The 72,089-nt window shown below is 41.8% G+C and overlaps 1 protein-coding gene across 3 annotated transcripts; it reads right to left on the bottom strand.

The window, feature by feature from the left end:
• Positions 1-27,504: 27,504 nt before the first annotated feature.
• On the bottom strand, positions 27,505-49,710 carry BTBD3 (BTB domain containing 3). 3 transcript variants are annotated; one of them, XM_075035472.1, is made up of 6 exons: positions 49,640-49,679; positions 47,820-47,906; positions 37,263-37,527; positions 36,596-36,686; positions 35,974-36,092; positions 27,505-31,875 (listed from the first exon to the last, which is right to left on the bottom strand). In XM_075035472.1, exons 3-6 carry the CDS (start codon positions 37,403-37,405, stop codon positions 30,843-30,845), a joined length of 1,386 nt encoding a protein of 461 aa, XP_074891573.1. In that variant the 5' UTR covers positions 37,406-37,527; positions 47,820-47,906; positions 49,640-49,679; the 3' UTR covers positions 27,505-30,842. The 3 variants fall into 3 exon arrangements, with proteins under 3 accessions (XP_074891573.1, XP_074891572.1, XP_074891571.1); XM_075035471.1 differs by lacking the exon at positions 47,820-47,906 and having other exon boundaries at positions 49,640-49,710; XM_075035470.1 differs by lacking the exons at positions 47,820-47,906; positions 49,640-49,679 and having other exon boundaries at positions 37,263-41,341.
• Between the last annotated feature and the right edge of the window lie 22,379 nt (positions 49,711-72,089).

The following is a 72,089-nucleotide window of genomic DNA, read 5'->3' as shown; positions in this document are numbered from 1 at the left end:
AAGAACAATTAATGAATAATGCACTTAAGGTATAAACCTGTGGCGTTTGGTGGATATTTTAACTAATGCTGGCATTTCATTTAATGGTATCAAATAAAGAACTATACAGCCTGATTTCCCTCACACTATTCCAATCAGCAGCAATTGCAGTCTGAGTCTCAGGTTGAAGATTATATTTGCAAATTAGATTTTGGGGGGTGGGGGAAATAAACCTGTTAGTCCATGGTTTGATCAAAAGTTTGAAAGCTAGTCTTGTAATGAAAGGGGGAAATCTTGGCTGCGAAGTCAACACGAGCCTCATCCAAAATTTCTCACAGCTCTTTTAATAGCAGAAATGTTTCAGGCTAGTACATCTGGGGCTCTGAAACAGTGGCAGCAGTATTTCAAATATTCTCAAAGCCAGCTACTTGGATGGGCTTGAATTGGTGACAATAATTGTGAAGATTAGCTTCTCAGGCCAAATAGAAACAAGCCAGGGCCACGCAGGCAGGCTTAGTTCTCTCACAGGAAACACGTGAGCAAAGCAGGATGCCAGGGCTCCAAAGAGGAAAAGCTGGAGGGCATATCAGCACGCATACGGGGTGGCAGAAAATTAACAATTTTGATACTGCAGCTACTCCAAAACACTTATCATTGAATACATAAAAGCAAAGAATAGAATAATAGAAATCAGTGCAAAACTAGAAAATATCTGGCATGTTTTGGGTACCAAATAATCAGTATTTGTTCCCCAAATTGTAACTGCTGAACCAAAACTTCATTTAGGCCACAGAAGGCACCACAAAGGATACATCAAGCAGCATTCAGCAAAGCAGCACATATCAGACCTTTCCCACCAACAGGATTCTCCAAACAGACCATTTAAGGCAGGTCACAAAATGGCAGGATACCAACTGTTTGCATTTACTTTATTTCTCATTACATTCCCTAAACAAACTTTTTCTTATGACAAATCTGACTGGATTTAGATATCACACTGCCTCTTGCTCCAACCATTTTAATCAATTTGATAAGCAAGCCAGATTGTATGCCAATGCTTCCAACAATTATCTTGCAAGAAATCCTGTTATGAACCTTAGTCTCTTTTCACACTGATTTTATTATACTTGCAGATCTTTACACTTGTTCATATACAATTTGAAAATAAACACTGCCAGGCTAGAACACAAATTGGTGACCTAAACATTTCAGAAAATGAAATTATATATGCCTTAGCCATCCTGCAAGGCTTGCAGAAACTGGAAGAAGTATCACCAAATAACTTGAATTCAATAATTCCCCAGAAGCACCAGTTCCCCTAACCTTAGGAAATTCTGATGCAGCTAATAAGGGAAAATACACCTCTCTGGAGCTAACTACAAAAGGAGAAAGTGGGATGCTCAGGAAAAAGAAAACACTGAAAAAAGATTAATACACTGGAAGATCTATATGAAAAGAAGGGGCAGAAAATTTCTTGTCTGCCAAGCAGTACCCTGGGCCAGAGGGTTACAGATCCATCCTGCACTAATGCTTCCTCTCTGTTTTGATCACAACCACCTTTATTTTTTTATTTATTTTAAATACTGGCTTTGAAGTTGTCAGTTATAGGAATGAAATAAAAGGATGCATTACAAAACATCTCTTGATTGGCCATTTGGTCTGACCAGCTGAGCTTCTTTTAAAGTTATGCAAGAGAAGCTGAGTAGGCCCTCAAGCATAGGAGGCTCGTGGCCTTAACTGGAGCCTGATCAAATCATTGTCTTCCTATTGGAGGATGCAGTCTTGCAACCCTGCTGCTGAAACAGTCCTTTGATAATACCTTGTGGAAAATTGGCAGAAGCAACCATTTAATGTCACATTTCTGCTTCTACTGTACAGCTCTTATTACTTTATCTGCATTAAAAATACATGGTTATTTATAAATCTTTGATTACACTATGCACTAGACTTGTTACATTTTTCACCTCCTTCCCAGGGCAAAATCTACAGAATGCATATATGCCATACAGGACGTGGGATACTTTGCAAATTTGAAAACAGGCATTCATTCAATGGAGAGCAGCAGCTGTTCCCAGGAACGGTACCAAAACCAGGAAGGCAGAATTTCTCCTTTTTAGTAAATAATTAGGTTGGGGTTGTGAGAGGCATTACAGGGTGGAGTGTTAGGAGGTTAAGGTGCCCTCCTCCTCTTTTCATTGTCCCTCCTCTCATGTTCATATTGTAAGATAAGCATGACCAGAGACTCTTACCAGATGAGCTGGTATGATTATTTTTTACAGCTCCAGGCAAGAAAAATACCCCATGAAAGGGACATACTTGACAGGATAGCCAAGTTTCCTAAAAAAGTGAAACGTAAGCCTACAAACCTACCTAGTAGTTGGAAGGAATCGCTCATAAAAGATGCATAGCAGCTATTGAGCACATTCATTGATCCAACCTCCTACCAACAGCACTCTTGACAAAGCCACCAATGTATTGCCTTATTTGCAAGCATTTTCCACCTTTCTTAGCCTTCAGCCCTACTCCTCATACTTTCTGCTGCTACAACCCTATTTCCATGTAGCCATCACAGTCCTGTGCTGTTCCACTGGCCACCCAGTCCTCAGCAATCAAGCACTACCATCACAATACCTCCTAGCAAGGCCGGCCAGCCTGTATTAAACTTGCTGCAGAGACAAGAGCACCCCTGGGGAAGGTCCTTACTCCCTGGGAAATGCAAGGTGCGAGTCATTCCAAGGCCCATGAAGCTGCAGAGGCATCCTAAAGAACACGGTTTGATAAGCCAAGAGAACTAGGCATATAGCAAGGGGAATGCTAAGAAGAGGAAAAAGCGAAAATAAATATCAACATGCAAAGCAAAGATTCTGGAGGTATACATCACACTGCCTGAAAGAAATCCCACTGTAATTCTTGCCACGCCACCCATTGCCTGGAGACTTACCACAATAAAGTAGTTGTGCTATCTTCCAGTTTAAAGCTGATTTTAGAAGAAAGGGATGTTTCTCTACCCATACTTATTTTTTTCCAACAGAAGTAGTTTGACTGGATTTAGGAGTCTGAAATCACAAGACAAAAAACCCACTGTGACTTAAAGGAAGGTGTAGGGAAGACTTCTTCATCACTCAGGTGGTGGTGAAGTGAGATTTGCACCTGGATCAGTTACTCATTAGTCTGCAGTAGGTCCTGGTAGAAATGCCTCCCTCTACTCTTAACCCTTGCAGTACCGGCACTCTCCCAGGCCTGCTTGGTGCCACCTATAGTCTCCTTGCTGACTGCTTCACCACCCTAGCATGCACACACTGCTGTATTTCATCCTTTGAAACAATCTCCTAGTGCTTAGGTATTTTTGCAGATTACAGCTAGCAGGCTCTACTGTTTTTCAGCCTCCTTTTGTTTTCAAGCCAGTTATCAGGACAGCTGCTCTTTGGAACTGCCTGTTCCATGTATCAGGAGATTATGAAAGAAATGTGTTATTTCCATGAGGGCTGACACAGCCATTCTCCATTTATACTTACAGACTTTTTTTTCCCTGATGTAGTGCATTATATGAGCTCCTCTCTCAGTTTCATTTTTTTACCACTGTGTTTTAATATCCTTTAGAAAATGCATGCATTATTTAGCATACTGCAGAGTGAGGATAGGCCAGGTGTGAATCATTTTACATTGCAGGAAAACAAGTTCTCTTTTCTGTATAATTATCAAATCTGCTTCTACAGAGAGCATTTCTCTACAGGTAGGCTACAACACTCAGTTACCTTATGCCACTTGATAAATATTCAAAGGTCCCTACCCCAGGATTTCCTCTGAAAGGCAGAGTACTTAGAAATAGGGGACTAGTCAAGGTTAGGGGAAACAGTATTATGTGAAGCTTGGCTTCTTCAACAGAAGATCAGAATTTCTCCATAGTTAGAGCTGAATATTAAGAAAAGGAAAACCTTTGCTTCCAGTTCCAACATTATCTGAGGAATATCAGTTATCAAAGAGGGAGAAATACACAATTTTACCGGGAGTGATAATGTGTTTTAAAGTGACAAATACTTCTTTTTTTTGGACTTGGTGAAACAGCAGATACAGAAGTCATTTCAAAAGTAGGTGATGCTATGCAATGTTACCATGCAGGCACAGTATCACCCCACCTGTGTCAAATTCACCTTAGATGACATTTCTTTTTCACCAGGGCATTGAAGCTTTCTCTTAAATATACCCTTTTTCATGTTTTCCTTTCATTTTCTCCCCAATTAGCTTTTTCAGTAGAGTTAAACTGGAGGCTAATCCCTTTGATTTGAGGGTTGTCTACATGAGGGTACTTGAGAGAAATCAATTCAAGCTAATTAAGGGTTTAAATTCAAGGCAGAGGTGTCAACCTGCATGAGTCTACCTTATGGATACCTGTTCACAGCAGCGTGATCACAATTAAACAGAGTTTGTTTCCACAGTGGACAGTGTAGGCTATGTGTGTAGGACCCATCCAATTTGCCTGGGTGCATTAGCTGTCAAATTTTCACAAAACCTGCAATAGCATGTTTGCTCAGGACAACCTCCCCATGATAGCACAAAAAACCTCCCAAGCACTGGTTTGTGCACTCAATGCAGGTACGCACTTCAAATACTTCTATACCTAAATCAAACTGCAATGCCTTTAGTTCCCAGTGAATATCTACATAGAGCATTAACATGGCTTACTGCAGTACAAGATTTAGTTCAGACAAAGCATCCCTGAGCAGCCAGGCTATGCTCTCAGGTGTCACTACTTATTGTGATCAGGAGCAGCTGGGTTGCAAACTGCTGCATTTCATTCTCCTGAGCAGGGACTCAGGCTGTTGAGTGCAAACTAATCTGAAAGTCCACTGTCCTCTTGCATTGATAGGGCCAACAAGGGAAATGCAGGGTGGGGTGGGTGTTTGTATTTTGAAGGACAGATTTAAGCTGCTGGTCTGTTTTCCTTGCCCCCCAAAAAACTTCACTGCCATGTCCAAACTGTTTCAAAATGCCACTCCATTATCTGCACACAGGAACAATGCACTATCTAAAGCTCTTCTGCATGCTTCTGCTTCTGAGACGTTCCAGAGCCAGAGATGACCATATAAAATGTCTTTCAACCATCTCCTCTTTTTCCCTTTACTGGGGAGGCCTCACCCCTGCCCACTGGAGCTGCTCTTTGCAGACAACCCTGTTACAAACAGCCCAATGACTGTGTCTATACCTGGGGAACCTGGCTTTCAACCTCTGCTCACAGTACTGCTTCCCTGCTAGTGCTGAGCAATATAGAAAAAATGAGCAGACCGCTTATAGATCCTGTCCTTCCCAAGTGAGTGTCTTCGCTGCCAGGTAACAAAATCACACACCAGCTTGTGCCCTATTTTTGGCCCAGTGTATCTATCTGGCTTTTCTGTAGAGTAGTTGGGCTCGCACAAGAGGAAGACAGAGCCAGAGCTTGCACACAGCCTGGGCACCTGATGCAGACATAAGGCAAGGGACTGAATTGCCTCTAGACAACAGGGGAGCTGAACTCAAGTCCTCTGCCTCCTTGGAAAGAACACTGACCAGTAGGATGTTTTTAATTGGGAAGTACTACCTCCTCCATCTCCTTCAGCAAATAATAATAGTTACATATAATAATTTAGGAAAATTAAAAACACCAAGAACTGTTCATGTAAGACCTCCTAAAAAGAACTTCTGTGCTTTTAAAAATCAGCAGTCCAAAAATTAAATGGGAGGTTAATGTGATCCCCTTTGTGCAGCTGAGTCTGCTACATATGCAAGCATTTTGTGTCAGTTTTTTGTACCAGCATAAGCATACGGGATTGGACACAGATGAGGAGTTCTAAACTTTTCTGCAGACAGATGAATGAATTCAAGCTGAAGCAGCAGCATAGATCTTGCACTAGCCAGTCCAAAATAGTAAAGAAATCCCTTTTCTACATTTAGCACTGTGTGGAAGGGTTTATGTGTTCATTGATGAGCTCCTAGGCTAGCTAAAGTTTTACAAGAGCTGTATCTCTTTATTTCTACAGTCAAAAGGGTGTAGGAGTTTTGAATATGAGCACAATATTATCTCCCTTTTGCTTTCATTCAGCAAGGCTGGTTCCACTAAATAGCACATAAATCTTAACTGTCTGTAATCTATAATAGAAAGATGTTTTTGAAAAAGGGTTTCTTGGCAGACTATTACCATTTTTGTACCAGTTTTTCTTGCCTTGTTCTCTTTTTTTCTTCTATGAGAAGGAAACAGATTTTTCCTCTCTTTTTTTCTTTTTTTTTTTTTTTTCCCCCGATCTTATTCTTGTGGCTGATATATAAAAGCACTGATACAATGCAGTTTTTCATTTTGGCAGCTTTTTAAAAATGGATTCCATAGCAAGATCTGACCAGTGACAAATGACCCAGCACTTCCACTTGGAATAATAACGCTGAATTATCTGGCTTCCTGGGGTCTGATGGAGATGCAGTGAGAATTAAAAAAAATTACTGCACAAGAGCAGTAGTGACTAATGTAGGGTCTGCATGCAGAGCTTTTGACCTCAACCATTTCTACAGTAACTGTGTGATGTATTGTGCTTTCTATTCTCAGACCCACATTGGAAGCCAATTAAATTAAAAGGCTACTCATTTCATTATATTTGTCTCCAGGATGCTCAAATAGAAATGCAAACGATCCCTGTTCAGAGTTCCCTGCATCAGAGAAACTGATATTGTACTGCTAATTTGTGATAACAATATAAACCAATATGCAATCTGCACTGATTTAAAAGATGTGCATAGGATGTACACTGAACTTACAAAACAGTGATTAGGGAGATCATGAAATTAAATCTTCTAAAGGGCACTTGTTTCAAACCCTCAAGGCAGCTCTTCTTCAGGGTTTAATCAGATAGCTAATCATTGTAACTCACACTTTCCAAGAGCCAGATTCATCAATACCAGGAAACATGGATTTGTAATGCTGAACAGTTACAATCTCAGGAAAGCTTGGTGAAGATAAAAGCTGTAAAAAGGTGGTCGGTAAGCACTTTGCTGATATAAAAGAGGCAATGGAGGAAATGAGAGAATATTTCCTGCTAAAAATAAAACACGAATCATTTGAGGACTGATCCACCAATTTGAACAATAAAGAAACACATTCCCAAATACACTGTTCTCTTAAGAACTGGTTTTATCTCCAACTCAGTGAGAAATTAATATTTTTGTCAAATCACAGAAAATAAATTGACATGAAACATTATTCTACTGCCTGTATTTTTATTCTAAACTAAGCTTCTGGTATAGTTCCCCACGTCACTTAGAACGATAGTAATTTCTGGAGGAATGACCTTCCCATTGAAGGGAAGAGAGAGGACTTGAACACCATCCTGCAGGATACAAAATAACAGCCTGAAACATACCATTTGTAGATCATTTTTGCAGGCTAGCACCCACAAATTGAGACTTGCTATCATCAATGGCAGATCAAATTTCAGGGATTTTATAATGGTCATGGTACTGAAGTCTTGTTGACAGAGTAGATGTGGGCTTATAATGGAGGCAGCAGCCCTCATTGCACTTTATCTAGACATGGCTGGCAGGATATAATAAGTTAAACGAGATTGAAATCACAAAAATGTCTCCAGGCTCATGAAAACCTGGAACACTATTTCTAGGAAAACCCGGCAGTTTAGACAAAATTGGCAAACACTTAACTCCCTTTTCAGATAGATGAAATCATTCTGGGCTAGAATCATTCACCTGCAGTGCTGAAACTCATGGACCTTCCACCAGGGGTGAGCTTGAAGACAGTTCTCTGGGTTGAGAAAATGGACTTGCTTCCCCTTGATATGATTAAATTGGTTTTGTTTTCTTCCCTCCCTGCCTCTCAATAAAATTTCAATCAGATGTTGAAGTACTCAAGACAGAAGAATTTAAAGTGAAAAAATTAAATTAAAAAAAGGTTTCTTAAAATGCCGTGGAAATAGAAGAAAATATGAAAATTTCATGAAGATCACATAAGCATGTCTGGTCATCCTCTACTACAATAACTAAAAGGCACCCAGTAAAATGAAAGGCAACTGATTTAGAGATGACTGAAGGAGACGCTCTTTTCAAGTGTATTATTAGCCAGATTTTATGCCACAAAGTAGCAAACAAGTCAGCAGTTTAGCTGGCTTCCAAAAAGCTTGAATACCCCTACTGTATTGCAAACCAAAACACCTAGAGTGGGTTTTGTATGTGTGCATGCATGTGTATGTATTTAATATAACAGGTGGAACAGCAGAAAGCAGGCACGTTTTTCTATAAATTGCCCTGCTGTTAAGTTTCTTGAACCATCTTCTGACATGGCTGGAACGGGCCCTGCTAGAAGAGAAGATAATGAATAGAAAATCTATACATCTATAATATGGAGCTTCCAGTCTTTCTGTATCCTTTGTTGCCTAATGTCCTTGCTCCGAGATAGTTTTCCTTGTTATTGTAATACCTTTGCAGAATATTAACCTTGACATTGATGCAACACTGGTGGGGCAAAACTTCTTCTTCCTACCCCAGTTTTGCAACTTAGATGATGAGGTCTCCAAGAAGGAGGCTGTCTCTTTGATAATTTATTTTTGTTTGGTTCTCTAAGTATAAAAACCAGTTTCTAATAAAAACTTTCAAAGCTTTTATCTTTCTGTATGACATCTTCCAAACTAAGCCTTTTCCCAAATGTGAGTTTATTTGAAAAGACAGGACAGGAGGAGTCCATCCTGGATTTTTCAGTTCATTTTTCTTAAACAGAAAAACTGTTTTAAAAGACTGATTTTTCTTTTTCTACAAAGAAGGTGTTTTTGGTGATTAGAAAAACCCTGAGGGAGGAATGCTAAGTGGAACTCATTGCTGCAATGTAATTATGGCCAAAGACTCAGCGAGATTTGAAGGAGGACTTGATTTTATAGAAGCAACAATATTCAGTTACAACAGCTAATGATAAGAAATACAATGGAAGGGAAAGAAAACTTGTTTCATATAAGCACTTAACATGACATTGTGTTCAGGACAAGACCTGATAGGACAGATTACCTCCTTTTTTTTTTTATGAAGTGTTCTGCACAATCACTTCAGACATGTTGTACTGTCCAGTGATATGAGAAGACCCAAGATCTGGAAGTTTATTCCTGTAAAAGTAACAGAGAAAATATACTTTTAAATGTGGAAAAGTATCTGACCATCCTGATGACTGTGGATATTGACAGTATTAGCAGATACTGTACCATGCACGCATTCTGTTATTCTGCTTTTGGACTTTTGTTAGAACAGAAAATTAAGTACTTTTTGCATGAGTGCTGAAAAAAAGCAGAAAATTAAAAATAAATTCTATTTTCTTTGCAAACTTGAACACTTTTTAAATGTAGCTCTTTCAAAAAATAAAAAGCATTATAAAGAAAATTTTTGATGAAGAATAGATCAATGGGAGTTTTTCTGACACACTCCAGTAGAGTGGCTAATGTGCCCCAACTGTGAATAGATATTCAATACAAGACACCAGCCACTCTACAGTAACCCACTTAAAATCCCAGCTTCACGGACGTGGGGTTCCCAGCACTAGCAGTCTCAGTCCACCCAACTACTTCTGCTGTGTCTCACAACTTGCTGACATGGGCACAGCCAAAGGTGAGTAAGGAGTTTCCATAATAGGGGCAGACAGGAGAGAAAGCTGAAGACAGGACATCCCAGCCCAGGCTCACAGAATTTAATACAACCAGAAAATCCACAAGGCAAGTCTGTGGTTATTCTTTAGGTGTGGGTTTGTTGTTTTATTTTCACCTGCTCCTTTCTTTCATAACTGCTGATTAGCTTGAAACTTACAGTATTATAGGGTTTGTATCATTGTTATCCAGGTAATATTAGGATATTTGAGCAATATCTTGACTCAAAATTAGGTTAGGTCAAATCTCTAGGTGTGCTTTTCTGCCCTCACCCTGATTTCCACTGCAGCAAAACCAAACCCAGATGAAGAGGAGACCAACAGTGAGATGCACACTTTCTCCATGGTTTATTACTTCCACCAAGACTGAGGTGGAGACCAGTCCTCCCCACATGCCCGAAATATGCTCCACTACCTTTGTATATTTGGCATAAAAGCATGTGTGAACACCAGGACCTGAACTGTGGGATGAGGGTAGTAATCAGGGGGATGCAATGTACTCAGGAAGGGGAGGATATAAGATCCTTAAAAAGCATCAGGAGAGAAGCACAAACAAATTACAACACAGTAAACATGTACTGAAGGGCAACTATTCCTATGGATACTTCCTCCTACCAAAAAAACCCCGCCCCCCCCTACCTTTTATTAGTTGAAACATGGTACTTCCTTTTAGGCACTGTTGATTCACATATAACATACATAAGAACCTGATAGAGAAAACCTATTTCTCACTAAGGGTAAATTCAGCAGGCTATGCTGTCCAAAGCACCAATCTTCGGTGATACGTAAGTAGGACATCTCTAAAAATAAGTCTTCTTGTAAGGAAGATTAAAAAAAAAAAGTCAGAGTCACATCTTCAATAAAAGCTTCCCAAAGAAAAAAAAAAATCCCTGGAGACTTAAAACAGAAGCTTATAACGAGGCCCTTCTTAGTTAAAGTTATGGTGCTTTACAAGGAAAGCTATGGAGATAAAAGGAGTATCATTGTAGAAGAGATAATTTTGTTAGTTCATTTGTATAATTAGAGGTTTAAGCCATGAGGATGAGCCATGTTCTGGCTTGAAATGTCAAATGTGAAGCTCTTGAGTGCTCAGGTTTTAGGAATTAGGCCAAAAAAAGTTTCAAAATTAAAGGGTACTTCGAACCTTTAGTTTAAAGTCTCTTTCAAGTAAACCTAAGTGAATTAAATATAATTTTTCATGACTGATTAGAGTGTACATTTGACCATCAGTTGCATCTCACATTCTGCTACCTACCAGCTGGAACACTGATGAGACTTTTTATAACTTCATTACAGCTACCTTGTGGAAAAATGTAATCATATATAATCTTGTAATACAGATGCACAAGTAAATAGCAGCTGCTGGCTTCTGGTCTTGTCAGGCTGCTTTATGCCTTTACTTCTCCCCATGCCATACAGCACACCCCCACTGCACAGGGATCACCTTTGAAGGATGTCTGCAGAAACAAGCTGATTTTTTTTTCTGCCTAACATCCAAGATGCATAGTCCTTGAAGAAGCAGTAGAGACACAGGGCTTCAGAGGCCCAGATCTTACCGAGGGAGCTTCCTGAGCAAAGAGATTATCTGGTAATGTAGAGAATGTTATTATTTTTTTTTTTGTGAACAGGTAAGTTAATACAGAGAGGACAATACTCACCTATCTAACTGCTTGAAATTATTCTTTCTTAAAGAAGAATTCTGCAAGGCTCTGGCACAGGGCTGCCCTCTCTAGCCAAACAGCAGAACAAGCCTTGCCTAAATAAAGCATTTGGATTTTCAGGATAAAATGGCTTAATGTCATCTTTGTTGTTGTCTCTACAGGAAAGCAATGGAAGATGAAGAAGCATTGCAAACAAGTAAGGTGACACAGCTCATCAACATGCAGCACTTCTTTACTATGCAGCACGCTTGCAAATGTATCACATTTGACTGGTACCATTTATCTCTATAACCTTTTCTTGCTAGACTGTATTCCATTTCTTTCTTTGTCTGACCTCCAACTCCTCTGCCAGAGGTGGTACAGAAAATATGCAGCAGCAATGGGAAGGAGAGCAGAGGCAGACGGAAGTATCAATTTATACCACAGGCTTTGTGACTAATCGCTGAGTAGCATCTCTTCAGAATTAACATAATCTCTGAAAGGTTCCCATATGTTTGACGCTGACTGTGTGCATGTATGCTAATCAGCTGCAAATTATAATCAGGATATTAGAACACAACTTTGCTAAGCAAACGGCTGAGAAGATCAGCAAATATTCGGCAGTGAGAAGAAAACAGAGCTTTGGAGAGGAGAATCTGATTCCCATCAGCTTCTGGCTGATCAGCGCACAGCCTGGGGAGGGAAGGAGCGCTTGCAGAGGGACTACTGAGGGCATGAGGCTGATGGGACCTCTCCCTCATGTCCGAGGGGTGTAGTAGCCAGGCTGCGTCTCTCCCGTTCCCCTCCAGCAACAACAACTGCAAAAAAATTACCTGCGATGCAGAATGGATGTTGTCTAGACAAAGTTCCCTTGCCACAATTGGCGAGAGGAATTTTTTTTCCTGGAAGCCCCGAGCATGACCCATAAAAGGAGCCTCACAGAGCAGCAAGGTGCTGAGTTTTTCTGCACAGCAACAGCAGGTCAATGTGCTTCAGTCCTAACAGACTGGCATCAATCTGTCTTCTCTCCCTCTATGCCTGAGGGCTTCTTTTTCACAGGACTCTTCCAGCAACCCCAGTAGCGCAGCCCATTGTGCCACGGGCATGCAACCACATAGATTGAGTGCACACATTCTGCACACTGTCTGGGCACTGTTTGCAGCAGCAGCTATGTGCAGCCTCTCCCATGCACGTACCTTACATGACACAAACAGAGTTGATGATGATAATTTAAACCTCATGTTTCTTCTTGCTCTCCAGTTGGTCCCTTTCTTTGGTATATCCTGGAGGCCTCTGTGTAGGAAAGAACAGGTGTGGACGTAGCTAACAAGATATTCATTAAGACCAGATTTTGATAGAGAAGACAAATCACCCTCAAACTTCTGTTTCTCAGCATCCAGCTTTAAGGATCGCTTTATTTACAGCTAGAAAAATTACCTGCAGCGGTATTTTTGGGGAACTAAAGCCTACAGTAACATTTAGCTTCCATTTCAGCTACTTTGCACTGAATATTCCCCTTGGAAATTCAGAGAGCAGCTACATTGTCTGTTACACGTGTTACATAAAGACAATCAGAATGAGGTATTTGGGCACTGACCTGCTTGATTTTATTTTTCGTCATTCTCTCCCTCCCAGCCCCAACATACATTTGTGAAGTATGAAATACATTCACCCTTCCTGATTCAGTTCTAGTCTTTTTCAATCCTGACAGAACACTCGAGGTTGGTAAGTGAACTGTGCTAAGCTGGGTCATGTTTTCAAATGAAGAAAAAAAACCACAACCCTGCAGTAGATTGATATAATTTTGGTTTCATAGCTGACAATCATTTTTCATCATTGTTTCAAGCATGAAAGATTTAGCAACGGCTGCATAAAACTTCTGTGGCACAAACCTTTGATGTTCTGTCAAGTAGCTTTGCTTTTCTCCCGGTCATACACACTGCAGCCACAAATTACTCCCTGGCAATCCTAGGTGAGGATTATGAAGATTATTAGAAAAAGCTGAGGTTTAAAAAGTTATTAAAAGTACCTTTGCATTTCAGCAACATGCAAACAGGCAATTGTGTTCTTCACAAAAAGCCTGATTTTCTCATTTTAATGTGCTGCTGATTTTCCTCTCTTTCAACTGATCTCTTTGGCTGGGCATTTCCACCTCAAATTCCAAGTAATAAAACTGTCATGAGGATTGCCTACTAAGAGAAAGCACTAAAACAAACAAAAAAAGAACATTAGCAATCTGCTTGTGAGCTGCAAACACATGCACAGAAGCTGAGCAGAGCACATGTTTTTCTGAAAGGCCAGTTGTGCTACTTGGAGTGTGAGCTCCGCAGGAGAAAGCTACATGGCAATAGAGAATTAGAATATAGAATTGTATTTTATTTTAAACTTCCACCTTCATGAATGGATGTAACATCTATCTCACTATTAATAAAAAAAAGCAAAGCTAAGTACTCTGAATTCAGGACAATTTTTTGCCCTGGCTTGAGCTCCGTGGGACTGTCCAGAGGTTTCTTGTGGATGCCCATTTAAATTAAACAAGTAAAATGCAACTGACCTGTCACCACAAAAGTTGGTGCTTAAAAGTCCACATCTTGTCCAGTAAAGTCTTTCACCTAAACAATGTGTACTCTTACTTTTTTTTTCTTTTTTTCTGACGTGCAGTTTTACTTCATCAACAGCATCAGCAGATCACTGTTCTGTATTTTGCTATGCCACTGGATCTGCGGATGGAGGTACTGTAGACCCTTGAAGCATGCATTCCCCTAACTACTATTGCAGGTTTTGGGATGCAGGTCTCTGAGATTTTTGCTTCATGACTACAAGTGATTTTTATCATCCAAACAGGCTTTAGCTGTAAAATGGGGATAGCAAAACTTCTCTAAGCAATTGATCTGTACAAGGTTATGCAAGGAGGAGAAGTTAAAGAATATCAGCATCTTCCTCAGAGCCTTGGAAATTAATACTAAAGATCATTATTAAAATCTTTAAATTTGAGAATGATGCTTAGGCTCTATTGCAAATATTTTACAGGAAACTGCCCTTTTTGAATAAGCTCTAATGCAATCTAGGAGGAGCACAGCAGTTTAATGAAGGGATGAGAGGGAAGTAAGAGTAACAGTAGTAATAAGTCAAAGAAATAGGCTTAGTTGTCTGTACAAGATTTGCAGATGAGTGTTTCATACACATAATCATGTGCAGGCAGATAGGTATTCAGATCCCCAAAAGCTGGGTTTATCCAGTGATGATAGGACTGGGTAATTCATTCCAAATGGCTCAAATTTCAGTGCTCTCAAGATTTAAAGTGACCTCTTCAGAGACTAGACAGTGATGAAAGATCAAATCAAACAAACTTTCCCTGTCTTACACCTTAAGAAGTCAATGAGAGTATACACCCACCATTTATGTGATTACTTTTTGGTGTGCTAGTACTCTCACTTCTTTCTCAGTATTTAATTATCAAATACCCAAATGAACTCCCCAGGATAAAGCTACAACTCAAAAATCATTCACTGAAAAGAGCTGTTGAATAATATTTGACATACACACGAATCCATTTGTAGATAAACCCCAATCAGCAAAATTCATTGACTAAGTTATTTGCGGTTAATTATTCACCCATCTCTCACCGCACAACTTTCCCCCTCTCCCCTTTGACAAATTTCTAAAATGATCAAAATGCTGATCACCACCCAACAGTTTATACAGCCTCTCGCCTTTGTGTCTCCCTTCCAGTTGCTTCCCTCCAGTCCTTTAGTAAGCAAACCCTTCTGGTTCAGTAATTTGGTGAACCAGTGAAATTTTTACTTGCAATTATATAACTGCTGCAAGGCACTCCAGTCAGCAGGAATGCTATCCAGGAGATTCAGAGCCATAAAAATGCATAAACAGACGTCGTTCCCTACCATAGGACTTTATTGGGTATGCAGTCCATAGTTTTGGACACTTTGATTTATTGGAGTGAGAAACAATGTGAAAACACTGTCAGGCTTCTGAAGCCACTGAGATATTAGACTGCTCCATTCACGTACATCATGCTTATGAAAAGCACAGGAATCTGGTAGGGCATAAATTAGAAGATCCTGGAGGTGTGGGGTGGGAGGAATAATCATGAGGGTAAACTTAGCTTGTGATTAGCTTTAAATCCTCAGAAATACTGAACAAATTCTGGCTGTTTCATGACTTACACCTTCCCTTTCCCACTGTTCCTTTATTTATAATTTTCCAGCAGTAGTACAGACCCACACTCCCCCTGCTCCTGGCTTGCAGCCACTTGGGCCAGCAGGATCTGGCTGCTCTGTTGAGCTCTTTTTGCCACACGTCTTCTTTGGAAACCACTTATTAAGGTCTTAGACCTGATGTATTTTTAATTCTGCTGTGAAGGCCTGCCCTACAGAAGATGTTGCTTTGGCTAACAAGGCCTTCCACCCAGCTGTGGCCGTGTACCACTCTCTTTTCTTCCCTTCACAGCTACAGTAATCTCACTTTTGGAGGGATATCTTTTAGATAAGAGGAATGAGCTCTCTTCTCCCACCCAGTCTGCAGTGGCTGGTTTACACTATCAATATAACAGCTCTCTAACTATTAAAGGATAAACTGCAGCTACAAAATTCATGATGCACAAATTTCTAAGCCTGAATTAGCTTTCAGTCAATAGTGACAATTTGCATTACATCCCATGGTCCAAGGCTTTGTAGACCGTTTTCAGTCCTGAACCAGCCCCATAACTTACTTCACATCCGATACCCTTTTTCTGAAGTACAAGATTCTTACGATATTATGTATCCTCCTCAACTCTAATCCTGTTTGCACGTGATCTTCCTCTGCATTTATTTATTGCAATTAGCCTGAGAAGAGCCAGCTTTTGCTCACATCCTGCACACGAGCATGGAACCACTGAAATTCCCTGCTTTCCAGTCCCCATCCTTGCAGGCTTCACAGCCAGGTGTGAGATTTCATTTCAATGGTGAATCTGGCTGGTCCTCTTGCTGTAGCACTGAAAGCTAGTGGTACCAGAGAAGCCAAACCAAAGTCAGAGTTTAGAGCTAGGATGCTCTACTACACTAACTGCTTAATAAGCTTATACAGCAAGGCAGGCTTTAAGGAAAAAGGAAAAAAAAATAAATAAAAGAAATTCCATAACAGTAAAACATCTTTTTATCTTATTTCCTTCTGACTTAATTTAGAAGTTTCTCTAGCAAACTTTATGAACTATTTAATCCTGGTTCTTTTTAGCTACAGAATATTCTTACAGCATTTTTTTCCCACTGTAATTTGTCACATGAATATCACCATTCATACCTTCAGTTCCTCAGACAAAAGGGACCTCTTCAACAGCATATATTGGACTGGACCTCTTTACTGCAGAGTTGTCCTTTTAAGGTATTTCCCAGGGCTGACTTCTGGGCTGCTGAGGGAAGAAAAGGCAGGTGAGCCTGCAATTTTGGGAGAGGCAATTGACTGTAGCCCTTAACTAGTCATTTTGCAGCTAACCCTCTGTAAGGCAGCTCTCTTCCGCATGGTAAATAGGCTTATTTATTCTTCTTCCACCTCATTCCTAATGCTTTCAGTGTATCCTAAGTAGACAAGCAACCAGCTTCTGTCCTTGGATACCAGCCCAGTTCTCCTCGACTTCACCAGCATGCATGGACTATGTGAGGAAAGAATTCAGCTTGGTAGAGTATTTACGCTACGTGCTAGTCATTAAAACAGCCACCAGCTCCTGTTGCATGAGCAAAGATATAAATTCCAGGTCATTACATAAACTGACTTTATAGTGCATTTGCAGAGGCCATTAACTCTGCTACAGCCCTCTGCTCACCCTTCAGAGGAGGAACAGGGATGACATCTTTTGAAACAGCAACACCCTACTCTCCTCTCCTGCAGAGGTGCTGGTACAAACCAGGAGAAACACTGCACATCTGTCTCTCTGCCTGGTCCCCAGTGAAAACTTGACCTAAATTCTGCGGCACACCAGGAAAACCAATCTGAGATCTTGCAGCTGATTCAACTAACATGATAAAGTGAGAGTGCCTTCTTGTGAGTAGGACTGTGCTACATAGCAGAGTCATTTCCAGGTCTGTCTCAGATGTCCTGTGCCTCATTTCTCCATCTCCAAAATAGGGCTAATACTTCTCCTTCACACACAGGTGATAATGAGATGAAAGATGCTCAAAGATTAAGTATACTCCATAAAAACATGACAAGTTTAATTCCGTATAAACTGGCAGAAACTTTAAAGTTTCAAAGGCAATTCAATTCACGTTTTTTAGTGTTGTTTCAAAACATTAATGTCTACTCTGCTACTGCAGTTTGCTTTTCAAATCCACAGCTGTTGAATAGCAGTCATTAGGGGAAGGGGGAGAAGCTGGAGTTTTTGTAAGACATGATCATGAGCAAATTAATTCATGTTGGCTATGAATTTTGCATCAGTAGATTTCAGTGCAAATCCAATTGTAGTAACCAGTTTATATTCCCCCTCTAGCTATTATTTTGAGCTATCTTCAGATGCATACTGACCTCCCTGAATTGCTTTATAGGCCATTCACATTGCAGAGATTTTCTTTGCAGCTGATACCCCAAGGGTGGTATCTTCAGGCTAAAAGCTGACACTGTGTAAAGCCCATGTGTACCAGCTCAGTGGAGCTGTACTGATTGATAGCTAAGGGTCTGATTCGTAATTAAAGAGTAGAAGAACTGGCTTCTGAAAAACAGTTCTGGGATGAAGGTGGAGTCTGCTATGAACTCGATGGCTCTGGAGTTTCAGACAACAGCTTTTAAAATTTTCTGTGCAGGGAAACAACCTGTAAGAGGTATCTGCTTCCATCACCTAACCAGTGACAACTCATTCCCTACACAGTTGTGCCAACGAACTGATCACAGGCTGATCCTATACATGTGTGAAGGGTTGACCCTGGCTGGACGCCAGGTGCCCACCAAAGCCATTCAATCACTCCCCCTCCTCAGCTGGACAGGGGAGAGAAAATATAACAAAGAGCTTGAGGGTCAAGATAAGGACAGGAGAGATCATTCACCAATTACCATCACGGGCAAAACAGACTCAGTTTGGGGAAAATTAACTCAAGTTATTACAAATCAACCAGAGTAAGGTAATGAGAAATAAATCCAAATCTCAGAACACCTTCCCTTCACCCCTCCCTTCTTCCTGGGCACAACTTCACTCCCGGATTTCTCTACCAACCCCCCCCAGCGGCACAGGGGGATGGGGATGGGGTTTACGGTCATCACACGTTATTTTCTACCACTTCATCCTCCTCAGGGTGAGGGTTCATCACACTCTTCCCCTGCTCCAGTGTGGGGTCCCACCCACGGGAGGCAGTCCTCCACGAACTTCTCCAACGTGTGTCCTTCCCACAGGCTGCAGTTCTTCACGAACTGCTCCAGCATGGGTCCTTTCCACGGTGTGCAGTCCTTCAGGAACACACTGCTCCAGTGTGGGGCCCCCACGGGGTCACAAGTCCTGCCAGAAAACCTGCTCCATGGGCTCCTCTCTCCACAAATCCGCAGGTCCTGCCAGGAGCCTGCTCCAGCGCGGGGTTCCCACGGGGTCACAGCCTCCTTCGGGAACCCACCTGCTCCGGCATGGGGTCCTCCATGGGCTGCAGGTGGAGATCTGCTCCACCGTGGACCTCCCTGGGCTGCAGGGGGACAGCCTGCCTCACCATGGTCTTCACCACGGGCTGCAGGGGAATCTCTGCTCTGGCACCTGGAGCATCTCCTCCCCCTCCTTCCTCAGTGACCTTGGTGTCCGCAGGCTTGTTTCTCTTACATGTTCTCACTCCTCTCTCCAGCGGCTGTTTCTCTCTGTCCCCACTTTTTTTCCTTCTTAAAAATGTTATCACAGAGGCGTTACCACTATCACTGATTGGCTCAGCCTTGGCTGGCAGCGGGTCCATCTTAGAGCTGGCTAGTATGGGCTCTCTCGAACACAGGGGAAGCTTCCAGCAGCTTCTTACAGAAGCCACCCCTGTAACCCCCCCCGCTACCAAAACCTTGCCACACAAAACCAATACAACATGAAATCAGTAAAATATTCCAAGCTGAAATTAAAAGAAATTAATTCTAGGTAATTTACCTAATCCAGTTACAGCACAGCTCCAGAAACAATTTCATGAGCACTGCCAAGGGAGCAGGATTGTGCGAACACTCCCTGTCTTTGGGGATAAAAGCCACTTATGGTGGTTTTCCCAGCAACCAGTCCTCACTGAAATCATCCTCACCTGTTACCACAACAAGCAATTGATGAGAGCCCTTAGCCTACTAGAAATCAATTTAAAAGAAAAAAAAAAAAAACAAAAACCCAACAGCATAATAGAGGCCCTCCTCATGACACTCACTCTTCAGGGCTGCATGTCCATTGTTAATAGCCAATAAAAAGATTTCTTCCAGAAATTCTTTGTGCCATTTCCACTGTCCCTTGTCCAGCTGGTTGGTGGCATGCTAAAGAGCTTTTCTTGCCAGAGCTTTAAATAATGCAGACACACAACTCACTCCAACCTAGATTTGACACTTTCTTCATGATTAAATGGGCTACTCACAGAGACAGACAACTCACTAACTTCAAAGCTTCCTGTCTTAGCTAACAAGAAACAAATTACTTCCCCAGTGACTCCTCTCAAGGGAGTAACTCAGGATAAACCTGTGATATTTGCATTAATTCATCTTTAAACATAAAGCGGAATAGATTCCATTTCTTTAATATATTTTCACATTATTTAAATGGACTTCTTTTAAAAGCCAGTAACATGTTTGCTTTGGGGATATTTTGCATTTATATTTACCTTTTGGCTGGCAGTTCATTTTATAGGAAGATCTGTTGGAACTAAAGCAGGTGAGGATTACAAAGATTTTAGAAAGGATTTACATCTGAGGCCACTTTCATCCTGATTTTCAGTAATGCTACTTTTCTCAGTTTAGTGACATTTAAGGATATTGGAAATCTTCCAGTGACAGAGCGCACCAGCAATCTCGGCTGCCTGAGGAAAGCAGGGCTTTACTGCGCTTGTCCTGATACCTGATGCCTATAGAGCAGTTTTGATCAGCAGATATCAAAGCACTTTGCAGAGGCGCTCGATTTCATCCTCCCATTTTTGCAGCAGGGGAAACAGATATGAGGAGTGAAAGGAACAGTATTGTTTGAAGGCCAGCAAAAGAAGAGTTAATTTTTTTTCTTGTTTGTTCACAACAGACACCATAGATTACAAGGTGCTCACTCACTCTGTCCTCTCCAGTTATGTCAAAGTATAGAGACCATTATTACAGTATTCTTGCACTACCTAGTCTTGTTTTAGGATTCACTGTCCAGTTACCTATACTACCCTCTGCTGCTGGGGGAACTCTGCAGCATAGCAGGTATAAAAGGGGACCACGTATCACGCCAGTGCACAGTCAGCATCTTCTAGTTTAATCTGACAGTAAAAGTGGATGTTAGTAAGATGCTGTCAATGGAAGGACCTGAGGCACGATTCAATTCTGGACAGAAGAGTGTATGTATGCGCAAATCTGTGAGATTGTGTAAGTTCAGACATCCATCAAACTGAAGAAAAACCTTTCTGGGGCTGAGCCGCCAGCAACTCTTCAGCCCAAAGAGCTTCCAGGCTCCAGGCACCCTCTCATAGGATTGCTGTGCTGAGAAGAGAGCTGTTGTGCTGTTTTCATTCCTGACCTAACCCACAGCAGCAACAGTCAGTATCAGCGATGACACCCCATCGCCTGAACAGCTGCATCATTCCTAGCTTTTGTTTTATCTTCTGATTAGCTGCAAGAAATTAGCTATCACACAGAAATCAGACTGACTGTTGTGGTTTAACCCCAGCCAGCAACTAAGCACCATGCAGCCGCTCACTCACTCCCCCCCCATCCACTGGGATGGGGGAGAAAATTGGGAAAAGAAGTAAAACTCATGGGTTGAGATAAGAACGGTTTAATAGAACAGAAAAGAAGAAACTAATAATGATAATGATAACACTAATAAAATGACAACAGTAGTAATAAAGGATTGAAATGTACAAATGATGCGCAGGGCAATTGCTCACCACCCGCCGACCAACACCCAGCCAGTCCCCGAGCGGCGATTCGCTGCCCCCCCCTTCCCAGTTCCTAAACTAGATGGGACGTCCCATGGTATGGAATACACTGTTGGCCAGTTTGGGTCAGGTGCCCTGGCTGGGCATGAGAAGCTGAAAAATCCTTGACTATAGTCTAAACACTACTGAGCAACAACTGAAAACATCAGTGTTATCAACATTCTTCACATACTGAACTCAAAACATAGCACTGTACCAGCTACTAGGAAGACAGTTAACTCTATCCCAGCTGAAACCAGGACACTGACTCACATTACATTGTTTGGGAACAGTATTCCTGCAAAGATTCTCTTAAGGCAGACAGGAGGTTCTGCATTTTTTAATAAAGTTCACAACTAAATATTATGAAGTGCTGGGGGGCGGGGGGGGGGGAATCAACACCTTGATCGCTAGGTAAATGCTTTTGAGTTCTTTAATGGCTTTAAGATTTACTGTTTAGCAACTCCAATTCTTATTATGTGCAAATGTTTCCTATATTAACAGAAGAGTGCTTTGTGGGTAGTGAATGGGAAACAGGACATCAATTTAACGGGGCCATTTGGGGTTAGCACAAAATGACAGAACAGCAGGAAGTGGTTAAAAGCTTCCCCCTCAGCAATCAAAGCCCTGCAATTTTGAATCTTTTCCTCCAATCAAGTAGTGTATTGATGAGAAACCAGTTCTGATAATGACCTTTGAAAGACTTCATTCTGGCCTTCTGGGGTAACTCATTTCTCTAACTATGGCGTCCTAACAGGAGCTCAGCAAAAGCACGTTATCTACACAATCACTTGAGCAGCATGACAAATGGCAGAAACCAAGGGTAGGAGATTTCTTTTCCCTTAACTTGGCTGACTTTTTTTTCCTTTCAAGGGTCCTGATCTCAGCCTGACTATGCAAGTATTGCTTTTTCTATGCGCATCTTCCTCTCTCCTACCTGTCTATCCCGGCTCATTGAAATTATGGATAGACTATCCTTATAATTCATCAGTCCTACTGTAACCTAATGCGATAGTTCCTTCCTGTGTTGCATTATTTTTAAATTTCATTCTGTAAGCCTGCCTCCCAGATCAAGTCACACTCACATTTCATTCCAAGCTTTAGTTCAATTAATTTCACTTTTTTGGCAGTGCTGAAAAGAAACTCTCCTTCTTACAAAGGCAGACGTGGAATGCTGAATGCCAGCTTTCCTAGGTGGGAAACAGTAGGTGTTTGCTCTCAGCCCTGCTAATGTTGGGAGTCATATTTCATTACACGAAAATACACCTTCAACCAGTGACGACAAGCCTGCCAGTGCAGACTGCGTTACTGGAAAATGCTAGGAAGGAATCAAAACAACACAGTATCTTTCAGCTGATTTTACTGACCATTGCACAACTCACCTTTAGAGCTCCAGTTTTCAGTTTTAAGCCTCTGCCTTTTCCCAGTACCCCAGAACTAATGATACCCATGCTCACTGTGACTGCTCTGTTGGGGAGTTTTGCTTATAAAATGGGAACAAAAATGACTGCCACGAGCTGGTAGGAGCCCCAACTTTTAAATATCTCATGTTGCACTTCAATGATTTTTAAAGCTCCTAATACCAGCTCAGAAATGCCATGAAATGGTGACCCAGTATGAACTCACTCTGTCAGTTCATATTTGTTCAAAACATCAGCAGGCTTTATGCTGGATTTGGGATCATCCACCCCCTCCCCCCCCTTAGTTGGCAGACAGGTGACACAGAAATCACAGAACCTGCAGAGGCTGTCCTGTGTGCCCCAGCTACTTCACCAGAAAGGCATCATGTTGAGCCCATGCCCGATTCACATCAAATTGGTACAAGTATTTTATAAGTGAACACAGCACCCTGCTACTGCCGTCCTTGGAAACACAGTGAGAGTGCAGGGAAAGCTTCCTTTCCCAGCTGTGTCTTAGGACTCCTGCTCCTTGCCATCCTATAAGGAGCCAACAAAGACTGTGTGTAGAGGGGTGAAGAAGAGTGCTTGATATGACAGCTACAGGTTATATTTGAAAATTGTTTTCCTAAGCAGGGTCTGCCAGCCTGCTCATGCCCTGGCACTGAGGAGGAAAAACATCTTATGTAGCACATATTGTAAAGAAACTACTGTATGAAGCATGGAGGACAAAGGCAAAAACATGTATGGGCTTTATTCTAAGGCAGCAAAACAACTTCTCCCTTTGTACAGTCTAGGAAAGTCTCAAGCATAAGCAACTTTAAAAAATCATTTAAATAGTTGTCATGACTATATTCTTACCTTATGTCTGTTGATTTGGCTCCCATAATGCCCGAATAGTTCTCCTGAAGCCAGTTTACTGTCTATTGTCTGCATCTGATAAGAGCTGTTATTTCTGATTAGATACTTTTTCTCTGTACTCCAGATCCCTGACCTTCATTTCTCTGCCTCTGCATCACTTCTCCCTAAGCACTAACAGTGTCTGATGCAAGTACCACTATTAGCATGCCCTGGTGGGTAAGAAGAAAAACAAGAACATGTCACACCTTAGCTTAAGGCTGCAACAAAAGGGCAATATCCTCAGATCTGGAAGTGCCTTTATATTGTGCTACCCCCGTGCTCTGGAAATTCTGCAGGATTTCATATTTCTAAGCTAAACAGAGTTCCTTGGTTCTTTTATTCATAAAAAGTCCCCCTACAGAAGCAAGCCAGACATACCAAGCTCCAGCTCTCCATGAATTTAATTTATTGCATCACAACTTCCTAAGAACAAGGCATTAGAGAAGAAAGCAGATGATTCCATGGATGCTTTTAAGGTAGACATGAGTCCTGCCCTCCACCACCTCCCCTGAGCCCACTGCGACGGTTGACTTTGTAAAGACAGAAGCATGAATTAGCCTTTGCAGAATCACAATTCTTATACCCTACAAAAAACGTGAATTAATGTTCATTTTTCCTTTTAAGCATGACCAGGAATTGGCTGGAGAAAGTGAGGCTAGGGAACAGCCCCCCCCCGCCCCACCATGCTGGGTCAGCACATCCAGGAGAGCTTGCAAGCAGCTCACCAAAGCATTGGGATGTCCCATCCTCACTCAGCCAGTCTTTTCCACCAGGTGCTTCCACTCCCCTCAGCCTCAGAACACAGGGAATGGGTGGGCTTCGATCACATGGAAGGCAGCTCAAGGTAGAGGAGAGCTGGAGACTCTCCCAGAATAACAGTCAAATGTAAAATAGGGTTGACAGTTGTAAACAATCACATGCCATTCAGCAGCCCCGCAATAACATTCCGTCACTGAGAGCATTATGATACAGGATCCCAGTTCTTCAGTTCATGAAATCAGCTTACGAAAGCCCTGCATTCGGGAGCTTCTACTCCTGTCTTCACACAGTGGTCCCCCATTGCATTTTATGCCTTCCAATTCTGCATGGCTGCTGAATTGCTAGACACGATGTTCAGCACATGGTTGCTGTCAGCATAAGGTAACACAAGGTGTTTCACCCTCAGGGAAATGGAAACCCTTCCTTTGTACTTAACCACAGCATCACCACTGAAGATATCTCCCCATGCAAACCCTTGTTTGTTGTTAGGCTATAACCAGCTGTGGCTATTTTTGAAATGCTGATGCTCCCCAATCAGCACTTAACGTGACTGTGAAGCTTTAAAATGAGATCTAGAAAATTGCATTCTGCTAGTATGTGTTCAAACGTATACCCCATTGGACCAGGATGGAGGATCCCTGAAGGCCAACTATGTTATCTTTGTCTATAGAAAACAATTAGAAAGCTAATTTAAAAATGTTACAATTAAAGGCTTAATATAAATACATTTCTGATGCTATCAACAAGCTCGGCAGACATCAAGAAGCTCTTTCAAAATACCAGTGCCTTCAAGCAAAATAGCTGGTTTTGTTTTTCCTTCATGCTGAACAGACTATGGGCAATTTACACACACTTTCTACTCTTAAAAATACTTTATCCATACTATGCATTTTATGGGCTATGAATTCCATACACAGATTGTAAAAATCTACATAAAGCCTCATACAGATTTACTGTTCTGCCTATAGATTCATGGCTGAAGAAAAAACTACTAGTAGAAAAGCTTGGGGGCAGGCATATAAAATCTGATCAGCAGGAGTTTTGTAAGATTCAATAGAAAGGTTTCTACCTGTATTTTAGATAATCAGATTACAGTGGGATTTCAAAATTAATTTTCCTTTCTTGGGCAGTTTTATGTTGTGTTTTGGGAATAATCACACAAATTGAACACTGCAAATGAAAATTCTGGTTTTATTGAGGTCACTAGGGCAACTCCTACTGATTTCAATTGGGCCAGGGCCTCGGTTTATGGGCAAGTCTTGGGGAGAAAATAAATTCAGACTTCTGGAAATGGAGAAGCATGCCCAAAAGCCTTTTTTAAATTTTATTTTGAACATGGTCACACTGCCATGTGAGAAAGCAGTTCCTTTCATTGCCTTCAGGAAATCAGCAGGTGTTCCTGCTCACACTGATTGCTTGCAAGCATGGTAGAATAGGCTGGCTTAAAAGCTGCTGCTTTTCACAGCAGCCAAACACTGCTGATAGGCTGAAGTCCCCATCTCATGTCAGTGCCAGGACCTCAGCTTCCAGCAAGTGCTGAGCTTGGGAGGTCCAAAAAGACCCTCCTGTTTACAGCAGTCCCAGTTGGCTTCTTTAAGTACAGGCTCGTCCTGGGCTGTAGGATAAGTAGTCTTGCTTATCAGAGGCCAAGAAATCTTACGTTCCTATTCCTGAGAGCTGAGCACTTGGCAAAGAGCCCGTTTTAAATGGGACCTTGCCTTCATGAGGGGCAGTGGCTGTCAGCTCCTGAGGATTTTCCAGCTAGCTGGGAACAGAGAGTCCTCCACCAAGCATGATTTTACCTGTGAGACAAACAACTGAATTCCGCTCTTGGGGTCTTCTTCCTCTCAAATCCAGAAACATCCTATCACTTTTTTTCCTTCCACTTCAAACTCCTTTTTTTCTGGTGTGAATGCACACATGCTCTCTGCATCACTGAACACAGTGCAAGAGACTGACACATCTCTACCTCACATCGATTTCCAAAGCAAGTACCCTAGCACTTGTCAGATTTCAGCTGCAAATAGAGGAGAATGTCCCTTTAGATGAGATAGGCCATCCTTCTTACCTGTTTTATCAGAGAAACTGAGGCTGCTAGCAGCACTGATCTCCTCTACCATGTCTAGCTAGACTGCTGCTGCCGATGTGGTCCTTCCTTCCTGCACCACATCACACTGGTATCTACCACACATTTAAGAGCTGGTATCATTAGTATGGAAGGCATAGGACAGTTCTTGTTTGAAGCCAGCTCCAAACTAATGAGCAGCACTGGACACATTAAAGGATTTGGATCAAGAATGTAGCAGTATGGTACCAAGTATCACAGTAAGAATTCTAGAAAAACATCTTACCAAAAGTGACAAGTTTGATGCCTGTAAACATGCTTTAATCAGAATTTCAGATGAAGTCTGAAGGTACTGTTTTTACTGCGGAAGACTTCCTCAGTTAAGTTTCCATGTCTCTGTATCACACTGTGGAGTATTTCTTATCATTACTAGTAATATCTGAAAGGTCTTGGAGATGGACATCATGGAAGTGGGGCTTCAGCTGACCATAAAAGTATTTAAAATGAGGTTTCAAATCTCCTGGAAGAAAACTGTTAAGTAAGCAAATAGTCAGAATTCTGAATAATATTACGTAATTAACTTTTCATCAGAGAACAGCCTCTTGGCACTAACCATGTTCTTTCTTCTGATGTATCAGAGACTGAAAACCATGGCCTTTCCCGTGTCAACTGTCTTTTAGAATAAACACGAGACCCTCCCCCTTCATCTCCACATACTTAATAATATTAATAGAACATTAAAATATTAATGCTAGTAGACAAGGTCTTCCATAAAGCTCAAATTAATTCATTCACTCTAGCGCCTTAGCTTAATAGTCAACCTTTCTACAATGTAACTGATTAACATTTTCATTGTTCTTCCTTGTTTTTTTCCTTAGACTTCTACTTCTTTGAGGATCAAAAGATCTCTGAATACATAAGCTCAACAAATATCTGTGCACAAGTATACAACAATAGAAATCACTAAGATAACTAAGGAATGGCTTTCACAGCTCATGCTTCAAAGATACTACAGGAAACAACCATTTAAGAACCATTTTTATTTTTGTTTAACGTGATTATACACATTCATGAGTCCAACAAGATCTGCACTGTGACATTAAAGATACAGTACAATAACATTCAACATGAGGTACTTCATATTTATATATATCTGTCCTTTATAAATAATGCTGTAAGCCTGCTAAGGTCAAACACTGCTCCACCACAAATGGGTGCTGGGACCTGAAGTTAGCTGAGTTTATCACAACAAATAAAAAAAATAATCCCAAAACAGTTCAGTGCAATAACTATGTAGAAATTAAAATGTTTACTTAAATACTATTTTAGATATGCAGAAAGTATATTACACCATACTCTCTTATCACAGATTCTCCTCACCAGGAAAATCAAACATACAAGTAGCAAAGATGGCCAGGTACAGTTTAAGACAGAATCTACAAAAGCATCTCTATCGACATTATGCTTACATTCCAGGCTCATACAGCTGATGCTTGCAAAATGTCAATCAATGTATTCAAGCTTGGATGCTACTGCTAAACCAACCAAATCCACATTTAGACATGTATTTAAGTGCCCTGATGTCCTAAGGTGACTAATACTAGAGACCTTCTTATATACCAGTACTTGTTAGCATCAAGCAGTGCTCAGAATCAAGTTGTGCTGTAAGCATCAAAAGGTACTTTGGGGTGCTTATGTTTATTCATCCATACTGAAAAACTTTACATGCACCAGCTCCTAAAACCTGGAATGGACTCAGAGGAATTAAGCTAGAGACTGCTTTCATCCTACTTCATCAAAAATATTTCATAAAAGTAGCAAATAAAATAATAATTAAATAACAGCTCATTTTCTACATATTACAGTTGCACAGTATTCTGATCTCTTAACTTCTGTTCCAGCCAGTGAACGTAGTAGATACTTCACCTTTACTTGCAGATAAGTAAAAAAGAAAAAATAAATTAAAAGTGAGAACCCAAGTCTAGTTATACCAACGCAGTACTCTGATTTGTCCCACCAGCTGAGGCACCTGTTTTTTTTCCAAACAACTCAGAATGTAGCTTGCTACTGCAAGCAACTTGTCAATCTGATCATCACTCAGAGTAATTACATCTACATCAACCGCTTGCTGTAAGAAAACTTAATCAGCTGATTAGCATCTTTCTCTGCTTTCAAATGTATTTAAATAAATGGAACTGCTGCTCAGATGTTGTCTAAAAGTAGATGACCATTACCTCATCACAATCTTAAGACTCCTTTTTGCAGTCTTTTCAGCAACTCTTCCTCCAGTCCATACAATTCATACTCCCGTCTATTTTAGGCTGCAGATCTAAATATAATTAACTGGAGGTTTTAAAAATCTCTCTCTGGGAGTTTTCCATGGAGCATTCTGTTTAGATTTCACTAACAGTCTGGATTATGTACAGCTGCTACAAAAAAACAAAACATTTTTCTCTATATTTTGAGGGTATTTATAAGCAACATTCTTTCTGAAATGTAAACACACACGTATGTATGTACGTATAAAAAACATTAAACACTAAGATGGGTGAAAAGCACAGATGTTGCAGGGCAGTTTTTTACCTGGCTCTCCTTTTATTACCTAGAGAGTAGATCTGGGCTTTGGCCATAAAGTGTTTGACATCGACACTCCAGTCTTCCTTACTTCAGATGGTATTTTGGACACTGCAAAGATGTACTGGCACTTTACAATGGCCAGGGGCCAGGATTCCAACCGTCAAAAAACACTTAGAGTAACAGTACTAAACTGGTAAGAAATCATACGAGAAAAACATTTTTATTACAAAACTGTCAAGTGAATTTAGGATTACGCTACATTAACGTGTTGATATACCGTAACATTAATCTTCACTCTGTCTAAAGAATCATTTGGTCCTCTCATTTTGTTAGAACATACGCAACAAACAGAACCCACTTCAAAGGTGAAATGAGATGCTTTACAATAGGTAGTGTGCCTCTGAGAAGCAACTGTCCCAATGCAATGGTGAAGGATTTTCTTATGTTTAAACAGTACCTGTATTTCTTATTTATACTCGTTTCCTTCCCTGATAAATGGAGTCATGATTCCTAATACTTTTCCAAAAACAATACAGACATATAACAGGAAGTTTGGAAAAAAAAAAAATTCAGACAAGGAAAAGGTTCTGCACCACATAATCCTCTGATTCACGTGTAAACATAAGCAGTTGCCAGAGATCCAACATTAACACATTAGAGATTTCCTCCTCCTCACTGTTATCTGATAATATACACTAAGTGTAATATGACCACAGCTGGGAATCTTCTGTCTTTGTCTAAATTTTCACTGATAATGTATGGTAATAAACATAAGAAATCTCATATTACAGGAAAAAGTCCAAGTCAGGATTGGTACGTTCTTTTGTTCCTCTATAATCTGCCTCTACCATGTTTAGGAGGAAGAAAAAAACCCCACCCAAAACAAACAAAAAATTATCCTGCATCACATGACAGATATTAATTCCCATTTATTTAGCAAGAGTTCAAAGAAAAGCCATTTAAATAGCAAATCAACTTCAATGTAGCAAAAACTAGGTCATGGGAGTAGAATTTCAAGAACTGCATGTACAATCTGAACATGTGCAAGTACTTCCTTGCCTTCAAGGTGGGATTCCTAGAAAATGAACTCTGAGGGTAACTTGCCAAGCCCACATCCCCCCCCTCACTGTAAACATGTCCATGTACTGTGGACATGGTCAGCATGCTGTGTAGCTTTCTGAAAGCTGCTTGCTTCTCTCCATCTTCCTGTAGCCATCCTGAACAGTTGGCTGCAGGAGAATGTCACAGGATGAAGGTTTAAACCTCTGCTTTTTCTCATTACAACTGAAGCACTTCTTTTGGCTCCCATGATCAAAAGCAGCTCAGTTTATTGGAAGCTCTTAAGTCTGAAGAGCAGATACAAGAGAGCACTATAGAACAAGGCTCTTCATTTTCTACCCCTACCTCCCCAAAAAATTACAAGCAGAAAGCAGGAAATGGAGAAAGAGAAAATGGATCAATGAAGACAGTGTTTAGTGAGATACAAGCAGGGGGACATCCTCTGGTGATTCACAGGTGCATCAAAGAAAGGGTTAGCATCACCAGCAAACAGGCAACCCTCTTATAAAGCCTTTAAAACTTGCTTGTTCCTAAGAGCTTCCAGTTTAAATATTACACTTAAACTTTATGACCAATGATGCTACAAGTATAGCAAGGCAGTAACTTGACCACAGCATTTAGTTACATATTACCTGTACTGATCACCTATTTGCAGATAAAAAGCTAAGTGTCAGTAGGCCTGAACCAGACAGGTTCTTCATAGCAAAATGCTTCGTCTCCACACACTTTCATTCAAGCATAAAATATGAGTTCGGGAATTTGCCCTCCCTGTACCCCAGTGCCATTTGTACTGTCCGAAGAGCACTGAAACTGAACAGTCACCTTCCCACACTGAACTTCTGTCATTCCTTCTTGTCCGAAATAGCTGAGTTCATTACCATCCAGAATCACGCTAGCTGTGTAAAAGGTGTCAGGCTCAATCTGCACTGGATATTCAAACCACACAGGAAAAGTGTTACTAGAACCATCTGAAAAATATTTACTCAAGTTCTGACCTAGGATAACTCCTTGTCGTTTGAGTTCAATCTTGGCACTGTATTCTGCCGATCCACAGCTGGAGCCGTACAGCCCAAAGCCAGCAATAAACACTCTCTTATCAACAGCAAACTGGATGCTGTCACACCGGCCCCTGTAGCGCCACTGGTTGCTGCGGTAAGCACAGGACTGGAAACGGTGGCATCGCTGAGGAACAAGGCCTTTACGGGGCTTGCTTACAAACTGTAACTCTGGCTTTTTGGCAGCCGTATACCAGAGGAAGATATCATTGGTTTCGTTGAGAGTCAGAATCCCAGACTGAGCAGCGCCATTTGCGAAGTCATCGAGGGCCATGGTAGGGATGCGTATCAAGTACAGAGCCTTCCCGAGGACTTTGCGCTTGTTCTCTATGGTAGCCGTTAGCTCTTGTCGCTGACACTCCACTTCAGCCCAGTTCAGAGCTGCTTCGAAAACAACAATTTCTTTGGCATTCAGAGTCTCCCTTCGGAGAATGCTTTCAAGTGTCTGAAAATCAATGTCACAGAACCCCTCAGACTTCAAAGCTAGCTCAGCTTGGGCATCAATCACTTCCCAACAGCGCTGGGTCAAGTCAGGTTCCTCGAATAAGCAGCTCTGGGAAAGCAGCACACAGGCATTCTTTGCACTTAGACTTGTCTCTAGAAAGTTGACACAGGCGCGGGCAAGATGAGGGACGATATACTTCTTGGCAGCATAAAGAGTGGCCAGCACGGTGTCTGCAGCTAAATCAATTTCATCACAATATATGTATCTGAAATAAAACACATGCATGTAACACTGCAGCTTAATGCAAAAACATAATTTGTCAACAACATCTGAAAATTATAAACAAAGAATACTTAAATTGTTCCACATTAAAGCTAAGCAGTGCTTTTGGGGAACACTGATTAAATCCAGAAAGAAAGTACAAACCAAATCCATCGCTCATGTAAGACCATGGAAGAGAACAGGCTCAAATCTAAGGTGAATAAAACTTCACATTTGGGGCGCATGCTGTGTAGACAATGGTTATGTTTACAAACTATGGCCCCTCCAGCTCTGTGTTCCTTCCATACACACTTTGGCTAATGAAAGGCTATCTGCCTCAGGTAGTAGCTCCTCAAGGGCTACCTTACTTGGCTAACACAACAGTCTGGAACACATGTTACAAAGAGTACTTGGACTGGATGTCCCATGATGGTGAATGGTGATTTACTGAGGTGTATATATAAATACAGGAATGAAAACAAGTTTATTGGGAATAACTAGGGAGTGTAAGAATAGAAATGCTATCAAAGTATATCAGGTGCTATCCATGTTCATAACTACTGGGTTGGGTTTTTTAGTGGAGTGGCTTTTTTTGTGTATGTGATTTTTTGTTTTTGTTTCTTGTTTGTTTTGTTTTTTTAACAGGGTGATGAAGCATATAGGAAATGGCACAGAATTCTAATTTTCAGGTTTCTTAATGCTTACAACATCCTAGCTCCACTAGCACAGTGTTTTCTCTCAGTTTCATTGCATAAGGAGGAAAAAAAAAATTTACTGCTACGCTAGTGTGGTAGAAGAGATGAAGGTGAACTTCTATTTATGTGACTAAACTGCTGGGATTCATTGCTTAGAGAAATGAAGCATTGTACAGTTTGTTCATTTTAATATCTCATGCTTCAGGGCCCCATTTGCAGCTGGTGAGTGCAATGTGCTAAAACCATGCCAAATGCAATTTTACTCTTCACAGGGATAAGCAAGTCTTGATGGTTATGGTTGATAAAAGTGTCTTCCTCCAGTAAAGCTGAAGTAGTATGCGACCCTGTACTAATTAAAATTTTCTAGTTAGCAGGTTTCCCAACACAATGTATTTCTTGCAGAACAGATGTGCTTATAAAGTGGAATTTGTACCTACACTTATCTGGTTATAGTTGTAAATATCTTCATTTGTATTTTTGCAGGTATAAGGCACTATCCTCCAAGCCACACTTAGAAAACATGCAGAGCAGGTACTGCTCAAGCAATATAATAAAATCTAAGAGGTTACAGAGAAAAAGAATACTTACACAGACCCAAACCTTTTTTTTTTTTAAACCTTTATTACTTGGTTTCAGCTGGGCTATTTGTAACAACAAAGAGCACATCTATATATCACTGGTTACAGGCTTAGCTCCCTTACTGTCCAAAAAATTTTCAATGTATCAATTAATTAATTTTTATGATTCTCCTCATTGCTCTCCAACTCTTTTCTCCCTTCTATTACTTCTCTTTGCCTGCTAGTACAGCAGAGAATGATGACATCTGTTTCAAACTGAAATAGTACAAAAGCTGCTGGTTTAATATTCATGAAAGTGAAGAACTAATATCACTGATTTACAACAGACACAGCACAGATCAGCTGTCAGCAATATTCCACACTTCTAACTCTGCCAATGCACCTCGAGTCTGGTCTGCAATTACTGATATTCCAGTTTCACCCTGTTCTTAAACAGAGGATTCTGCTAGACCACAGGGTTTGACAGTTTAGTAACACATTCATCCTAGGATGAGACCATGGTTCTAACTTGAACAGTCAAGATTAAGGTAAAATATAATACATTAAAGACACCAATTCAGTGTGTCAGCTAGACTATGAATTTAACCCTATTTTTAAAACTGTAGAGAACAGCCAAAGCAATTCTACTGGGAGAATAATTAGTATCTACCAGTCGAGGTATTATTTCATATGTACATCTGGCAATACTTTGTTTGATGATTGTTGTCAGCATGCCTACTATCAGTAAAAGACAAAAAAAATTTATGCTATGAGAATTCACTGTCCAGAGGAGACAAAAATGAAAACAAAACAAAACAAAAACCACCCAACCCCCAAAACCCACAAAAATAAACTCAATGTATTTTCTGATGAAGATTATGATGCACCCCTCCTGCCTGTAGAAAGGAGCATATGAAGGAAATGGCTGCTTTGGGATAGGTAAAAAGTCTTTTCCTTCTGCAGCAACAGCATCACAAGCCTTCTGCCATCCACTGCTCACAGCAGTTGCAAGCAACACTCATGGAGATGATTTCCCAGGGGGACAGAAGTGAGGGGGACCGTGGCTCCCCCCAAGCTCCATGCAGTGGAGCACACGCACTGGATGCTGCGATGAGGGGAATGCTGCACTGCTGAGCAAGATCCCTTTCCCTTCCCTGCACCGTCACGGCTGCAAGACACCCCTGGCGTTCACAGACACAGGAGCACTCTGCAGGTTCAAGCATACTGCATCAGTGGAAGTTAGCAATGGCAAGGTTAGCTCAACACTCACACAGACCACAAACTTTTTGTGGTCTTTTGGTTTTTTAAATAAAAGCTGAGAAGGTGAAGAATTCTATGGTTCTGGCCATGCTCTCAAAGATAGTTTCTTAAATTGCCATGGGCTAAATAATATGCCAAGACCTAGATGTCGGTATTGATACTCTGTTTTCCAGGTTTGCTTTCTGAACACATTTCTTAATGATAAATTCAGAAAGTATTCAGTTTTTATATGGCAAATCATGTTTAGCCACAGTGAAATAGATTAGCTGTTCAAAAAGGAAGGGGGGCTAGGGAATCCAAGTATCTTGTATTTGTGCCTTGTAAGATTCTGCATGAAAGTAAAGCACAAGTCTGAGCTCTGCAGAAAACACCCGCAAAACCAGAAAGGCCCAAAGTGAGGATCCATAATGCACCTACCTACATAATGTCATATCTTAACTTTATATTCCAGGTCTACAGAACATCTGTGTAACTTCAGCTTTTCCTGGCAGTTATTGATATTTGTGCAGAACATTGCTGATGTTCATGATAACCTATAAAAACTCTATGCAACAAACTCTATATGCAACTTTGAATGTTCATGTACAGTGCCACTGAAATGTAAAAGAAAAAAGAGAAACCATTCTGTAACCACAAGCTAGTCAAAACAATCTATGAAATACAATAAATTGCTAGGTAGTGATTACACCATTACATGCAAGAAAATCTGCAGCACATTAAAAGGATCACTATCAGATACCAATGTATATTCTTTATCAGAAAGCAATGGCAGTTACTAAAGCTGAAGGGAAAAAAAATCTTCAAAGCCATAGCATTTCTGTGATGGGGCATTTCTCTTTAATAATCAGAGTTTATAGACACATTCAAGGACAATTCAGCAGGGAAGCTGCTTCATTACGCTCATTTAGGAAAAGACAGCATTTCTTATGCAGTTTGCAAGAAGAAAAATAATGATCATGCAAACTGACTGTTTTTCCCCTGTTAGAATAAAAAACCCTATTCAGGTAAACAGCCTTTTTATCACTTTCCAAATGCATCAATATGATAGATGAGGAGAAACTTACTTTTCAGAGGCTATATTCAGTAGCTTAGGGTCATTTTTTTAAGACAAGACCTGCATACAGCAAGTTTATAAAAGAGCTGGAACGACGTCAATATGCAAACCCAGCAATTCTGGGTTTTGGGTTTTTTTTTGTTGTGTGCGTTTTTAACTTTTCACTATGCTTGCAAAGTAGAATGGGGGGGGGGGTTGTTACAGCTGACAATTCTTTTTAGTAACTCCATTCCTTTGTGTAACATGTGTAATGACAAATCAGATCAATAGGCATTACAGTATACAATGTGCCCAAAGATCCCCTGTCAAAGTCACTATTTCTAACTGCCTATGTTAGTCTAATACACGCATGCCTGGAAGTAAAGGGGGAGAGCAAAATGAGGTAAAAGTTTAAAATACTTGAAGCACAGACAGAAGAATATTTAAGCAACTGCTTTCTTTCTGTTTATATGCAAGTCTACTACTTTAACTATGACAGTACCAGTGTATGTATACATCACAAAGGAAAACATATCCAGCAGATGAATGATGCTTACTTCAGCATTGCGAGAAAAGCAGCAGGCTCAACATCTGGTATACGGATTTCATCTTTGTCCTCAGCAAGCTCTCCGTAAAACATTGCATGGAATACAGAGCTCCCAACAGCCAGGACATACTGTTGAGAAAGGGAAATCTTATTTCATGCTTTAAACTGAAAGCACTGCCAACAAAAACAATGTGGGAGAGCCACTCTCAGCATACTGGGCTTCACTGACAGACTCTACAGACACACTTCAGTAAGAAATGAAGTCAAAGTTAAGAACAGAATCACACATTTTCCCTGTATTTTACTCTCATGGGCATATATGCATTAGCTACTGGAAAATGCACATATCCACTACAGAAGTTAACCACTTCTAGAAAATCTCAAGAGTAATATTAACAAGCAGCACAAAGCAGTATTCCTAACTTTACAATGACTGCCTTAGCACAAGTGTTCTCTTTAACTGGAAACACAAAGAAAAGCAAGGGACAGACTATTCCACTGCATGTAGCCTTTTAAAATACAGAATTACGCCTGTCCCAGAAGAGCCGAGCCTCCCACACTATGTCCCAGCGTAACCGTGGGAGCTCTCTCTGGCTAACCCCGCCTGAGCTGATAATGCAGCTGTTGCTTACTTTGTGTCCTGGCAGCCGCTGGGTCCCACCTGGTGGCCCGACCACAAAATGAACATCTGCCATCAAGTCATTGTTGAACATCACTGCATTTCTACAAACAGAGGTAGTCGTGTTAATTTATGGTGCCCAGTAATTCTGTGCTTGGCCCAGACCCAAGAAACGTAATTGCTTAACAACTTAAAGTTACGTGTTAGTAAAGAGAAGCAGGTCACACTTTGTTTTAAGCTACTTTATACATCACCACACAAATATACCAGATAAAAAAATAAGGGGGCAAATGTGTGTCTGTGTGCAATAAAAAAACAAAACAAAACAAAACCAAAAACTTATGAGAACTTTTCAAAAAGTGGAAATCAGAAGTCAAGAGTATGTATCACTGAAAATCTCCACTAAGGTCTAAAGCAAATCATTACGGGTATGCTGCTGCTTCCAGCAACATTTTTATTTACTCAAAACAAACAGCTGCACTGTCTGGAAAAGAGATATTTTCCACTAGCAAAATACTTGTTTCACACATACACAGAAAAAAGAAAAAAAAAAAAAAAAAAAAAAAGAGAACTGTGTTTTCTTCAGCAAATAAACTAATAAACAAACATATACATTACAAACATTTTGCTACTTTTCACCCCTCCATTCATACAGCAAAAATAAACCGCCCTGAACTTACCTCTCTCTGATGGTTGGATAAAGTCCTTGCCAATTAGGTGCAGGAATAGTGTTGTTGTTATTGAGATTTTGCTGGTGGTACTGCTGGACAGCAGTTGTATTAGTGTTGGCTGGTTTCTTTCGGGGAAAAATATCAGCAGCCATCTTCTTCTTCTTTTTGGTCTTCAAGGTAATGATTTCATAGCAAACTGGAGGCAATTTGCTGCTGCTACTGCTGCTGCTATTTCCCTTCTTAGAGCTCTTCTTGGACCTGTTCTTAACCGTCTCTGGAAGCATCAAGAAGAAGGTGAGACATTTCATGTTCTTTCCTTTCTCATCTACCATGAGTATACTTGTCTGTAAAGCTAGATAGCCTAACTAGCTAGAAACGTTAAGAAATGCACGTGGAAGCTGTTAAGCAGAGAGCAGCAGAGCTGAGAGTTTGCTTCTTTTCCAGCAAGACAAGGTGACCTTTCCAGTGCACCGAGTAAGAAACTGGCTTTAAGTTTGATCCAGTACTTGAATCGTTAAATACACCCCCATCATTCCTGCTAGTTTTACTTCTCTCCAGATTTCCTGATCAGGAATCGCCTGCAAGCGGAACACCCTGCGAAGAGGGTATGCGCGTGGCTGTAGCACCGGCTTTCTGAAGGGAGCTAGCAAGATGCACACCGTAGCCCTGCTAGGCTGCTCGGCAAGCTGAACTTGTGCGTTGAACGGATCGGAACAGAGTAGGTATTGCAGCCCTGCAGATGGAGTCAGCCAGCATTCGGAGCCAATAGCTGAAGTCACCGATAACGATTGGACCCAGCCGCACAGTGACACCTATTGTAACGTATGCCGCTCTGACATTAAAGCGACAGCAGTTGCGCTCTTCCTTTCATACGCAGTGCTAAGTAATAAAGTAATAAATAGCATGCACAGTTGCGTAAGTGCATGACTGGCCAGAAGCCTGTGTATTTTAGCTCTCCTTGATGCTGCTTGAATTTTCACAGGGGAAGCATTAAAAAGTTGAAATCAGGTAGAAAGACGTACTTGAGTCTAAGTATTCCTGTGGGAGCTATTTCCACATGCAGTCGATATTAGCATGACTTCATATGTCTCCAGTATTCCCACAAATCCCCACCATAACAGTTGTTCAGCAAAAGCACGCTATAGATATCAGAACCAAATTAAAGCAATCAACTAGCAGCAGCAAAGACAACGATGCAGTTAAACAATCCCTTTCAGCGCAGCTTCTACTCCAGTGTAACATGCATAGAGATGAGGTCACAGCTTTGGCTTTAACTCTTTATGTTTCTAGATAACATAATAGCCTTTAACAGGGGTCCCAAATCACTAAGCACTGCTAATTAAGCTAGTTTACACCAGACACGGCTGCACCACATCAGAAGAAAACTTCTAGATATGCAATTAGATTAAAGCAAACCAGAGTGAATATATTTAATCAATATTTTAAAGCACTAAATGAAAAAGTCTGCATGATTTAGAGACTCAGGCAGAAATCACTCCTCGAGATGAAAACACACTCCGATTTTATCCACAAATACTTTCTGAAATAAACAGAATATAAGCTATCCCTACCAAACCATTTAAATAAGGAAGAAGACTAATTTTCAGTCATTAGTTTACTTAGAACTTAAATTTAGATCAGATTTCCTTAATAGTAGGTCAAGTGTATAAAAAAAACAAACAAGTAAACATAGCCACTTCAAAAGCAGGGAAATAAAAAATACTAGGTATTAGGTGTCAATATTTCACACCTTAAGATATTGGGGGGGGATAATTAAAATAAGATTTCATAATTATTCTCAAGTTTTAAAGAAAAAAATCCCTTTTGCTTTCAAAGCAAATTTAGCCACTTTTAGCCTTAATTAGTTTTGCTGGACAAAAGTACAACAGCAAAATTAAAGTGATCAAAGGTTGCTAGAGAAATGGCTGACCTTGCTGAAATCCCTACAGAAATCTGCCACTGACTTAAACTGAAGCACAGAAGTGTTACTCAGGCTATTTATTGAAACACCATCACAACTGCTTGAATCACAGCTATAGTTTTGTAACACACAATCTCTGGATGTCTTTAAACCTGAAACTGTAAAACCTAAGTACAGGTATTTCAAAGATTATCAGGTCTCCTTGGGAGACATTCCATATTAAACACTAACTAGACACCCTGGCAGTTGGCCACTTAGAGACTTCACTGCAGTGGTTTGTGATGATACCATTTCCAGACACACATCTGTCCTCTCTGTTTGAAGTCACTGCTTATGGAAGGGGAAACAGAAGGTCCATGCCTCAGCTGCTACATTTCACAACCCAATGTCTTAGAGCAAAATCTCCTTCACTGGTAATTTAAAAGAAGATGGTGCCTTATGCCTGGTGTGGCTGAAAGGCAGAGATACATTCCTAAATACATTGAGAGGCAGGTTATGTAATTTCCAAAGAAATAATTTTTCTAGCAAGCTTTTCTTTCTCTCCCCCCCCGCCTTTTGTTTTTCCTTTTTTTATCTGCAATCGATTGATTTGGAAGGGAAACTAACCACCTAAGCCATATTAAACTGTAGAGAGGTAAAAAAAGGGGTAACAGAAAAGAAACTGATCCCACAGATGCGATGGTTATAACTGCTTACAGCTGAGAGTTTGTAACAAGGACACAGCAAGTATTCTCAGCACAAAATTTTAGTTTGTTGAGTTTGCCTAAGTTTTCTTCCCCTCCTTATGTAAATTTCCAGCCCTTCTAGTTACAAAAATAACCCTTTTGTCACTGCACAGGACAGACATTTCAAAAGAAAGAAGTTCTAAAAAATCCTTAAAGATAAGAAAAACCATGCATTCTGCAGAATATCTGGTTCTCAGCATTGCAGTTGGCAGAAGGCAAAAGATAGCAATCAAAGATGAGAGATTTGATTTTCATTCCATAAATCCGTTTTATAGACTACTGAAGTATAGAAAAGTCAAGGTCCTTTTTACAAACCATTTGACCAGTACAAATCCAAAGGTTATACACACACCTGATAAGGTCACTGGGAGGCTACAGAAGAGAAAGAAAATGAAGAAAATGGCAGATGGACTGGCTGGTCAACTCATTCTGGGAAAGATCATAAACGTGAAGCCGCAGGAGTCCACCATACCTCTGACTTCTGTAAAATACAACGCATGTGTAGCATGTTGTGCTTTCTTGGGAAAGGAAGGGAGGGAGAAGCTGCAGCTGAAACATGTTCCACCTGAATCCAGAAGTCAGACAGACCCCCCAGAAGACAAGTATTTTCATGACAGGATAAAAATCCACTCCAGTAAATAGAAAGCCTAACCTCCATCTTAGCCTGTTCTTAAGCCACCCACCAAAATCTGGTCTGCTATAACTGGAAAATAGTGTCAATTCCACAATAGACTACAGAAGTTCCTATGAGAATCTACAAACCTGTTACAGACTTTATACCACCTTCCACTGCACTTCATCAGCTTAGAAACTAAGTCTTCTAAACCAATCATTAGATGCATGTGAAATGGGGAAAAAACCACCAAAGAATGTTACCCGCTATTCTTTCCATTTTGGCAGCAACTTCCATTTATTTTCCTACAACATAGTTTTCTTCTTTTACTATACGTATACTGTTAATGAATTTACAAATCAATACGTTAGCAGTCAGTAAAAGCAACCTATGAACTACTTACTCCCTGTTAAAAGACTAGTCAAAACCCCAAGTCCAAATCAGTCTGTCTCTGGCAAGAGGATCAAGGAAATTGACCTCCTCTCACCCAAAGATCTATCAGTTTTTGAAAGCTTATTACAATGTCTTCCTAATCTTCTTCAGCAATTCTAATTTTTCTTCATTAACTATATATTAAGAGAACCAAACTTGATATATACAACTTAGAAAAAGGGAAATACAGTTCTTCAAAGGCACATTAATCTTTATTTTATAAGCAAAGAGGTCAAACCACAAATACTTTAAGTTAAAGGGTGTAGGAAATTCCACGCTTAAATCTTAACACTGGCCTAATGAAAATCCAAAATGCCAGAGGTGAAGAATTAAGCAAAGGACTATATTCTGAGGCTGAGATACCACGCATCAAGTTACATGCCCCTTTCAAATTATTAGAAGCAAGTTACAAGCCCATGGAAACCAGTTCCTGACTAAATATTGTGAACAACAGAAATGTCAATTTTGCTCTTCAAATCCAAATGTGTGCAATATACCTGCAATTGCAGTTTCATTTATTCCTTAAGACCATAATATACCTTCACACCATTGTGAGGGTTGGCACAGGAGTCATATTATAGCCCAGCTCTTGGTACAACTTTTAATAGTATGGTACTACTGTAATTATGCCTTTCTAAAGGTAACTTCCAATTGAGAAATCATTGAATTTCCAGGGTTGATGGGAGTACTCTTCCTCATATTACATCAGTCTCTCCTGCTGCAATAGCAAGTATACCCAAGTTTTTTGTTTTTTTTTTTTGTTTTTTTTTGTTTTTTTTTTTGCTCCTTCTTCTAAGTTTTGTTTTTCTATATCTCTCATTTACAGGTCCATTCTTCAGGTAGTACTGCAAACTGGACAATTCTATAAAAAACACACTTTCATCAAAATTCCCAATTGTCTGTTACAACCAGATCATGAATAAAGGAATGAATTCCAAGTAGGCAATGAGAAAATGCATATATTTCTTTTTTGTAAAGTTGCCAAGTCTCTCCCTTGGTAGTTATTATCCCTATGCATTATTAACATTCTTTGTTTAAATTCTGTATTTCCCCTTACAAGGAAACAAATTTCAGATGATACAGCTTGATTAACAAAAATAAACACACACCTGTAGTTTAACAAATCTACCTGTCCACTGCTAACTTTCATTGAATTTGACTTTAAGGACTCATTTAAAAATGGAATGTACAAATTAAAAAAACAAATAAACAACACCCCCCCTCAACAAACCCAACCCACACAGCTGAGGAGCCTAGTTCTGTCTACCTATCTATGAATTATGTAGTCACTTCGAAGAATCCTTCCTGATCACTATGCCAACCCTTTTGTTTGTAAAAATGCTCATTTGGAAAGGGGACTAACAGCTCTACTCTTGATTTCCTCAAGTAAAAAAATGGAATTAGAGTTGACAAAATCTTCCAACCTCCCCTCTCCTAAGTTTCTGATTGGCAGCACTGAAAGTAACCAGCATTGCATCCACTTCATTCTGTTGCATAGAAAAGCAGGCCCTGAACTCCTATTCAGTAAGGCCTTCTATGGAGAGGTTAGGGGAAAAAAAAGAAAAAAAAAAAAAAAAGACAACTAAAAGCAGGGAGAAAGATGGGCAAAATTGTAAAGACTCTCAGAGAAGCCAGAATATAGGGTAAAAAAAAATAGAGAGCATTTCTTTCCCAGAATAGCCAAGAGCTGGGAAAGAGTAGAATAGTATCAGAGTAGAACCGCATCTTGAACCAACACTAGAAGCTTTAAATCAAAGTCCAAAATAGCTAAATTGTATTTTGCTATAGGTCCTATACTACACTAGCAACATATCTGCTGGCAAATATTCTTCTTAACTGCTTAGTGTTTAAGGCATGAGGATTTAAACGCTTTGCGTAATATTATCCACTAAGATAGTTTTTACATTTTTTTCCTAAAAGGCCTTAATGCTTTGAAGAAAACAAAAGCAGAAAGCCCTGAGCAGCTCAGTCAACAGGTAAATACAAACTTATATAAAATAGAAGCTTAAAGAATGAGTATTCAGATGTCTTCTACTCTTTCATTCTTGTATTATTTGCTACCATACAGGCTATGTTGCTGCATGGCGGTTCTTTTTGGTCTCCCTACCAAAGCAGCCTTAATCTTTTTAATATGTCCTTTTTGTATCTGCAATCATTTTCATTTTGGTTTTTTTTACAGCAATTCCCTTTTTGAGACAAAGCAATCAAAATAAAAAAATATATTCAAGAGTAACATTTAGCCCTATGTTTACTTGCGAATAAACAACCACTTTCCTTCTGTGTGGATTTCAATTGGCTCTCCATGAACCTGTTCCTACACAAAGTGCAACACCTCCCGCTGTCATTTTTTTCCCCTTACTTTCTTGCTTAGCTGCTTAAAGTTTGCAATTTAACCCCAGTTTGGGGCAATTTAGGCCCCAAACACAATGTAACACAAAAAACTTCTCTACATTGTTGGGTTTTGTTTTTAAAGTTAAAGGTTTTGTTCCCAGCTGGGTCAAGATAAATATACCTAGTGTATTAAAGTGAGCAAGAAAAAAAAAGTTTAAAATTCTCCTCTTTTTTCATTAAGATTTCAATACCATGCTTGCTGCACGAATGACAGTCCATATAAACCATAACCACATAAAGAAAGGCTTATGTTTAAACAACCTACATTGATCCCATTACAGTGAATTATCACACAAACATTCTCTTCCATGCATATGGAAAGTAGTAATGTGAAATGCTTCATTACAACACAAAATATATGATTTTACCAGGCTGCTGAGATATATTCCCCAATACCATAGTTTGGGAACTGCAGGTAGAAAATATCCCAGAGCACAATTTGCAATTTATTCTATATACATGAATTTGCTTCTTGATAGTTCAAAGTGAAAACAAGAATTATAAATGAACTCTGAGGTGAGAAAACCTGCAACTACAAAATGAGAATTCAATTCAATGTTACAGGAGATAAACTGTTTTTCTACTAATTTAAAAGTGTCAAATTATGCATTTCTTCCCCATCACTACTACTCTAGCTTGTCCATTTCATTTCATGTTGAGTTTTGCTCTTGACAATCTGTGGGGTCAAAAAATAAGTTCTTTCTTAGTGGCTACCATTTTTTTAAATTTATTTCTAAACATGATATTGCAAACCTGAAAGCATTCAACCTTTTTTAAGACAGAGGTCAACTTTAATTCTACTCTGTCTCTTACCAAAACTGACTTACAAAGGAAAGATCAGATATCTCAGGAAATTGGTAATGAGATACAGTGGTTTTCCTCTCTAGGTCACTAATTCTAAATTGACCGAGGTCAACGGTAATCAAAAGTCATTAGCATTTAATGATTGTTCAGCGCCCTGTGAGAAAGAAGCTAGTGATCTTTGTGCACTTCAGAAAAACCACCACTACAATTAGTACTCACATGCTGTCTATTTCAAGGGAGAGATTGGGATCAGATGACTACAGACAGAGCTTCCTATCTCACAGACAGATCTTGCCGATGTAGACAAACCTTTATACTAATTTTAACTTGGCTTAGAAACTATTCTTTTTAAACTGAACAGTTAAATCAATATAGGCTCTATAAAGGGCAGGTTGTAAGGCGACCAGTCCTGCTCCTTTACATCAGCGGTTCCCAAATATCTTTGTCCTCCTACATAGAGTAAGTCTGCAAAATGCAAATGCTACCACAGATAAAGACACTTTCTCAGCGAGTCCTTGCTTGTAAGAACCGATGGTACTAGAAGAGTAACTAACTACCCTGTGAGCATCCACAGGGGGACTGGATTACAGTTGCTTATGTTGACATATAATTCAAGGACTACGTTTTTCACATACAGATAACCTACCTTCACCACGTCAAACCATAGCATTGGAAGTACTCCATGGGACAAAAGAGGGGGAGAGGATATTGCTACCACCCATGCCATACCTGTTCTGTGGCCTGCAAATTTCAGTCTCCTAGAACTGCCATGCTACCAGCACCTTCCAACAAGGTTAAGAAAAACAGAGGGGACTTTTGGAAAGCTTGGTTAGGTGGTGTAATGTAAATGTCATTAAGGTCTGTCATGGGAAAACTACATCATGCTAATCCATAGTTTAGGGAACATGTAGCTTAAAAACCCAAAGCAGATCAGCAACTCAGCACTCTTGTGTTTACAGCAGAACAACATATCTGGACCCATTCAGTATTTTAAATGGGGGAAAAACTGGTACAGCTTCTTGTTCCCACTGCATTTTAAATGACAAAAGAGGAAGATTACGCCAGTTAGTGAAAGAGGAACAGGTCAGTCCCTTGGCAAACCAAGCATTTGGTAAGAAATGTGTTCTGAAACACGGTTGCTCTTGCTTCTCAAAAGTGAGAATCAAAACCCATGAGTAACAACTCTTGCAATACTTTTACAATTGTTTAATAACCCCAGTTTTTAGATATGAGAGACTAATTGCTGCTAACCTGAGCTGCATCCAAATAATGCAAGGAATGGAACCAAATGTTACACCCATTAAACTGCACTGTACTGAATTAATCTTCCTTTGCCACACATTAGAAGCTGTGGATCCTGTAACTCGCTCTAACTTTGTTTCCAGACTCGCAGCACACGCAACCTCTGAATGGCCATTCCACAGGGGGATAAAGATATTGCCAATTTTTTATCTTATCAACTGTTTTAGAAAATCAGATTTACCTTCCTTTGCTGCAAACATTTCAGTCACACTTGCCTGTTAGATCAGTTATGCTTTAGTATTTTGATCAGTTTCTCCTCCTCTTTACAAGTGAATTGCAGCTACTTCGCAGTAATAAATTTTCAAGATGAACATACATACTCCTCAAATTCTGGTTTCAGAATATATTTTTAAGCATTAAGACGTATTTGTCTAGCAATGTTAAGATATCCTAAATGTCTGTTCTCCTCCACAATAACTGTTTCAGAGACCCAAGGACACATCAGAACTTGAGAAGAAGAAAAAAAGAAAAAAATTAAGGAAGGTGCAAGTAATCAAACATAAGCGCATAATTAAGGGACTGTGCAAGGTAAACATACATACACATTAGTTTTATGTATTATAAAGTTTCATAGTATGAAAACCTTTACTTTTTCTTGGTATACACGGAGTAGTATCACCTCGGTCTGACAGGAGAGTATTACTGAAGACAAAAAATCAAATAGCGCTAGTAAGTCAAATGCACCTAGGTGCGCTTTCAGTGCATTATATTACCCTAATATCACACAGCATTCTTTTGAGCTATGTTTCTCGATAGAAATTAAGGAAGCTGCCTAATAGGGCAGAGATTTCTTTCACCTCCAAGTTGAACTGTATGCTGAGGACTCCAAAGGAAGGCAAAATAACTGCAACAAAGGGACAGTGTAAGCCACCGTGTACATTTCTGTTGTAAATAATACACAGCTAGCTTTAGCTCCTCCCCAGTGTTAAGAGTATGGCTTGCACTTTGCTCCCCTGCTAAGTGTGCAAGGTGACATGCTGTTAAGTAGCATGTGGCATATTATGACTTAGATTTTAAAGGGGTTTTCTGCTGTCAACTATTGCAAGCCTACGTATAAAATCTCACACCTATCAGGCACAAGCAAACATGCTACCTGAGGAGTTGCTTTCTTTTCATACTTGCAGAAAACCCTTGCAACCAAGCATGCTTTCAGCAAACAGGGAGGCAGCAAAGATGTAATTCCAGAGAATGTAGGTTTTTAAGAAAATGATTCCTTTAAATTGCTTTGGATGTGAAGAGGTGAAACTGCAGCTAGGGTGAATACAGAGTGTAACCTGGTACATACATATCCTGTCACAGGAGGATGTTATCAACAAGTCCTTCAGTCCTGTACTGAAATGGTACATGATCCCCTGGTGAAATATTTATTCAGGATATCAGGTAATCTCATGATACAGGTAACGGGGCTGGACAAGGTGATGTCTCAAGGTGCCTTCCAAATTTGTTTTCTGTGATTCTATACCCTACTTACCCAGGACAGCCAGCAGACATTCACAGATCACCAACCAGTTCACCAGTGTTTTAAAATGCAAACACTTTCCAGACATTGGACTCCCTTGGTTTTATTTTACTCTGACTTGCTGAGTTATCAAACTCAGATACGGCAGCAGGATCAGAAAACAGACAAGTCAAGTCCGGAAAATGGGAAGTTTGCAAATTCAAATGAAGTGACCTTTTACTTAAGTGTCGTCCACCCCCGCCAGTTTTCTGACATATATACATATAAAGTGGTTTTGTAATTAAGGCATGGGATTGGAATTCAACTTCATGGCAGAAAACAGAACTGAAGACAACTTCCACCACAGAAAGCTTTTAATCTTTTCCTTCCAAGATTCCCATCTCTTATTTCCTTGTTTTGCCTTACCTATCAGCTCTTTGAGATAGAAAGTGTTGCTTATCACTCATTTGTATAGTGCCTCACAAAACAGGGCTTGGCTTCCGTGTCAGCTCAGTTATCTGAACATTTGCTCATGTAAAACAAAACAATAGCCAGCAAGGTTTGAGGAGTTAGTAGAGAGAGTGTCACAGGAGAACTATCTTGAATTATCAGAGAAAGCTAATGCTGGGCATGGACAATATTCTGTTGCAAAACTAGTGTCATTTGTGCAAGTTCACACAACAGGTGAAGACCTAAATTTCTTCTGACAACACAATGCACAGCTTATCAATCATCAGACCTCTGTTTTAACTGAGCCTACCCTAACACTGATGCTTTCATCATAGACATAACAACTCTTTGGTAACTTTAGAAATAAATATTTGCTCACAAGCTTTAACAAGCAAGTGTCCAAATAATAACTTTAGAAATAAATATTTGCTCACAAGCTTTAACAAGCAAGTGTCCAAATAATAATAATAATCCAAATAATGAAACTTACATCTTTTTTTTCAACCTTAAAGGACAAGCTAAAGGAATTCCACATTGCTTTTGAAAGGCGTTTCCTCCAGGGCAGAGCTGAGGATCACTGGAGGGGAAACACAAGGAAACTTATTGTGCAGTTAGCTGCAGTGTACTTACGTGGGGCATTTAAAAAAAGTACTGCACTCTAAATTCAACTTCGGCAATCCTGCAGAACTTATTTCAAATGAGTAAGGACCTAAGAGATTTGATTTGCAAAGTTAAATTACCCAGAAAACCCAAGATACTATGCATTGTGACATACTGCACATACTTTCTGTAGGAAATGGTGAGACGAGTTCTTTCCCACCAAAATAAAAGCTATTTTGAGCCTGACTCTAGCATAAAAGTTAAAGTAGCATCAAATATAGTACTGTATGCCTATAACCCAACATCACCTGTCTCTACAAAAAAACAATCAATCAAAAAGCTCAGGACGCATATTGAAGTTTGACATACAGATCACATGCTGAAAACAAAGTATGGTGACAACTAACAATGGTGCAGAAAACCTGCACCAGCACTCTTCAGATGAGACATAGTCTGTTGTTTTAATTAGGTATGTTAGTAATCATCATTTTAGAAACACTTAAATATCATAACTTCAAACTTTTTGTCACTTTCAAGCAAGCAACCCACTACTCCCTCCTATTTTAAAATGCATCACCAGACAGGAAACAGTATAGGCAAATGAATTTATAAACCTGAAGGTTACCACAGGTGGACTTTCACAAAACAAACAGGAAAATAGTAAATTGTAAAGGTGCGGGCCCTTAACTGGAACTAGTCAGTCTTCAGACATAGGTACATAAGGAAATTCAGCCAACAACGTGGTGAAGAGGAGGTGGTATTTATGTCAAACCAGGTGCAAATTATTAATTGTTCCTCTAAGAAGTTTATTGAATTGATACTTAAAATACTTCTTCTTTAAAAGAAGCATTACTTTAAGCAGAAAAAAAAATACCCCAAACCCCAACTTTTAGGTTTACATAACTCTGAATTTTTTCCAAGTGGAAGTGCTAGCCTACACACACCCACCCGCGGAAAAGCCCACTGCCCAGCCGGGTCAGGCACGTTGGAACAGCCGGGTCCCAAGTTCGGTGCTCCTAGCACTTCATCTTTGATCCCAAACCACCCGACCCTTACAGCGGTTTATCACCGTCGGTTCACTCCCAGTACCGCGAAGAAGCCAACCCGCTTCTGTACAAAAGGCAGCTGCATGCTCGGGGCGGGGGGAGGAAAAGTAAGAATGAAACCTCTCGAAGCGGCTGAAGACACAAATAACGACTCTGATCAAGCAAAGACCGTTTTCCAAGGGGCTCTTTGTGCCGGGCGAGCCGACCGCTTCAGCGCCGGGCCGGGCGCTGGGGGATCCGCTCCCCACCAAACTCCCCCGCCTCTCACTTCCCAAGTTTCGCGGCGGGCGCGGGTAGCTCCCGCCGGTGCCGGCGCTCAGGTGCGGCCGCTCCGCCCCGTCCCTCACGGAAGCGTCCCCGCAGAGCGGCTGGGGACCAACGGCCGCCTGCCTGCCTGCCCGCCCCGGACCCGGATCCCCCGCCGCCACCACAGCCCAGCCCGCCCGCCCCCCGCCGGGAACGGGCGCCGCCGCCCCGACGCGCCCCTTACACCCGGCGCCGCGGCAAGCGGCAGCTCCCTCGCCCACCCCAGAACGCCCCCGGCCCCGCAAGACGCGGGACCCAGCGGGGCCGCACCGCTCCCCTCCCCGCCGCTGCCCCTCCCCGCCCGGTAACGGCCGTAACGGCCGCCTCACGCACCGCCCGTCCTCCCCCCCGCACTGACCTGAGGGCGCCCGCGCTCCCGGGGCGGCGGGGCCCCTCGCAACGGCACGCGCAGCCCCGCCTCGAGGACGCGCCCGCCCGCCCCGCGCGCACGCGCACGGCACCCCGCCCGCCCTCTCTCCCCGCGGGCGCGAGCGCGCAGCCCGCGCGGGCGGGGCGGGGCGTGGCGGCGGGGACGCGCGTGGGCTCAGCCCTCAGCGCCGCGGCCTCCGCACGGGGCCCGCAGCTGGGGGGCGGGGCGCGGCTCCGGCGAGGCCGCCCCTGCGGTGGCGGGCGGGGGCTCCTCCCCAGCGGTGGATTCACGCCTCCCGTGGGGCCATCGCGTGTGGGGGCGCTGGCAGCGGAACCCGCCAGCCGCGTTTCTCCAGTCCGGCGGGGTTTTTTTGTTTGTTTTTCCCCTCAAAAACAAGGCCCCGCCCTATGAGAGGGCACCACCGGCCCTCGCCCCACCAGAGGCCAGTCAGAGCCTGGCCCCGCAGCCTGCCGGGGCGCTGGGGCTACAGGGGCCGCCTAGGGCCTGCAGGGTCCCAGCAGCAGCGAAGACCTCAGGTTTCGCCACCAAAAATGGGGCTTTGGCACCAAAAAAATAGTTTAGAAAAGGTGGGAGATAAACTAACCGCCTTTTCTTAAAATTAAAAATCCCACTAGTGCCTGAAATAGAAACATGTTCTTGGCTTATCGCATCCAACCTGTTTGAGGATTCACCCTCTAAAAACGTGATTATTTTTTGTGTGTGCTGGTATCTGTGAGGAGAAGAGTTCACCGTTCCCTTTAGAGAACAGCTTTTTTTGATTTGCAAAGTTATAAGGACCAAATATTTTTTTCCATATAAAACATTGCATTTGTTCATCCACTCTTACTGCCCCCTCCTCTAAGCAAGAAAAAAAATAAAAACAAACCCTACAGCAGAAACTCGTCTGACCGCAGCATCCACGTTTCATCCCGGTCCCAGCAACAGGCAGCCTGAGAATGAACTACCCTTCCCCCTCATATTTTTTTAGTTTTTTTCCAAATAAACCCAATCACACAATAAGAGATTAATGCTGTACATCCTTCCTTGCATGAGCTGTTCCCATCCTGCTGCTCATAGGATTGCAGGCTTAAAAAAAACAAAACCAAAAAACAACAACAACAAAAAACCAAAAAAAAAACCAAAAAAAAAAGGCAAAAAGCAGCAAAATGTTTTTTATTTTTGAGCTGCTGAAGAAATAATCAACAGGGATAGAGGCATTTCCAGGATCAGTGCCTGGGTTTATCCATGAGCTTCATAAATAAGGGATTTCTCATAATGCTGGTGTACCTAACCACGTGGGAAATTAAAATGTGTTGCTAGCATTTATTTTTAAAAGTGTAGCAAAAGGCTTTATTTGAAGCTTTAGGGTGGGTTGTGGGTTCCTCCCCCCTCAAAGAAACAATTATTTCTGGAATCACTGCTGTGTTCCAGCTTCAGTCTCCCATGAACATTCATTTATATATATATATTCTATACATGTTATTTGAGCAGATACCTTCACAAGGTGAAATCAGGCATATCTGTGGATAATCAGTCCCATTTTAATATTTTAGCTATTAAAATAGATGAGAAACTAAATAGCAACAATAATGCTGTATACATACACATACACTTTATAGCTCTTATGGATTTTACCAGCAGAGTACATGCTTTAATTCATAGCATGTAAATGATGATTTAACTGGGACTTGGGAAACCAAAAAAATATTCATTGTCTGAAGTGAACCTAAACATGCTGTATATAACCACTGTAACTTTCCATCCTATTTTCAGACTGAAGTTAAAAGGCCCTTTTGCAACTGGGGTAATCTAGATGGGCAAGTGGTAGGGAGAATCCCTTTCCTTCCAGTTTAGAGAAGGTTATTTTGCAACCTGAATTTGAAATCCCATAATGGGAAAATATTTTCTGGCCATAACCCCAGCACATCCAGGACATAGAAGGTCAAGTCCTGCGATATTTTCCACACATGCGCTTCTGATTGAGACGCAGCAGGGGCTGCCCAAATTAGGGGGTCCGCTCAATAACATTTGTTTTGCTGTTTTGGGCTCCTTAGAGCCCACCTGCATTTTCAGCCCAGCTTGTTCAGCTGTGCACAGGGGCTTGGACCACAACTACCTAGCATCCCCCAAAGAGCTCCAGGCTGTGGTATAATACTGATATCAACACTGAATTAAACTGAAGCAGTTGTCACCACCACCCTGCAGCAGACTTTGCACACCCGGCTGAAGTTGCTCCACTACAGCCAGTGGTGCAGGAGGCCATACACAGCACCGGAGCACCAGTCCCACCCCATCCTCAGCCCTCTTCACTCATGGAGACTTACAGACATGGGATGAGAGGTTACACCTTGTCTGCATGGACAGTCCAGCTCAAACACATGCTCACAGCACTGCTGCTTGGCACCAAAGTGCTGACGTTCAGAGCTGCAGTCTCTCCTCTTCCTCCTGCAATTAAACACCCAGTATTAGTTACCCGCTTTGAAGAACACAGACGTGTGGTTACCTGTCTGAGCTAAGCAGACCTCTGTGCAGCTTGCTGCATTTCTCAGGGATGTGTTTAGTTACCTAGCGCTGCAGTTTGCTGACAAGTTTCGGCTCAACTCCAGAGCAAACAAGCTGCTAGAGCTGCAGTAATGGGGCACCAAAACCATCTTGCAACAGGGGATGAAAAGTGCAAAGCTCCTGGTGCTGCTGGGTGTTGATGTCTTCTCTCCTTGTGCTGTCACCCTCCAGGGTGACTATATATGAAACATGTATAAAAAAAGCTCATGAGGAAGAGGAGCCATAGCCCAAGAGCAGCTGCAGAGAAGGTCTTTGGGGTGCTCCTTCATGGCTTTGGGGTCTTGCCTGCTCCCAGTCCAAAGGCTGCACTATTGGGGAAGGTAAAGGTGAACCGGCTGTGTGTTGGGGAGAGCTGATCAAAGTATTTTAGTTGGTGTCTGCAAAGCCATTTAACTGGGATAGGTTCTGCTCTGTGGTGGTAAAATAAAACCCGATATTTGTGTTGAGTCACATTCAGACTCATCTGTTCTCATGTCACAGGCATATTTTCCAGGTATTGAGCAGTGCTTTCCAAAGACTTACTAACTTGAAGAGCCATTTAAATACTCATTTTCCAGTTCAACTTGCATGCTGGGTAGATTCTTCCAGGTGCTCCAGGGTATAATTAGTTTCTCCAAAAGCATCTTCCTACCAGGCACTTTGCTAGTGCTGACCACATTTCTCCTCCACATCTCCCCTCCTCCACAACCTCTTAAAGCTTCGCTGAATTTCTGTGCACAGCCTCCCACAAAGGTTATCATCTTATGTTTAATAGGGGGGAAACAGACAGTGCAAGAGATTTACTGCAAATGGAAGCCATTACTGGAGCAGTTATCAAATGAAAGAACAATATAATAATGTCTAGTCATAAAGATATGAAGAGTTGCCTGTCAGAGGCAAACACCTGACTTGTAAAATTAGCTGGGGCAGCTGCTGCGAGCTTTTGGCAGGCAGGACAAGATCCTTGCAACACGTGGTTAAACACCCAGGTGTTTTGCAGCTATACAGACTGGAAACTGGGCACCCAAACTGGGACCAGCCAGAGGAAGATGCACTGGCATCCCAAGGGAATGGGAGGTTTGCGTGAAGCAGAGCCATGGGGGTCAGCTCAGCACAATCCCAAATGTCCTCAGGGCATTACCACATGCCCTGGGTTTATTCAGGCATCAGATGCCTCCCAAAGCTAAACCCATTATCTCCAGCACAGCTGTAGCTCACTAAGGCTGCCAACTCCAACTTTTGGGTTAAGTATTACCTAACTAATAGCAGATGGCATTGAATTTTGTCTGCCCCTTCACCCATAAGGTCAGGTCACACAGGCTATGAAACTGCAGCTGGAAGACTGATTTCCAGTCTAATGTATTAGCACAGACATTTTTCCTCATCTCTCCCAGTTCTGCCCTCCTGCCAAGAGCTGGGGCAGAAACCCCTTCAGGCTTAATAAAATGGCTTTCCAAAATAAAAATACATGAACAAGTGGATACCAGTATCCATCACAGTGGAGGAAAATGTTATATTAGCAGAAGAATCTTTGACAGCTGTCTGAGAACCAACATCTCCCATCAAGGACTGTCCAGCCTCTCTCACCACAGGCACTACATGCTAGCACCATCACCTCAGCTCCACCCCCAATCACTTACTTTCAGCAGCACAGTCAGTTCTTATACCCCCTTTCCCACCAGACACATGCGTTTTGTGTATCAAGGCTACACCAGAACCCATCTCCTACTCTCCATTTCAAGAGTTTGTGTTCCTCCGGCAGCCTTTTATAGCTGGAGCTCATCATCATTAGGCCCCAGGTGCCTTTGAACCCTTCCTTGCCTGTCTCAGGAGGGCTAGTGACACCAGTGGCAGCCACAGGTGCTGCCTTTCTATTTTGTGAGCGCAGTGCTACTTGTTTTGGTGTCTGCATGTGAAAGTGTTGGCCATTGTGGTTTGTAAAACAGTTTAAGACATGGAAAAAAGCATGACAGGAACCTTCCCAATGCTGGCCACTAACTGAGGCAGTCAGCTTAGGCTAAATGCAGAGAAAATCCCATCACAACCTTGCTAGCAATACCTGCTTTTAAACAGCCTGAAGACTGATTCCTGCTGTCTTTAGCCATAGCTTGAGAGCTTGAGAAAGAGCTAAAGCCCCTGTGGTATCTGCAGGAGCATCTCCTCTTCTGATACATGCCAGAATAAGGCATTTGATGCAAGCCAAGGGATCCAAAACCCCCAAAAGCTGCTCTTCAGCATTGTCTTTTGGAGACAGAGCTCAAGGGTTATCTCAGAGGGAGCCTTGACATCCCCAGAGACTGAAAGGTATGGAGGAAAATTTCCCTTAACTTGAAATTTTGGCTCAACCGTTCAAATTACAGAGAGACAGCATTGCCTAAATGCCAGGTGAACAACCTTCTGCTTGCATTGTTAAAAAATATAAATTGAAAAATGAACCACGGGTTTTTTTGTAGCTAAGATCAAGGAACCACAGTCCATAGTCATGGTTTTTTCTTCTTCAAAAAAGGGGAAGATGGAAAGCTTAGTTTTTCCTGATAAAGGTGGGCTGCAGCTGGTGGTGGCTATGGCTGTGTCAGACCAGTGGTTTTCCTCCTGACCTTGGGAACAGAGAGTGTTAAGAAACCTCCTCCATCGGGGAGGTGTTACCCAGATTTTTGGCTCTGCGCACCCGTGTGCTGGCACTGGGCTAGATACGGGTGCAACGCAGCTGTGGGCAGAGCCCTGCCCAGTATGTGGGTGCCCACATCCCAGTAAGCTGTGCTGGTGGTGTGCTGAGAGGCTGCATGCTTCTGCCCTGTGTGCTAGGGGAGCAAGCCCTCCTCATCCAGGACTCTTGGCTTTGTATAGGGGCAATGTATGGAAAGGCAGTATATCTGCTGGATGCACATGCCTGCTGCATCTACCAGTGTGAAGTTAGGAAAAAATTATCCAGCAAAACTAATAGGCCAACAGATGACTCTGGAAAGCCTGCTCCAGTGCTCAACTAATCAAGCCTCCCAAAATCTGTGGGTGTTAAAGCCTGCCTCAAAGTCCTCAGAGAGACTCTTATTAACTGGGAGGGTCTCTGAAAGCAGCTGCTTGCGGGACATGATGAAAGAACTGCCCAAGCTCCCCTGGTTTCTGGCTGGGCTGTTGGCCCCAAGTAGGGGCAAGCGCTAACAGGAGATGAATTTGCATGGAGGCTTAACTCGCTTCTGAGCTCTGATGGTGAAATAAGATGGTGCTTTAATAGAAAAATTAGAAAGGAAAATGGTTATTGAATTTTACTACAAAACCCCAAGGCAGGATGAGGAGTAGGATGTAACAATGTTCGAGGAAATTAAACTGGTAATAGGGAAGGTCAGAGTGTTAATAACAGCAGCCTTAATTATCCTAACTTACAATGGGTGCACCCTGTAATAATTTTCAAGTATCATTCAAGTGATCACAACAGGTTTGACCCACCGCTTCTTAAATAAACTGCTGTAATTATTAATATGTATGTGTTATCAGGAGCTGCTGGGAACAACATCTTGAGTCTGTTACTGTGGAGCAAAAGATGTGGGTACAAATCTCACCCTTGATAATTTTGTGTGCGTGGGTTATGGACCAAGCAGGAGGTAGAGGGTGTGCAAGAGGATGCACACAGCACGTACACAGCATGCCGGGAACATGCGGGCAGGGGCCATGTATGAATCTTTACATCTTTCAGAGTGACTGAAGAGATCAAACGCACCTTGTTTCTGCTCCAGAGACATTAGCTTATTCTTCCCCATCCATCCTTTTGCATGTTTTTTGACAACAGTGTATGAAGCGGGTGGATAAGCTAACCTCAGCTCCGTGGGGAGAGCTGGTCATAGTGATATTCACCAGCTTTGCCTCCTGCTGACTAAGTATGTATTTTTTAATCCTGTCCTTTTGGTGCCCAGAGGAAGAGGACAGGCTCACTCTGCTCCTTGCTTCTGCACAGCAGAGGGCATGGATTAGTCCTGAGTGAGGCATCCTGAGAGCTGCGACCATCTGGCTGTCATTAGTTTGATTTGTTTTGATGGAAATGGACAAATGTAACAATTAGTATAGCAAAAAATCCTACTTAAAAAAAAAAAGATGATGGTGATTGAGGATGGATGGGTTTTTAATTTTGTGCATGAATAAAAGAACATGTTAATTAAAATCCAGGTTTTATTTATTTGTTAGTCTCATTTTGTTGCAAGCTGCTCTAAGGTCCCTGAACCTGGCTGACAGCTCACATCTTTGTACTGAGGTCCTTGAAATCCTCCACACTGGATTTCCTCCCCTGCTCCTCTCCTCCGTCCTTCCATTCATCTCCGCTCCTGCATCTCCTCCCTGACAGCCCACAGCCCACAGCCCCTCGCCGGAGTGCAGGTGGTTGCTGGCAGTGGGAACAGTGTGGGGCCACTAAGGTACAGGGAAGACCCTGGCACCATGGGGTATTTCAGGACTGTTATATTGAAGTGCCAACATTTGAACTACAAGTGTTGTGGAAGCAGGAGGCATTCAGCCCTTGACATTGACTGGCATTAGAGATGTCTGTGTTAGTGACTTAACTTTCAAACTCAATGGGTAGTCTAGAAGAAGCTTCAAATGGGAACTAAATATACTGCAGGATAATGACTACAACTCCCCAAATGCAGAAATAATGCCAGCAACAAATCCATCGTTGATTTATTCCCTGATGGCAGAGGATGCTTTGACCTGATTCAGGAAGCCACTGGATGGCAAATGCTTTGGATGTGATGGTCCCATCATAGCACCATTGGTGCATGGCAGATGATGGTGCCACCAGCCTGCTGGGTCTTGGGGGGAAGAGGGGTGACCACCTCTGGAGCGAGGTAGGCATAGCATCACTGCTTTAATAGTTTTTCCTCTGAAATGCTTTTGTTCTGAATAAATACTTTGCTTTAGGAAAGCTGGCTGGCCAGCAGGTAGCCTGGTAAGCACATCAGTCCCAGCCAAAGCCTGCATGTTTCTAGGAGTCATGACTGGGAAGAATAGTCTCGTTTTATGAGTAAGTAATCACTCATACGAAAGCTTCCCCAACACGGTCACATTAGTACCCTGAGAATCCACGCAGTCCAAAAATTCAGCATTTGTAAGAATAACAGTGTGAGAAGCGCAGTGTGATTACAGGGAAAAAAAGGTCATTTTGGTGTGTGTTGGCCTTGCATTTGTGCCTGCCCCAGTTCTGTCTGGCAAAACGCACATTCACAGCAGAAACAGTGCAGGTTTGCGCAGAAGTTACCGAAAAGCCTCACTGGAGGTATGCCCAAATGCTGTGTTTTAACCTTTCCCCCTCCACCTCCAAATTATCTATAGGAAATATCTGCATGAAACGTTTCAGATTTTTATTTTGAAACTACATTTTTTTGCCCATTTCATAATAAAAACTACAAAAAGAGTTTTAGAATGCCATGTAGCAAAGGGGATTAAAGAACCTGAAAATGAAACCAAACAGTTTACATGTTTTTTTTTCCTTTAGTCTCCTCTGGTTCAGGCAGTGAAAAAAGGTCATTTTGGTGTGTGTTGGCCTTGCATTTGTGCCTGCCCCAGTTCTGTCTGGCAAAACGCACATTCACAGCAGAAACAGTGCAGGTTTGCGCAGAAGTTACCGAAAAGCCTCACTGGAGGTATGCCCAAATGCTGTGTTTTAACCTTTCCCCCTCCACCTCCAAATTATCTATAGGAAATATCTGCATGAAACGTTTCAGATTTTTATTTTGAAACTACATTTTTTTGCCCATTTCATAATAAAAACTACAAAAAGAGTTTTAGAATGCCATGTAGCAAAGGGGATTAAAGAACCTGAAAATGAAACCAAACAGTTTACATGTTTTTTTTTCCTTTAGTCTCCTCTGGTTCAGGCAGTGAACCAAAAAAACCCCCATTATTCATACAGTTGAAATGAGTTGTATCAGCATTCAAGAATTAAATGCAATTAAATATGTGTATGCAGTCTAACAGCAAGGTGATTTCTCTGCAAATTGTCTAGCTGTGTATTAAGAGTTGCTGTTGGTGGGCTTGTCGCTGAGTTACATTATTTCCCCTGAGATCAAAACAAATCAACATTTCATCGCTCGGTGTTTCTGAAGATGACGTTTCAGTAACAGCTGAACAGCAGGGTCTGGAAGTGAACTGGATTGTAGACAGAAAGAATATTAAAGTGGAGGAAAAATTCAAAGACTATATGATCTCAAGGAGAGAAGATGGAAGAAATTTTTTTTTTTTTAATTATTTGGGTTTTAATGATACAGTATGTGATTTCTCAAGCAGGCCACAAATTTAACGCAACTGCGCTGGTGCCCTTGCAAATTACCAATCCCGAAGTAATTTGATAAAGCCAGACCATAGTATGATCAAGAAAGGAGATGGGGAAACAAAAAAGTGCAAGGGTTTCAGAAATGAGGGAACCAACCTCTAAACATGCCAGACTTCCTGTTCTGGAGGAAAAAAATCACAAGAAAAATACAACTGCAGGCTCTCAGAGTGGGAAACCTTGCAGTGTATACAGTACTCCCATTTAGGAAATAACCAGGACATTACATTGCTGGTTTTTCTTTGATTATACACACTTCCGTGCAAGGTCAACATCTTAAGATTATTTCTTTTGTACAATGTTCTGGGAGCTCTTTTGCTGTTTCTTTCCTCTGTCAATCTGCGGCTTTCCTCTCCTGACAGCTGCCGGCTTCGGTAAATGAAGGACAGGTTTTTCTGCAGTGAAAAATGCTTTTTTTCTTTGGGGGAAAAAAGGGGGTGAGGGGGATATAATTGTACTCATCACCTGCAGGCAGATATATTGCAATTTTTATTTGTATTTTGAAGGATATGATGAAAAGCCTAGTTTGCTCATCTGGGTTTGGTGGAAGAGATTGAGCTGGTTTTCTGCAGAGGCATGAGAAACTGTATGAATAAATATCCCCACAGTCTTTGACTGGACCAATACTCACAGGGGACACCCCTTCTCAGTCAGGACAGTCTCCCATCACTTACACTACATGGTCCTCATAAGAGGTGTGCTCACAGGATTTTACAGGACTGATAACTGCCGGAGGTGATGGGGCAGACTCTTTGCTGGTGCAAACAGTGGTGTCCCGCTCAGTTTTTGGGGTGATTACACCACGCAAATGACAGCCCTATTTGACCTCACTGGGAGCAGGACAGGTCATAGGGTCAGTAACAGCCTGGGGATGCTGTGCTGACAATGCAAGCCTGATTTAATTTTTAATAATAAGTGGTTGTATGCATGACTTTTTGCCATCCTTAATGCTTCTGCTTGCAAATCTCTTTGTCAGAATTGATGTGAGACACAAATATCCTTTAATTTGATCAAATAAGCAATAAAACCCAGCTGGCTCAGCTGGCACGAGAGCCCTCCAGCCAGAGCAGCTGTACCACTTTACACCTGCGGAGATTTTGGCCCAAATTTTGCTATAGCTGAGCTCCAGCCAGTAAAACTAACATTGATTTTCAATTTTCCAAGTAAAACAAAAGGACTCTTTTTTTTTTCTTTTTTTTTTTCCTGCAGACAGGCAGAAGAACATTACCACCAGCACAGCTTTTCTTAGCATGAAACTGGGCTAAGCAACCTGCGGCAGCCTGCATGGTAAAGAATGTGCTTCCACAGAAGTATTTGTCTTGCTTTATTTTTAATAAAATAATAATAAATAATAATAATAAATTATATAGTTCTTGAATAAATTATTATTTGTAATTGGAACTTTATAGTAGGAGAGAGACAAACCAGAAAAACACCCAGTAAAGGACAACAAATGTCCTAAGTATAAAAACACCCATGGCAGTTTGGGAGTTCTCCTCCTACATCAGGGGCCTCTTTTTTTTTGTCCCCCCAGCATCACAGATGCATCTCTGCATTCTTTGCATCTGCTTGCTGCCAGGTCACCTCCACCTGAGCACATCACAGATTTTGAGACAATGTTTCTTAGTCTACAGAGAGACATAAATTGGAAAAACTGATGTGGAGGAAAAAAAACCTGCATGAATTTGAAAGAGCATATAAACAATTGCTAGAGATGGGGTGCTAGTCGATGTGCTTTCAGGTGTTACATACTCGTAGCTGTAGTTGAATTTAAAAACAGTGGGTTGCTACCAGCCTGCACGAAGCAGCAGATGGCTGTGCTGTAGGAACCATCCATTCCTCTTGAAAACAATGGTGACTATTTATAAGAATAAAATTAAACATTTGCTATAGGTAAGTGTGCTGACAAAAGGAGTGAAACTATAAGAGGAAAAAACCCCACATTCAATGGAAATGTTTCCTCATACGTAGAAATGCTGTTGGTTTTTATCTTGGACTTGGCATGGCACTGGTGGGAAATGGTTCATCACAGGTGTTTTGCTTGCATGAAAGAGGCTGCATTTCAAGCTAGTTTCCACTATATAAGCATGATATAGGTGCACCTCCCCCCCGCCCCCGGAACACATGGAAAGAGTTACCTGCCATTTCTTGTTTCTGTCAGAAGTACCTTAAATATTTTAAGGCTTACAGATGACCAAGTTCCAGAACAATGGCAGGAACTACCAAATGAGGGCATTGGCATCTCCAGACTTACGTTTTTGATGATGTTATAAACGATTCTGTTTAATTAAAGACCTCTCCTCATGCTCCCAGCACGAGGCTATTTATAGGTGAGGGAAGGAGAAGCTCCTCTAGCAATCTTGTGCATTTCTCTTGCTTTCTTCAGGATGTCCCCACAAGTTTTCATCCTACCGCATGCTGAAGTGGCCTATTTTTTATCTCTTCTGTTCTTATTAATTTATTTCAAAGAGTGTAGTAAATAATAGTAATGAATGCCATCAGCTAGCATCTGCTGTACAGGAACCATGCCTGCAGTCACCAGATCCAGATTGAAACATCTCAGCTTTTCATCAGCTTCTGCAATTCTGCAATATGAGCAGAAAAATCTTGTCCCGTTGCAAGCAGGACTGGAGGGAGGCAGCACATGCATGTCTAAAGTTACCCATAAAACGGGGCATCAGTGCTGGGAAGCCTCATCGCGCAGAAAACCCACCCAGATCTTCAGTGTCTGAGTCAGGAGGCAGCATCTTGGGGTGGCCCCAGGGCTCCCCATCCCCAGCTCCTTGCCATGGGTTTTCCTTCCCAGACTGGGCTGCAGCCACTCAACTGCTGTTTTGAGAGTGGGAAACTGAGGTGGAAGATGATAAAAGGCAGTAGGAACAGGGCAGAAAGCAGAGCCGAAGGAAGCATTAAAACCTTGCCAACATAAGCCACTTCTGCCCGTGGGTGACAGTTCCAGCTGGCCAAGGTGTGCTTTCCTTCCTGGACAGTGTGGTATGGTATGAATTCAGAATAGAATTGCAGGTTTGGTATGAATTCAGATAGGAAAAAAATCTGTGATGTAATGAGTAAAAGTGACTACTGTCTCCCTCATGCCAATTTGGCTTAGAGGTCTCCCGCCAGCTTACTGATCAGGTACTTCTCTTTAATTAGCCAAATCTGAAAGGGGCAGAAAGCCATGTACAGCTGCCAGCACAGCAGGAGACTATGCATGCATCTCCAGGGAAGAATATTTGCATCATTAGGATAAACTTGAAATTGAATCTTATTCATGTAATCAAAACATCTTTGATGATTCACTTCCCATCATAGCTGTACAGTATTCAGGATATAAATAGCTGTGGTTTAGATTTATAAAAGACTTGCAAACCATCCTCTCTGTAGTCTTCAGTGTGACAGAACAACTCCAGCAGGGTTAATGGCTGCTGTTACAGGGTATGAAGGGAATATCAATCATCATTTGTTTGTCATCAGGTGTCTGGGGTGGACACATGCTCTGCAGAGCAGGATTGATGGACTTGTCAGGATGCGTGGGGGTCAGTTACCAGGAGGGACCCTTTCATCCACAAGTGAGACATTTAGGGTGAACTGAGAATAACCATGTAATGACATGTAAAGCATTTCTTAGCTGGTCACCCAGGGACAAGTAGCATTAGAAGTGGAGCTGGAGCTTTCCTTGGCCAAATACTAATTAGAAGGAATGAAGAAAAATAGATGTGCAGTGAAAAGCCTTTCTAAAATGGTGATGTAGCCTGCATAATCTTTATAAATGCACTGGCTAAAACCCCCTGATTTTCTTTACATATGTGATAATGGAAAAGTACCAGAGACTTCAAATGGAGGGCAGGTGAGTTCTGGTTCATGCAAAGATTAACTCCGTTTCAGCTGGGAGTCTTTCATGAAACATCTTCCATGAAAGATGGCAAATGCAGGGCTCAGCAGAAGCTTCACCATCCCAGCTGCTTCAGACATGAGCCGAAGCATGCAACGCAAAGCCTGGTTTCCCTTAGACAGCTCTTAATACATCTGCATCAATTGCATGGTGCTGTTGGCCAAGTCCTTTGTTAAAGAACTCTCTGCTGCAGAAGTTCTAGGGTAAAAGATGGCACCAAGATCCTGCTGCTTCCCAGTCAATAGCTGCATGTCTGGGACCACTAGAAAAAACAAAGCTTCATGGAAGATTGTTGTAGTTTAACCCCAGCCAGCAACTAAGCATCATGCAGCTGCTCACTCCCTTCCCCCACCCAGTGGGATGGGGGAGAGAATCGGAAAAAAAAAAAGGTAAAACTTGTGGGTTGAGATAAGAACAGTTCAATAGGTAAAGCAAAAGCCGCAAGTGAAAGCAAAGCAAAACAAGGAATTCATTCACCACTTCCCATTGGCAGGCAGGTGTTCAGCCATCTCCAGGAAAGCAGGGCTCCATCACATGTGATGATTACTTGGGAAGACAAACGCTATAACTCTGAACGTCTCCCCCTTCCTCCTTCTTCCCCCAGGTTCATATTGCTGAGCATGACATCATATGGTCTGGAATATCGCTTTGGTCAGCTGGGCTCAGCTGTCCCGGCTGTGTCCCCTCCCAACTTCTTGTGCCCCCCCAGCCTCCTCACTGGTGGGGTGGGGTGAGAAGCAGAAAACGCCTTGACTCTGTCTAAGCACTGCTCAGCAATGATGAAAACATCTTGGCATTATCAACTCTGTTTCCAGCACAAATCCAAAACACGGCCCCATACTAGCTACTATGAAGAAAATTAACTCTATCTCAGCCAAACCCAGCACAAGGGTCAAGGCATATGCCAACAACTGCTGACTGAAAATAGTTATGAGAGCCAGATATCCATTGTATCACCTAGCCCCAAGTATGCAAAACACAACTGCAACACTAATTAAGTCACGCTTTGAAGTAGAGGATGTGATACTGCAAAACATTGTGATCATTGTAGTGCCAGTATTAGATGTCTCATCATTATTTCCATGTATTGCTCACCCTCTGTGAGTTTTGGCAGCTTGAGCCTTCAGAAGGAAAAAAAATCTGGGAGTTGAGCCCTAGGTGTAAGGTGAATGCTCTGCAGGGCTTAAGCAGAACCCAGCTGCAGCAAGCCAGTTTAGCCCAGTCCCCAGGAACTGGGTTGACTAGAAACACTGGGGTCATACAGAGCATGCATGGCATCCACAGGAGAGTGCACTGCTGGCCAGATTCTTAAATGCTTGCATTCTACTTTCGCTCTTAATTACTGGTGTTTTGAAGAAAACTGATGGATAAGGTAGCTGAAAGATTCATGTCTTCGGGGTGTGTGTGGGGGAATCAAAATTGCAATACAATTTGGATAATAGCAGCATTCAGGAAGACTTCAAAGACGTGGTCTCATGATGTCCGAGATGGAGCATATCATACGGAGAGAAAGTATGGAGCAACGTGGGCTGCACTGATGGTGTGGGCTATGCGTGGTTTATCATAGCCTTTAACGTGGATGTCCCATTGTCCCCTACCATCCTGGTCTCTTCTCACGCTGCTGACTCTTTCCCAAGATGCTGGGAACGGCCATGGGCACCAAGCGAGTGCTTCCAAAGTGCCTAATGAATGGTCATCAGCAGAAGATTAATGCAAAGGAGAAATCTGCAGAGAGATTAGTGAACTGATTCGGACACCAGACAAGGCAACATCAGTTGCTCTTTAAGGAATACATTTGTACATAAGCTAACAACTCTGCTACAGTTTCATACGTCATTAGGTTAATGTTCTGTTTAAATAGAGTTATCAATCATTTTGTGTTTAAACCCTTTTGTGCCTGGCAACAAATTGGTGGGAAACAAAAGTATTAGTAGGTTATTTGAGGATTATATAACGGTACTTGTAAAGCTCCCATTGCTTTTGCATGAGGTGAAAAAGCACGGAGGAGCTAATTGACTGTGCCAAAACAAGCCTCCAAAAGCCCTGTGCCTTAAATAGAAATAACCAATTGAGTTGCCTTTTTTTTTGTTCTGACATGCTTCAGCCTTCTAAGCATACATTTGGGTCACATTTTCAGCTTTTTTCCACAAGTCCTGAAACTTGTGTTTCTTTAAAAAAAAAAAAACCTAAAAAGAAAAAGAAAAGGAAAGCTGAGAGTCTTGTGAAACCTGTAGTTCCAGCAGCTCGTACCTTAAGGAAGATGTGAACTGACACTAGACTACTTATTTTGGAATTAAAAAGCTATACTCTTGCTCAGAAGTCACTAAAAATCTAAAAAAATCAATTTCAGAATTTGCTTTTGAATGTCTTTATTTTAGTAACTGGTTGCAGCGAGATACTGTAATAGTTCCCTGCTTAATTCTGTATTGAAGTTTTGCACTTAAACCGTGAGTAAAACTCTTCCATTTCACAATCACATTGCTAAGTTTAACTTCCATATTATGGTCATGGGTTTTTCAGGGAAACCACATTTTGTGCATCACATCCTGTATGAAACACATTTTTACTTTTCCCAGGAAGCAGTTAAAAATTATGTTTATTAGCCCTGTCAACAGCAGCTGTTGAAATGCTATAGCTGTACTTGTTCTTCATTTCCACAGCTGTAGCTCCTCGAGGAGAACAATGAAGGGTCAAAGGCGATGGCAGCCCATTTTCCTGCACCAAGGTCTATGTCTTTCTCCAACCCTCATCAACTACAATACGAGAGCACAACCCCAAGTGTCACAGAGCAGGTGAAGAGACATCGGTTGTTTAGTCTGTCTTCCAACACAAGGAGGATGTGCCTTTGAATGACACTACTATAGCGTTCGCTGCATATCAAGGTGCCACGATTAGATCACTGATCAACCCCAGACCAGGGAAAGAGACAGATAACACACATAGTGTGAGCGCCAACTTCCCCTTTTATTGCGCAGTTAATTCCTTTTATACTAACAAGGGGAGGCGGGATTACAGGTACATCACAAGGCTGCAACTAACCCTCTAACTTTCCGTGACATCGTGAGATCTTCTAAACGCCGAACCCTACACACTAGTAAGAGCCACATTCAAAAAGAGGAAAGGAGAGATGGTTCTTCGCATGACGGGGAGAGGATCTGGGGCCTCCCTGCCCAAGGATGCTGTGATGGCAGGTGTTCGCTTAGATTCAGGAGCAGCACTTGGGCTGCACAAGCACTTGGAAATCCCGTCAGGGTTAATGGACAGGCAAAACACTTCAGACTATAAACCTCTTAGGGGTGGGGGGAAGAGAGCTCCATTCCTGCCCACAGGCTGCAGTGCAGGGATGAACTGCAAAGTGGGAGGAGACTCCTACCTTTTGCCAAGCAAATTTTAAATACCCATCACCTTGTGTTACTGACACTGACTGGTCCAAAAGCTGGTTGCATCTGCTTGCTGCCTATCAAGGGGCTTTTCTACTTACACAACAGCTTGAATTATAAATATGAATATGGGAAGAAAAAGGCTCTTGAATCTTGATTGCCTTGCTCCAGGATCACACCAGTGAGCGAGGAGCAACAGCAGACTCTTGTCTTCTTCCTAAGCCCGACTGAATTAATATCTTTTGCCCTCAGCTCCGATTCCTCTGCAGAGAGCGTGGCAGCAGCCACCTGGCAAAGTGCCTGGGGAGGGTTACAGCTGGTCACCTTGCCATGACGTGGTTCAGACAGTGGCCTTGCAGAGCAGACAGACCTCCATTTCACACTGAGAGCGCAAAAGAGCAAATTGAAAGGCTCTGCAAAGCAACGCAGGCAACGTAACTCTTCTGACCATCTACTGTATGCTCTGAAGACAAAACAGCTCCCTAAACCTTTAAATGTTATAAAAATGCCAAAAGCAGAAAAAAGAAGAGACAACTATTGCACCAATAACCATAACATTTTTATGTCTCAGAATCCTCTGTGTATGAATTTTTCATTTTTTCTTTAATAAGTACTGGCATACCAGCGAGTATCATAAAAGAGAAAGAGAGCGTAAGGGGTAATATAGTGTCAGGGAGAGGAATAAGCAATAGCAAGCAAGCCCCACAAAGTGGAAAGCGAACTTGTTTTCAGATACTTAAGGCTGGAAACAACTTTTGTTTTAATTTTGTGATTGAAGCCAACAGCCTTAATTCTTCCTTCATCACAAATTAGACAAGTAACCATGACTAAGTCAATTTAGTTGGAGACTAAATAATGAAAGATAATAATCCCAAGTTAACATTTCCACTCATAACATTATTTCAGGGTAGAATTAAGGTGGCTTGGGTACTTATTTTTGCATTTCTATGTCTTAACATCTTTGTGCTTCTCTTTAAAATGTTAGTAACTTAAATTTAGGTTTGAATTTAAATTCCTGAGTGTGCATTTTCTTGGGGCTGGAGCATCCCCATGGTGTGCTTTTCCCGTAAGCTCAACCCTAACTCCCTCTTCATGTTGTTTTCTAGAGCTGTGGCCAAATAGATGGCATTAATAATACATGTTCAGGCTGCATGCTGTGCGCCACTGTTGCATCCTAACAGAAAAATCCTTTACTTTTAATGCAAATAAGTACCATATCAAATTGAAACATTTGCCCATTTGTTTCAGTTTTGAGACAAATATGGATTAGAGCTGCCTTTTCAGCACATGATGGAAACAGATGCAGGAGCATTTACGGGAGCACACGGGACACTGGCTGATTTAATCTGCCACAAAGACACCGCTCGCTCACGTCCTCTGAAATATTGATTGGCTGCTGTGCTGGCAGTGGCATTGTTGCTTCCACGCTGAGCTCAGTCCTGCCCCAACCTCCTGTCCTGGTTTTGGCTGGGATAGAGTTAATTTTCTTTCTAGGAGCTTGTATAGTGCTGTGTTTTGGATTTAGTATGAGAAGAATGTTGATAACACACTGATGTTTTCAGTTGTTGCTAAGTAATGCTTATGCTAAGTCAAGGATTTTTCAGCTTCTCATGCCCAGCCAGCACGAAGGCTGGAGGGGCACAAGAAGCTGGAAGGGGACACAGCCAGGACAGCTGACCCAAACTGGCCAAAGGGGTATTCCATGCCAGGCGACATCATGCCCAGTATATAACCTGGGGGGAGTGGGGCTTGGGGGGATCGCTGCTCGGGACCTAAGTCGACATCAGTCAGCGAGTGGTGAGCAATTGCATTGTGCATCACTTGTTTTGTATATTCCAATCCTTTTATTATTATTGTAATTTTATTATTGTTATTATCATCATTAGTTTCTTCCTTTATGTTCTATTAAACTGTTCTTATCTCAACGCACGAGTTGTACTTTTTTTTTTACCCCAATTCTCGCCCCTATCCCACTGGTTGGGAGGAAGTGAGTGAGCAGCTGCATGGTGCTTAGTTGCTGTCTGGGGTTAAACCATGACACACCTCCTCGAGGAGGTGGCAGAGCCCTGCAAGCACCAACAGACCAATTTCATAAAGGGGTGAACTGTGCCTGATGCTGAAGCAGATGGGAATTTATGGCCTTTTTTTTTTTTTTTTGTGGAATCTTAAAGTTCGAATATAATTAGTTAAAAGCCTTTCTAATAACATCATCCTGAAAGAGTGCCTTTCCTGGAAGTTCAAGGTAAAGCCTTGGCTGATAAGGAACAGATGCTACAAGCTAGAGCAAAGCGTAGAGTGGGCAGATGCTACAGCAAAAAACTACACCTTTCTCCCCTTCCCAGCTGTGCCCAAGCACCGCAGCCTGTGCCACTCCTGCACTCCCATGCTTGGGCTTTTTCCACGCTTTCCCAGATGTGGAACAACTCTGCAGTGGGGATACATAGTTACGGAACTGATTTTGAACCCACTCTGTGTGTGACATGGACAGGCATTAAATCCATGATTCTGGAAAAAAGGGCAGGGCTTTCAGCTCCGTGACAGCCTTGTGTTGCCGCCTCTGCCAGCAGTACTTTCATAATTCAACGCTGCTAAAAGTCTTAGATTAGAGTAAAAAGGCAGGCATATACCATGGCTCTGTGGGCTGCTTTTAGCCAGACAGTTGAAGTCCTGACATGCTGGCACTATTATTTTTGTTAACAATATGAAAAATGATAGTGTTAGAGCAGGGCCTGGGGCTAGTCTGCAAAAAGCACTACAGTCACTTGCAGGTGACTTATCTCTGTAAGGCAGCAAGTCAAACTTCTGGTGTACGTGCTTTCTATTAAAGATAGATGAGGAAAAGTCTCCTCAGAGTAGGACTGCCAGCAACTAGCTCTCTGAATGGGCAGTCATCTAGTTAGCCAAGCTCCTCTACATGGAAAAGCCTTTTTTCTCTCTACAGACCTCCTCTGCGCTTGTTCCCCAGTCCCACACCTGTATCTCAACAGCATGGAGATCTCTAGGCAAAGGGACCAAGGTGGTTCCCTCAATAAGCAGGACACCTTTAGAAGCCTGTAGAGAGGACAGAAAGCTCCAGCAACCCAGCCCAGCCATCAGGTCATTGACCAGAGCAGGAGAGACCCCAGCAGAAACCCCCGGTGCACTTGCATCCACCACCCCAAGCTGCAGAACATTTGGGGTAGGAGAAGACTCTCCTGTTAGAGCTTTGGCACTCTTTATAGCATAATTAAGGGCCTGTTAGACCAGAAAGAGAGGGCAAATATGCACAAGATACCGCAGCTTTCTGGCACCAGAGAGCGCTCTAAAATATAATGATACAATATAAATGAAGGTGCTTTCCATGAAGCAAGCCTGAGACCCTGGGCTTCTGAGTTTCTGGGGAGTGCTCAAACCATGTAGCAGCAGCAGCACCCCTGGACAGAAATGTGGAGGCATTGACAGGGCTCAGACACAAGCTGGATCCTTTTTAGTGCCTGGAGAGCAGCAGCCCTTCGGGGCATTTGCACAGAGTTTTCTCATCCTCTGAAATTACTTCACTGCTTGCAAGCTTAATAGAACAGAATTAAGACAAATACCTGAACATTACAAAGATGCTGTAGCAGCTCCAAACACAACTAGAGAAATCTGGTACAATAGGAACCCTCCACGACCACTGTTTCATGCACTAAAACCTTTAAAGAGGAAAAAGCAAAATAAAATAATCTCTTCTATTTTGTACCATAAAAAGCCTCTGAAACAATAAGTCATGATACCAAAAGGCATATGAAAATATTTTACAAAATACTGTGCCCTCAAAAGAATTATAGAAAATAAAGGACAATGGAATTCACTGCCTAATGAAGTCATTGCTGGAGATATCTTACAGCACACAAACCCAATTGCCTCATGTTCATTTTGCCAAATTTGGAAGGGAAAGTATTCTGTTTTCAGCTATGACTAGTCTATAATTAGCTCCATTCTTAGCCTTTGACACTGCTTACGTTAAACTTTTTTCAACAGCAAGGTTAAACGAGGAGAGACACCCCAAAGTGTCACATTTAAAAAGCCTACAAATCAGTCATATTCAAACATAACTTTATAAAAATGCATGAGAGCAGTTCAGCAATTGGATAAATGAAAAGATAAGAGGCAGAATAAATAGCATGAGGGACATCTGTGGTGTTATAGGAAGAACTGACCTCTTTGAGGACTCAGGGCTTATATCTAATTGCAAATACCATTTTGCCTGCTGAAGCCCAGGGCCTTTAGAGCTGGAGGTGATGCTTGCCAATGCCATTAGGGCTACAGCATTTCATACAGCAGACAACAGGGTTGAAGCATCTATGTGCTCTGCAAAATACAGCTGCATATGATAATTCAATGAAATTACACCTTGCATCCACCCAGCACTATTAGGAGCTTTTGCACAAAAGCTGCTTGTCCAAAGAAGCTGGGATTGGCCTAACTTATCCAATATCTATCAAAGCAGAAATTCTGGCAAACCCCATGTAATAAGGCATCATTCCTAGCTGATAATCCAAAAAAAGTTAAATGTGCCACATATCAGAGAGCACCAGGCTTGTTGCTGTGAGCCATCCTCACTATGGACCAGGTCCAGGAACAATATATGAGGGTTCCCAGACTGTCTTCAGGGGGGGTCTGAGCAACTCATCACTGAGGAAGGTTGTGCCTGACAGCAGAGAAGCAAACCAAGCCCCCATTGCCTTGCTCTGCAGTGGAAACCTGCTGCAGTCTGCAAACTCTAGAGAAAGTTATTATTAAAATTAAAGTAGAAAAGTATTGAAAACACTTCTAGGCAACTTGTGGAGACCTCTCAAACACCACTAAAGTCAGTGGGAAAACTGAGATCCAAATTTTTATGACACTTGAGACAGAAAAGAAATCGGGGACCATCCCTCTGCTTGTCCTGCCATGATCAGGGTTTTCCATACATCCAACACTGCTCTGGGAGCCCCCAGCAGCTCCAGCTGGTGATGGAAAATGCCAGGAGGAGTTAAGAAATTACTCATCCAGCTGAATGTTTTAACAAGGGAGAGGGTGGTTTGGTTATGAAAAATATTTCTACCCATAGCCCTGGGCTGGGAAGAGTTAAACACCCCAAGTCTGCACAACAGCACAGGATTTTCCAATTCTTTGCTTTTTTTTTTTCCCTTTGAATGGTTTGTTTGTTTCCCTTGGAGGCTAGCAGTCACACACAATAGGCAGATTTTTCAATTAAGCCATTTTTTCCACTTTTAGTCTTCAATGGACCCCAGGTGCCAATTGTTTGCTGCTTGGTTTCTGCCTTCCCCTTCCTGCCTACAGTTTAACCCCTTTCTCTCATTCCTGCTTTTGGGGGTGTCATTTGATCAAATACACTCCTAATGCAGATGGCTGATAAAGGATTGCCAAGTGTCTCATTAATGGTCTGTATCAGGTATGAGTGACACTGAACAAGGCAGTATATGGACCTTCCATCTACGAATGTAGCAACAGAAAGTCAAATATTAACTAGTCATTTATCTTTCCTTTGAAGTCTTCTTCATAGCATATTTATTTATAAAGTGAAAACATTTTGCTTTTATTAAAAAAACCAAATCACCAACAGCCACCTTAGGCGAGCCTCTCTTCCAATTTATTTAAGTAAGGCTAACAAAGACATTGTAATAGTTTTTCTTTTAAATCCACCATTGACCCATCACTTACTGGGGAGGCAGCTCAGTAAGTTTTAGCACACAGCTGCCATCCCACACTCGTTGAGAGCAACCTCTCCAACTGCCCCAGCCTCCGGAAAGCATACATAAATGTTTTACACAGATCAAGGATTAAGTTAGGCCTGGGCTAGGGCTCAGCTCAGTTGCAGTGTCACTGCTAGAGGTATTAAACCCTCCAATATATCAGATTGATTCTGGTTGTCATGTAGCCACTGTGTTGCTGTCAACATGCTCCGTTGCGGCTTTCCCTGACATCATGATCAAGTGCTTGGGCTTCTGCCTCATGTATTAAACATCAAACTAGGCGAGCAGATAAAATCGTCTCCCCGCCATGCATTTCACCCACATGTTGCTCTGTATCATTGTTATCAGAGAAGGGAAAAAGACATGGCCAGTTTTAACACTGTAAAGTCAGTTGCATCTTGGTGAAGAGCACCTGAATCTTGTTGCCTGCAGCTATCGGCCATCAGGCCAGTGGGGCAATGTTAGCAGGGAAAGGCTGGGAAAAAGGGGGGCGTTAATAAGGAAACAGCAGACAAACCAAGACTGGAGGACATGACCATAAATCTAAAACTATACTCTGAAGAGTTGAAAGAGCACATTTTTAAGAAGAACAAGA

Source organism: Buteo buteo, chromosome 9, assembly GCF_964188355.1.
Source record: "Buteo buteo chromosome 9, bButBut1.hap1.1, whole genome shotgun sequence".
Classification (NCBI taxonomy): Eukaryota; Metazoa; Chordata; class Aves; order Accipitriformes; family Accipitridae; genus Buteo; species Buteo buteo.
Note: the sequence above shows the minus strand (reverse complement) of the source record. Positions and strands in the feature narration are given on the sequence as shown.

What these genes read in the sequence shown, in the direction of transcription:
- BTBD3 (XM_075035470.1), bottom strand. Translation starts at nt 37,585, where the DNA reads ATGGTAGATGAGAAAGGAAAGAACATGAAATGTCTCACCTTCTTCTTG. An exon ending in AGCGGCTGCCAGGACACAAA is followed by an intron (nt 36,093 to 36,595) that starts GTAAGCAACAGC and finishes CTTTCTCAACAG; the next exon opens with TATGTCCTGGCTGTTGGGAG. An exon ending in GCTTTTCTCGCAATGCTGAA is followed by an intron (nt 31,876 to 35,973) that starts GTAAGCATCATT and finishes GTTTTATTTCAG; the next exon opens with ATACATATATTGTGATGAAA.